This window comes from Humulus lupulus, chromosome 3 (assembly GCF_963169125.1).
Source record: "Humulus lupulus chromosome 3, drHumLupu1.1, whole genome shotgun sequence".
NCBI lineage: Eukaryota > Viridiplantae > Streptophyta > Magnoliopsida > Rosales > Cannabaceae > Humulus > Humulus lupulus.
In genome coordinates, this window is record NC_084795.1 from 239267046 (window position 1) to 239339134 (window position 72089).

A 72089-nucleotide genomic window follows, 5' to 3' on the forward strand; every position below is an offset into this window, starting at 1 on the left:
TCATGTTTAGTTTTATTTAGAAAATTTATTAATTATTTTGTTAAGTTTTTATGATTATCATATCAATTTTAAATAAATAAACAATATTATATATAAAAGAATGACATAAACATATTAAAAGAAAAATTAAACCAATATATTGTTTATATTTTTTTAAATAATAATAGTAATAATAATAATAATATGATAACATTTTTTTTATCACAAATTATTCTATTTAATGTTATGATTGGTTAAATACAAATGATAAGTATTGTTATACAAGCTATGTATAAAATAATTAGTGAATTTGACATAGTGTAGATGTGAAATTTGAGTTTCAATTGTAGGCACTTAAAAATTATGTTTTTGGGTCCAAAGCGATACATTGAGGTATCTAAGGATCCCCAAAAAGTTTGGTAGTATTTGGAGAAATTTCAGGCCCATTGGAGGGGTCACAAGTCAGAGGAGGTGACAATGCATCGCCTCGATAGGGATAGAGAAAGAGGAAAAAACTGAAGATTTCAAATAGTACTTTTTTTTATCAAAAAATCAATCTAATTTATTTCCTACATTTCGCTCAATGAGAAAATGAGTCAGATTCTACAGGATCAAACCTATGACACTTAAGGAATGATGGCAATTCTAAGTTGAAAAATGAATAGAATATTCATTAATCAAATCATTTACTCCATCAAATTCTGATAGATTTTTTGAAGCCTGATCAACATAGAGATAAATGAGCCAACTTGAGATCCTTGGAGGAGTAGCATCGCTTGTATGCAAAGGGTCTCAAAATCTTTAGTAGGCGACATATCACCTCCTAGTAGGTGACACATTTCCTACATACAGGTGACACATCGCCTAACGTATGTTTTAAGCTTCAAATGACGAGTTCTTTAGCTCTAATCATGTTGGAAGACTTAATCTGTAACGACCCAAATTTGCTAATAAGGCTTAAGGGATTTGATTAGTGTGCCGGGAGGGCATAACTGGATTACATGTGATTTAAATGATTAAATGCATGATTATGTGATAAGCATGCTTATATGATTATTTGGATATATGAGATGCATGACTATGAGTATTAGTGTGCATGTAGGCCCTGTTTAGGCTATAAGGGTATATTCGTAATTTTGGCCCATTGAGGGCATAAATGTAAATATTTGTGATAAATTGTTGATACCACATTATTATGTGGATATATTTGTAGATTGTGACTCAAGGCGATATTAGTGAGTGGTTTAGCGGAAAAGTCACGGTAGGGATTTATACCCTGCTCGGGGTGAGTCTGGGGGTATTTATGGGAATTTAGAAAATATATTGGAGACCGTTTAATATTGAGAAATATAATTGGTGATTAGTTAGGTGTCGGGATGTAATCGGTAATTAATAGGGGCACTCGAGGAATTAGCGGGAACTGGGAATAATGACCAAAATGCCCTTAGAAGGACTTAAAGGTTTAGTTGTAATTGGGAGGGCAACATGGTCATTTGACTTTAAGGGATAAGTGGTATATTGCCTTTATGACCTAGTGGGAAGTGTAGAATGAAATAGAAGTTGAAGGAAAAGAAGCAAAAGAGAAGGAAGGAAAACAAAAACTCTTTCTCCCTCTCCTTATTGATACCCTGTTCTCTTCCTCACCTTGAGAATTCTTGAGGCTGTAACTCAGGGGAAACTTAGGCTTGAGCTTGGGGTAGGGACCTTGATAAAGCTTGAGGATTTGGTAGAAGTTACTCACCCAATTAAGGTAAAGTGTTAAGGTTGTTCTTGAGTTTCTGAGTTTTATTGGCATGGATTTCTGAAACTTGGTTTTGATGGAAATTAAGGGAGATAAACTTGAGGAGCTGATGAGCTTAGGGCTGGAAGGATACTAAAGATAGCATAAGGTTGAATTCCCCACTTGAGGTAAGAAATTATGAGCTTGAACACTTGAATTATGGACTGTTCTGGTTCTCTTTTGTTGGGTTTTTGAGCTTCATGCTCAAACATGGCTTTTTCTTTGTTTTGGGGTGCATGTGGCTAAGTTCTATATGGTTGGGTTGTGTGGGGTGAGATATAGATGATGGTAGGATCATTTTGGAGTATAGTTGTGGTTTGGAAGAGTTTCGGTGGGTTTTGGTTCGAGGAAGTTCGAAGGAGACAAATATGGGAAGAGGAGTGCTGTAACTAGCGCTGTAGCGCTAGTCTTTGGGCGCTACAGCGCTAGGCCTGGGCATTTTGGGCATTTTGGCTCTGTTTGTAGCGCTACAGCGCCCACTTTAGGGTGCTGTAGCGCTACCCTATCTCCAGAAGGGGATTTTTGGATTATTTCTTAGGGTTTTTGCCCGGGGGCTCGGGGTTTGATTCCATCACCCTGTTTGGTGGAATTAGGGCTTCCCAAGGGCTCGGGATTGGTCCCGAGGTTAGGTTTTGGGATTGAAGTTTGGTAATGGTTCTAACTTATGACTGTGACTAGGTGTACGCTAGGGCTCGGAAGGGATCGTGCTTGAGGGTTGTCATCATTGATCAAAGCTACCAGAATTCAAAGGTAAGAAAACTGCACCCGGTTATGTGATTATGTTGGGACTAAGAGCTCCCTATATCTGTATGATATCATAGATGGTATTATTCCATGGGACATGTGATAAACGACCTAAGGGTGCTAGAATCAATATTTGCTCACAAGGCGCGGCTCGGCCACTGGTAGCTGAGGACAGCTTGATATTCATTGAGCTCGGTTTAAGCAGGCCAGAGTCAGTGGGATAAATAGGGGGTGCAACCTAAGGGCGTTGACCCTGGTTATTATTTGTGAATTGGTTATTAATGTTAATTGATAAGCTTGGTATGCTAAATGCCTAATTATATGGATGTTCTGGACTGTTAAGTATATGGCTATACTGTATGAATTATCTGATTGATGATTGTGCTATGTTATTGTATTTTCTTTCTGGGCCTTGGCTCACGGGTGCTACGTGGTGCAGGTAAAGGCAATGGTAAAGTGGACCAGTCCTAAGTGGGAGAGCTTTGAGGCTGAATGTACATAGTCAGCTGATCGGCCGCCACGGCTGAGGAGTGGTACCAACGGGAAAGCCTAAATGTCTGTTTTGCCCTTAGAGTGGCTAGTAGCTATACCTATTACCTGAATTTTAAATGCTATTTAATTTGGGATCCCATGTACTAAAATGTTTAAATATATGAAATGTAACTTTTGTGACCAAAATCTTTTAACCCTAGTTCAATTATAGTTTCAGTAACACGTTTCTAACTAAATGACTTGATTAGCAACTCTTGCACTTTTATAAATACAAAGTGTAACGGTCTTGGCTATCCAGGGCGTTACATGATCACTCAGTCAAATCTCTCTCTAACCTCTCTCTCTCTCTCTAGCTTTCAAGATTCTCTAGTTTTCTCCAAGAAACTCATAAAGAAAGTGCTTGACTTTGTGAGTTTTAGGCTTGTTCAATCCAAATTCTCATTTCCTCTTAGCTAGGAAATAAACAATTAGGACATCGATAAGAATCGTGTATAAGCATTGGTTTTGTGTTTTTTCATTGAAGAATGAAAAGCTCAAAGTGGTGGTTCTCCAAGGGTTTTGAAGGTTCATCAAAGTTGAAGAAGATTGTTCTACAACTAGGGTTTGCATCATCTTTCTCAATCTTTCTTTGGTCTTTGTCAATCATTATTTTGCGTAGATTCTAGTTTTTGTGGTGGTGTAATCTCACTCTCCCCCAACATTTAAGGTACAAAACATTCATGATATTATTCAAATCACAACTCAATGATGGGAGAAGAAACCTATTTATTCTTGATAGAAGAAAAATGTTATTATAATTTCTTAAGTAGTTACATAATTATACTATTTGTACACACACGACACTTACATATAATGTATATATATAATATTTGTTGTTATTTAATAGAGTAAATGGCCGGCTAAAATAACCAATGTTTTAAAAAAGTTGCACTTTTATACCCAATCTTTTTTTTTTTTGCGGTAAATATACTCAATGTTTTCAAAATGTTGCACACCCAAACTTTTTTTTTTGGCGGTAAATATACTCAATGTTTTTAAAATGTTGCACTTTTATATTTTTTTATTAGTATTTTGATAAATAATAAGAAAGTGAAGGAAAAATATAGGATTTGAATTATTTTTAAAATTTAAAATTTAAAATTATTTGGCTTTATTAATCTTTCTCAAAATAACCATTTTAAATTTGACATTAATAAATGTTTTATCAAAATTAATAAAAAATGATTTAAAATAATTAAAAATTATATATTTTCATCAATTTAAAATATAAGTTTTTTTTTTAAAAAAAAAAAGTAAAGGAAAAATATAAGTTTTAATTATTTTGATTAATTTTACTAATCTTAATTTTTTTAATTATTTTAAAAGTGAAAATAATTTAAAATTTTAAGAAAGAACTAAAATCCTATGTTTTTCCTTCACTTTCTTATTATTTCTCAAAATAATTTTAAAAAACAAGTATAAAATTGCAACATTTTAAAAACATTAGGTATATTTACTGCAAAAAAAAATGATTAGGTATAAAAGTGCAAAATTTTGAAAATATTTGGGTATTTTAGCCGCCATTTACTCTATTTAATATGAATATGCAGTAAAACATTCATAAAGTGGTACTCTATATTGGAATAACTTCCATATAGTCATAAAAAGTTATAGCCCCAACTTGGGACTAGTTATAAATATGAATAAACTCTACATTGTAATAAATTATAATATTGCTTGATCATACTTTTATAAAATATGCCTCCATAAATTGTTACTCTATGTTGACTAGCTTTTTTGCTAACAACTAATTAAACTAAAGCTTAAAGAAAATAAGATGAGAACACAGATTTTTACATGGTTCAGGTTGTGAATCAACCCTAGTCCACGAGTCACTTGTATTAGGATGCTAAGAACTTGCAATGTTCAAGTTCTCTTGGGTTTCAGGCAGCGTATAGGCTCACTCTGAAATTAGAATTGGGATCATTTAATGTGTGCCCTAGTTCTATTTATAGGCTGTTGGGGCAATTAAGCTCATTATTGGAGTTGATTACAATTATTCTCCCTTAATGGGGATTTATTACATGATAAATGAACATTCTCGTAGTAAATTTCTCCAACGTATCTTGGTAGGCCCAAAGAAGGGAATGTCAGCCCACTATTTTGTTGGGAGAAACATCTCTGACACTCTCAGGGTGGTAGTTGGACGTTTTCCCATGTTGGGCGGTGTTGTGGTATAGCCATTTTGCCACTTGTATGGAGTTGATGCCATGATCCATGTGTCAGTGGGTGTCAGAAAGATGTCTGTGGTGTGCGGTTATTGTGCTTGACACCTGGCTACATTTCTCCTGGACCAGGGGAAGGTCCTCGCAGACTTGGAGGAAATTAAGTGAAGAGACAGTCTAGTATGACTTGGAGCACCATCTCAGGACATGATCCTTGGGAAGTGATGCTCCCAGGAGGATCTTCACCTTGATTTATGTGACCGTTGGATCACACTCGAGTACCTACTCCTTCGGTGATCAACGATTGAGATTGATTTACTTCTTGGCCATGTCTGATGGTATATAATTGAAAAAGTTGCCTCCCATTCACTTCACTTTTTCATCGATTCTATCTTGTTTTTTTGTTTGTTCTTGTGAGTTTCAGGGTTTCTGTGTGTTGTGATTGGTTAAATACATAGTGAAATTGGTTAGGCATGAAGAGGTGCAAAAATCACAACGGTTTCACTATAGTCAACATGTGAGAGTTGACTTTTGGTATAGGCATTTATAAATAATCATTTTGGGTCCAAAGTGTTTCTTTGGAGTATATAAGACTACCCAAAAAGTTTGGGAGCATTTGAGGATGTTTTGAGACAAGTTTTGGAGTGTCAATTCAATGGGACCTGCGTTGCATCGCCTGTGGGAGGCGATGCATCACTGGTCCCGTGAAACACTACACAGGTGATGCATCGCCTGCACACGTCACCTGGGCGATCCGTATAGGACCGTACAGTGTTGTGTTTTGGCTCCAAAATTCAAATTAAAATGTTCTAATCTTATTGGTTGAGTTTAATGAGGTTTCCTATGTTGGGGATTAGGCCATAGATAATCTTTGGTTTGTTTTACAACTCAAGACAAAAGATACAAGTAAAATAATCTTTGAGAATAGTTAAACACAAATTACATAAACACAATAATGTAAGAGTTTAGAGTGGACCTTTCTTGAAGAACAAACCCTATGAACATAAAATCACAAGCTATGATTTTATGTAAAACACAAAATTTACAAGGCTTGACAAAAAAGAAGATTTTTTGTCCAAAAATCTCTATTTCTAGCCTTATCTATGGAAATGCTTGAAGCTACAACAATGGAATGAGATTGGGATACACAAGCCTTGATCCTTCATACAAGCCAAGCTTTCTTGATGAAGATCTTGGAGAAAACTAGTAATCTTGGAGCTAGAGAGAGAGAGAGAGAGAGAGAGGTGGGTGATCAATCCATCAATTAACTCATATAAACCCCTTAAATAGTATATGACTCTCATTAGGCTCAACCAATGAGATTAGATCTTTTAAATTTAAGTTTTGGAGGTTATTTATGTAATTGTACGAACTTTCTGTAACAGCCCAGGCAACACATCGCCTAACACTAGGCGATGTATCACCTATGACCAGGCGATGCATCGCGTGGTCCATCTCAGCCAAGTGTTTCATGCTATTGTCGGCGCGGCGCGTCGCCTCCTAGGGGGCGACGGATCGCCAACACCTTTATTTTGGCACTCCAAGACTTGTCTCAAAACACCTCCAAATGCTCCCAAACTTCTTGGGTACTCTCATATACTCCAAATAAATATTTTGGACCCAAAAAGTTGATTTATAAATGCTTATACTGAAAGTCAACTTTCACATGTTGACTTTTGTGAACTCGTTATTATTTTAGCACCTCTTCGTGCCTAAACAATTTCACCATGTATTTAACCAATCTCAACATTCCTCCACTTGGTTAAATACATCCTCACTTCTCTAGCCAATGATATTATTGCATAAAGTAAAGTACATTTTGGGTTTGAACTTTACCTTAGTGAAAACACTACAAAGCTTAAATCGAAATGCTAATGTATTCTTAAAAGATTGAACCCAACATTCCTAGTGATAAAAACTGGTAATGTCTCACACCCCACTATCTGATTTCTTATGTATTCCCCAATGTTTGCACTTAGCACTATTAATGGACTTGTGCTTGATCCATTCATGAACCATGCTGAGAGAAAAACTGCTACTCTCTTGAGAGGTAACTCACCTCTAGGTTCACATAAGTGAAATTCTTACAACATCTTTGCTACCTTTAGAGATGCTTGTTGCTCTTCAACTGAATTTCATTAAAATCCACAGGCTTAACCCTTACTTTGATGGAAACCAACATTAACTCCCCTTGATGAGACGTTTAAGTTGTTAATGTTGAATCTATTCCCTTATCGAATGACTTGTCCTTACCCATTGAACTCTACACTTGATGTAAACAAGTTTTGAGTTGGGATGCCGTAATTGGGGAATCTATATATCAAGGAGTTTTAGACTCATCCCTTTATTTGTGGAACTAACCAAATCTCTCCCAAGAGGTTTGGTAAACGGATCCGCTAAGTTCTCGCATGATTTCACATATGAAATTGATATGATACTCTTATCAATCAATTCCATCACATAGTCATGTCTTAGACTTATATGTCTATACTTCCCATTATAAATCTAGTTCTAAGCTCTAACCAAAGTGGCTTGGTTATCACAATGTATCAAAATTGTTGATACACCAACCGTAGTTTTCGGTATCTCCAACATGAGATCTCTTAGCCACTCGGCCTATTTGTCAGTTGCCGCTAGAGCTACAAACTCGGACTCCATGGTTGAGTGACATGTACATGTTTGTTTCTTAGAACCCTAAGAAATCGCACCCCCACCAAGGGTGAACATCCAACCGGTTGTGGAGAGATTATCTCCCACACTGGATATCAAACTAGTGTTGGTATATCTTTCAAGTACCTTAGGAAACTTAGAATATTGGAGGCATAACTCTTTGGTTCTTTTAAGGTATCCAAATATCCTTTCAGCGACCTTCTAATGTAAGATACTTGGGTTTCTAGTAAACCTACTAAGTTTACTAACTGCAAATGCAATGTCCGCTCTAGTACAATGAGCGACATACTTCAAACTCCCAATTGCACTTGCATACTCTAGTTGAGCTACTGCTCTCCCTTCATTTTTTTTCAAGCTTTTGACTTGAACTGAAGGGTGTGTTTGCCTCTTTGATATTGAGATGAACACACTTGTCAAACATTTTCTCAACATAATGAGCTTGACCTAAAGCATATCCATCAACATTCCTTCTAAATTTAATACCTAATATGGTACCAACCTCACCAAGGTCCTTCATCTCGAAGTTAGAAGATAGAAATCTCTTCGTTTCTATTATGCCTTTCATGTCACTACTTAATATCAACATATCATCAACATATAGACACACTAAGATGACATAGTCATCACAAGTGTTAGAGTATAAGTACTTGTCCGCACTATTGTGTCTAAACCCATTTGAAACAATGGCCTCATCAAACTTCTCATGCCATTGTTTTGGTGCTTGCTTCAAACCATATAATTATTTAACAAGCTTACACATCTTATGTTTATTTTCCCTTAGAACAAACCCTTTTGGTTGTTTCATGTACACCTCCTCATCGAGGTTGCCATTTTGAAATGTTGCTTTGACATCCATTTGAAGCACATATAGGTTGTATATTGATGATAAGACAAACAATAATTTTATAGATGTTGTCCTTGCTACCAGTGCATATGTATCAAAATAATCTATGCTCTCTTTTTGTCTAGACCCTTTGGACACCAATCTTGCTTTATAGGCTTGATTTGTCCCATTAGTATTGTATTTCTTTCACAATACACACTTGCAACCAATTGGCTTTGATCCTTGTGGTAGATCAACAATCTCCTAAGTGTGGTTAGACATAATTGAATCCATATCATCATTTATTGCCTCTTTTCAAAAGTTAGAGTCCCTTGAGGACATTGCTTCTTGGAAAGTTTTAGGATCATCCTTCACTTGAAGTACCGTAGGATACTTCCAAGTAAATCCCTTATGGTTTCCCTCTACTAGGTGAAAAGTCTCCACTTGAGAGATTTTATTTTGTGATCCACTCTCTTTAAGCCTTTGGCTTCTTCTAGGCAATATTGGTTGATCTACAACCCTTGAAGGTAACTCCTCTTGAGTTCATTCTAATGAGATTGGTTCTTGAGGTTTATTGTCATTGTACAACAAACTCTCAAAGAACTCCACTTCTCTTGATTCAATTATCACATTAGACTCCAAGTCTAATAGCCTATAGGTCTTGCTATTTGAGGCATAGCCTACAAACACACATTTGATGGCCCTTGGACCCAACTTGGTCCTTTTAGGCTCCATACTCTTGCAATAAGCAATGCACCCCCACACGTTGAGATACCCTAGATGTTAGGAAAATATAAATTTGCCTCAATGGAAATAGTAAGAAATTACAACTCTATGCAATATATTACAAATAAATATTATTGATTAAAAAGTGTTACAACTCTATGAAAAAAATTACAAGTAAATATAGAAAAAGAGGTAGAAGATGATAGAAGTAGAAGATACAACTCTAATACAAAATGTACAAATAAACTAGAAATAGTAGAATGAAAGATATAGATGAGATTACAAATCTAAAACAAAAGGTATATATAAAAGAGTAAATATAGAATAATAGAACAAATGAAAAGCAATAGAATAAAAGAACAAGAACAAGAACAAGAACCAAAGTGAAGAGTGTTGGGGATCACCAACTTGAACAAGGTTTGAAGCCTTTGTCCAAAATCTTATTTCCCCCTAACTCAAGCACTAAGGGATTTCTCTCAGATATTGGAAAAGCTTTCTGGAATTATCAAGCCTCAATGTGATTCTAGCCAAGTGCTCTAATGGATAGAAATATTGTGTCTTACAAGTGAGCTATAGGCTCCTATTTATAGAGTTTAGAGACACCCTTTGAATTTCAAATTCCACAAACCCCCATGGCTGTTACCAATGTTTAATTGGATTAATATGGAATTAAAAATGAGATTTGGGAGTTATTTGGGTTTTTTGAGCCGTTCAAACAAAGATTGAAAAACTGAAAAAATGGTCAGTTTTTGGCCTGTGGCCGCGGCCAGAGACATTAGTGGCCGCGGCCACTAGCCTCTGTCCCACAGGCCGCGGCCACCAACATTCAGTGGTCGCGGCCACCGACCATTTTCAGCACTAAAAAATGTGCTGTTTTTCCAAACGGTTCCAAACCCTCCCAAATGATTTTGTAACTCCCAAACACATTATTGGGGTTAAAATCATATCTCTAACAGCCATATCACATATGACTTTATGAAATTCATCTCAATATTGTGTAACAACAATTTTACACAATAAAGGGTAATATTTGGAAGTTACAAATTTGTAACACCAAATATGTTACATTATTTGGATATATCTCATATATCTAAATATTGTAACTCTCTATTATATGTTACAATATGTGACACACTTTGTCACATTTATTTAATCTAAGACATTATATTATAAAATAATATAACACTTGGATGGGCCTCTTTCCTTTCCATATCTCATATGGTGAAATTTGATTCTTCTTTAGAGGAATCCGGTTTAGAATATGACAAATGGTACACAAGGCTTCTCCCTATAACGCAAAACTTAAATTCGCATGTAATAGCATAGCATTAATCATTTCAACATATGTGTTATTCTTTCTTTTCGCTATACCATTTTTTTGGGGGAGTGTAATGGGCTGTACATTCATGTATTATACCATGAGTCTTACAAAACAAATTAAACTCATTGGAAAAGTATTCACCGCCCCTATCACTTCTAATCACTTTTATTTTCTTTTCCAATTGATCTTCAACTTTGGCTTTATAGATTTTAAATATGCTAAAGGTCTCATCCTCATTCTTAAGCAAGTATACATATGTGAATCTAGAACAATCATCAATAAAGGTAATAAAATACCTATGTCATCCACTAGTAATTATTCCATTCAATTGACACAAATCACTATGTATCAAGTCTAACAAGTTAGTTTTCCTTTCAACACTAGGAAAATGTCTCTTTACCATCTTGCATTTAACACATAATTCACATTTATCATACTCAATATCATTGCATACAATTAAACTATATTTTATAACTCTTTTAATTGTACTAAATCCTATATGAGAAAGTCTATTATGCCACAAAAGTAATAGAATCAAAACCAAGAACATAAGAGGAAGGTGAGCATGAATTATTATCAAAACCATTGTCTTTGGTACACAATTTTATCATTCCATCACAACATACCCTTTTGCCACAAAGTAATTGCCTTTCGATAGAATTAGCTTACCGGTCTCAAACACCGCTTTGATGCCCAGTTTGTTCAAATGTCTACTCACAAGGTTCCTACTCATATTCGGAACATACAAAACATTGGTCAAGAGAACCTTCTTTTTGAATGTGAAGTAAAAATCAACATTCCCCTTGCCCAACACCTTGGACATTTCCTCATTCCCTATATGGATCTCATGCCCATCCTTTGATTTCTCAAAGGTCTTCAACACCTCTCTATCATAGGCTACATGAATGGTAGCACAAGTATCATACCACCACCCTTGCACCTTTCCTTGGATGGCCTTCACCTCACTCAAAGTTGCAACTAACTCCTCTTCGGTTGTGTTGACTTTGGATCCATGGTTATGGGGCTTTCGATACTTGCATCCTCTAGCCATGTGACCACTCTTGTCACAAACAAAATAAGGGCCTCTCACACCCTTGAATTGCCCTTCATTCTTCCTAGGAGCTAGATGAGTATCTTTCTTTGATTGGGACTTCTTGTGAGTCTTCCCTTTGGATTGAGAGGGTTTCTCTATGGCATTAGCCTTGGATGCCCCAACATTGGACTCTTCCATACTCTTGTCTCTAGACTGAGACTTATCTTCAATCCTTAGGTGTTTTAATATTTTTCTTCCAAAGATATCTCTTCATTCTTATGGAGAATCTTCTTACTATAGCCTCTCCAAGATGGAGGTAGTTTGGCTATAATCCCTCCCACGATGAAGAGTTCCGACAATGTTATCTTAAGAGTAAACAACTTATACAAAATAACTTGAAGCTCATGTGCTTGGGGAAGTAAGGGTTTAGCATCAAAGAATTTAAATTCCATGTATTGAGTGATAAGGAATTTCTTGGTACCTTCTTCTTTGTTTTTGTATTTCTTCTTAAGAGCTTCCCATATCTCCTTGTCGATGTAGTGTTTGTGTAGTGATCATAGAGGCGATCCGACAAAGCATTGAGTATGTGGCATCTAAAAATGAGTTCATCTTCTTCCCTTTTCTTCCTTTCTTTGATCACTTCTTGAGAATCACTATCCTTTGGAGGCTCCAAAGTCTTTAAGTATTTGTTAAGAATGTGGTGAACTTTAAATTTCGTGAGGAGAAACTTGATCTTGTCTTGCCATCATACAAAGTTTGAAGCATCAAACCTATCTAGTCTAACTAGATATTGAGACATGAACTTGAGGGCTGATATTGATGAGCTTTCTTCCATGACTTTAGCTAGCACAAAAACATTTAGAAATACAAAAACTTTGACACAAAACAAAGGTTTAGCAATAGAGATTTTTTTTTTGTTGGGGATTAAGCTATAGATAACCTTTGGTTGGTGAAACAACTCAAGACAAAAGATACAAGTAAAACAATATTTGAGAATAGTTAAGAAAAAATTACATAAACACAATAAGGTAAGAGTTTAGAGTGGACCTTCCTTAAAGAACAAACCCCAGGAACATAAAATCACAAGCTATGATTTTATGTAAAACACAAAAGTTGCGAGGCTTCACACAAATGGAGATTTTCTATCCAAAAATCTCTATTTCTAGCCTTTTCTATGGAAATGCTTGAAGCTACAACAATGGGATGAGATTGGGATACACAAGCCTTGATCCTTCATACAAGTCAAGCTTCCTTGATGAAGATCTTGGAGAAAAATAGTAATCTTGGAGCTAGAGAAAGTGAGAAAAAGTTTTTCTTTTAGAGAGAGAGAGAGAAAGGTGAGTGATCAACCTACCAATTAACTCATATAAACCCCTTAAATAGTATAGGACCCTCATTAGGCTCAACCAATGAGATTATAACATTTAAATTTAAGTTTTGGAGGTTATTTACGTAACTATACGGACTTTCCGTAACAGGCTAGGCGATGCATCGCCTGACACTAGGCGAATATTGCCTATGACCAGGTGATGCATCGCCTGGTTCGTCCCAGCCAAGTGTTTCATGCTTTAGGCGACACGTCGCCTCCTAAGAGTGACACGCCGCCGATGCCTCTGTTTTGGTACTCCAAGACTTGTCTCAAAATACTTCAAAATGATCTCAAAATTCTTGGGTACTCTCATATACTCCAAATAAACATTTTGGACCCAAAAAGTTGATTTATAAATGCCTATACTGAAAGTCAACTTTCACATGTTGACTTTTGTGAAATCGTTATTGTTTTAGAACCTCTTCGTGCCTAAATAATTTCACCATGTATTTAACTAATCTCGACATCCTATACTATTTAAATTGGTCATTTGAGTTAATTGGTGAATTGATCAATCACCTCTCTCTCTCCAGCTCTCAAAATTACTAGTTTTCTCCAAGATCTTCATCAAGAGAGCTTGACTTGCATGAAGATTCAAGGCTTGTGAATCTCAATCTCATTCCATTGTAGTAGCTTCAAGCAATCTCAAGGAGGAGGCTTGGAATTAAGATTTGGTTGGTATTAAAAGAGCAAATCAGAGATACACAACGGGGAATGGACCCTTTTGAATAATTATTAATTTCAGCCAATATCATACAAACACACACATATATATATATATTAAACCACATATAATCCGATTAGAGATTACCTCTTGTAGCCTATCAAGTGTCATCGAATCTTTTTGTATAAAATTAACGATCTTCCTATCCAAGTTCTGAAAGCTCACACCTTGATCTTCCAAACCAATCCTCAAACATACAAGGACGTGTATGGGCACGTGAGATTCAAAATGTTGATTTATAACTCTCTAGATGTACTCAATACATGAGATCTAGAGCGGTTTGATAGAGAGAAGAGGAATTGAATAATTTTCAGGTTTAGGAAAACTATCGCTTCTATTTTCTAAGAGAGAGTTCGTGTTCTTTTTTTTTTTAATAACAACCTTCCTTTTAGGTTTATAAAGATAATTAAGTAATTTAATTAATCTTTATTTTTATTAAATAAAATTGATCAGTTATAACCTATATAATAATTTAATTTAAATCACATTTAAAAAAGAATAATTAAATAAAAATTTTTTTGAATTCAAAATTAAAATCCAAATGATAGGAAATGTCCACGTGTGGCGCCACATTAAGGTTTTTCCTAATTTTCTCATTTGTTTATTTAATTAATATTTAAGACAATATATTTATCCAAAAATAAATATAAGTTAATTCAAGATTAACTTTATCTTAAAATATCAATTTAAAAATAAATAAATAAATATCTTATTCTAAATAAGATAATTATTAATCTCTCTTTATATATTAATCAAAACAAGATTAATATTTATTTTAACTTATAGTTTTTCAAAATAAAAACTATATAGTTAAATAATTAATTAATTCATAATTAATCAATTGTCCATAACTATCACATAATTATTTCCTTGCTCTAGAAAATTAATTCCTTTGCAATTAATTCATTCGCTCTACAAATATTTCTTTTGACATCCTTACCCTTGATAGTGTAGGACTGAGGTTATCCTTACCCTTGAAGCTCCAATAAACCAGATTATTAATTAAACTCTTTAATCCAATAATCTTATTTATTAATTCCATGACCACTCCACTATAAATATGGAATTGCACTCTAAGTATTTATATAATTATATTTACAGAGTTTTGTCTTTTAGTCCATTAATATAATCAATAAATGTAGTTTTGTCTTCCATTTATTGGTTCGCTAATGTAACGCCTTAGTTAGCCAAGACCATTACATTGTGTGTTTAAAATAGTGTTTAACTCGCTAAGCGAGTAATTTTGACTTAAATGTGTAATTAAATACTAAGTCAAGGTTATGTATTAAAAAGTTTGGTCAAAAAAGTAATTATTTTTCATTAAAAATATTAAGTTTATACACGGGATCCTAAAAAGTGGTTACAGTCTGATAAAAGACAAATGGAATACAAATTAGTCATCCTAAGCGGCAAAACAGGGTTCAACCCTAGTTCCTCCCAGGCGATCCCGGCCGTGGCGGTCGAGTAGGCTGCATATGTACACACTGCCCCTGAAGCTCTCCAACTCATGGCTGGTCTGGCTTTCCCTTTCCCTTACCTGCACCTCATAGCACCCGTGAGCCAAGGCTCAGTAAGAAAACTTAAATCAACAAGTACAAATGAGCAACAGTATATAAATAGTAAACTTAAATAAATAAATTCAATCAACAACAGGATAAAAGCAAAAAGCTTAGCAGTGATAATCTGCTCAATCAACATGGTTAGTTAAGTGCAATCAGCACTTCTGTTTATTTGTATAACGTTCAGGCCCGGCGCCCTTAGGCCAAGTCCTCTTGTTATATAGCTGACCCCATCACGCTTAGGCCAGGCTGCGTTCTGCACGCTTAACGTCAGCCCCGGTTCCCTTAGGCCGAGCTTTCAGATCAAATATAAACAAACAAATAGACTACAGAACACACAATCGGTTACAACATAAACAAGCATGCCTATCCAGATATTCTCAAATATAGATATAATCATAATCTCACATATAGTCATATTCATTAACAGGGGTCCAAGCCCTGATGACAACCCAGGTCCAGTTTTCTTACCTCGAGTCCCGAACAACTAGCATATGGCAGCCTCGAGCATGATCCCTATCCTTGAGCCCTAGCGGTATAACCTAGTCACAATAAATAACTGTAATCATCAATCACTTAGACTATTCAAAAGTTTCAAGGTGCAATTCTAACCTCCGGGACCTCGAATTCAACTAAACCGGGTAGTAGAATCCTTCCCGAGCCTTTAGGTTTGAGTTCCTAAGCTTAAAAACCTCAATTGGCCAATGTTCCCTATTTGAGCCGTGACGCTCCTTAGAGGTGTTGCGACCCTCTACAAGTCAGCGAGCAAAACCCCTAAGTTTCCTAGACATGCGTCGCAGCGCAACCCACCCAGCGCCGCGGTGCTAAGGCGGTTCAGTGACCCCCTTAGGCCTCTGAGTTCATGCGGGCCGCGACGCTCCAAGAATAGTGCTGCGGCGCGACCCCACGAACCCAGAATTCCATAACTTTTTGTACGTTTTTCCCCGAGCTAAAATCATCAAACTTCACCCCAAACGTGAACCAAAACCACAATTGAACCCCAATACCTCAATACTACACCTAAGGCAACACAAACACAACAACAACTAAGCTAAAACTCCATTATAGCTCAAAATTCACCCCTTGAGTTCAAAAATCAAGAGCACCAAAGTAAACAAATCAAAACCTAATTAAAAGCTAAATTGAAACTTACCTAAATGAGAATCATGACCTTTGAACTGAACCTCAATCAGTCCCAGCTCTAGCCTTCAATTCCCTAAGCCAAACTCCTCCAAAATGCCTAAAACTCGAACTAAGGACTGAGGGAGGGAGAGAAATGTTGGAGGGAGGGAGTAGTCTACTGAGAGTGCTTGTTCTACTTGGTTCTAGGCTTCCTAGGTCCCTAGACAGCTAAGGCAGTCCAAGGCTAGGGAAAAGACTAAAATGTCCCTAGCCTTTACCTTGATTCCCTACGCCCCCAAGGGCAAAATAGTCCATGTAGCACATTTCCTGCTAATCCTCAAGCGGCCCTATAAATTATCAATCAATCCTGACATGCCCAATTAATCACCAAATAGCTACCCATCATCCGATAAATCCCGGATACGCACTAGTTTTCCCAAAATACCCTATAGGCTCACACCGAGTCGGGTATTTAACCCTGTTGTGACTATTCTGCTAATCTGCTCACTAGGATCGCCTCAGACCACACATCTCAAATATATCTCCACAATACTGTGGTCTCACTCATAAAGCATATATATTACAAGTATACCCTCAACGGGTCAATGATTACAAATATGCCCTTGTTTACAATAACGAACCCACATGCATATTTAATACACATAAATATTCACATTACCAAATAAATCATTTATACCGTCTAATCATACATATATTTCATTAACTCCACCTATAAACCGATTATGCCCTCTAAGCATAGCAATCAAGGCACGCAGCCTTAATAACAAATTCGGGACGTTACAGTTAATTAGAGTTGGTCAAGATTACCATTTTACCCTTCTAATTACCTTTTGATCCTTAAGAACCAATGTACCATTAATTCACTAGCGAATAATTAATCTATAATCAAATTATAGATTTGAGCTCAATAACTATTCAGTTCTAGAATTAACCCTTAAGGGAACCAATATTTGATCCGTTAGGAAAGTATGAATTCCATTATTGTAATTCATGTTACCAGCCATTCATGATATTGAATATCCAAAACAAAAGTCATTAGCCTCATTGTACTAAGAAACCTTAATGAGTGAATCAAAAGATCCAATAAACACAAACATGAGTTCATGAATACTCAGGATTTAGACTGATCTACAAATGATCATCTATTATGATAAGAATAAAATCTTTATGTCGAACAACAAGTTTATAAAGATAATTAATTCTTATCTGTCCTGTCATATATAATCTCTATTATATACAACACCTTTACTAAGATGTATATTCACATCAGTAATCCGAATCTAGATCACTTGCATCCTGTATGCTTAGTAAACCGCACTAGTAACCATTAATTAAAGATTCCTTACTTTAATATGTTATTGCTTATTTTATTCATACTATATGATCTTATGTCTCTCGTACTAATACAAGATCATATTCTCATTAATGAATAAGGAATTTTCTTGATATTATCATATAATTATTTCAAACAATAATTATAATAAAATTGTTATTTTTATTTAATTCAATATAATGCCTTTACTTGCTTTTAGGGCATTAATCCTAACAGATTTTTGGCCAACAAATCTCAATTTGTGCCAAGCCTTTGTTATATTTTGTTGATTCAAATGAAATCATAGACTTGTAATTTTATGTATCAAGGTTCTTCAATCCAAAGGTCAATTCTACCACTTGTTTTATTTGTGTTATGTTATTTGTGTTATTCTTCCATTAGAGAATAAATTATCCTTGTTTATTCTTTTGAATTGTAATATATAAAGCTTGGTTTATAGCCTTATCCCTAATATTGGGTATCTGAGTTCTTATTTAGGCTACTTAACTTATTAAGTTAAGAGGTTGTTTTACCTCTTTTTAGCCTTGTTTTGGGCCCTTGTTGGTGTTGAAACCAACCGTAAGTGGCCATTTTGCATTTCTACATTTTTTGATACCAAACCAGTTTCTGGGAAATTCTCAAATTCCAGTGGTGTTCTTGAGCTTTAGGTGGTGTCTTTGGGGGCCATTTTAGGGCTTCGAGGACACTCTTTCCTTTTCCCCGAGCAGTTTTCTTAGGGTGCTCTCGTGTTTTGGGCATTTTTCCTTGGGTCAAAGCGCTAATTGCTTGGTTTTGTTTTAGATGTCTGAGGAGCTTCTGGAACTACATCAGCATGATATCTACGCATTCAATAGAGAATTGGCAACAATGGCCCAAGAAGGTGGATGATAACCGGAGGAAGCAAGGGAATTAGTAGTGAAGGAGTTCGCTTCGGTGGCTGAGAGGCCAGTGTCTGACCGCTATATGACAGAGGAGGAAGTAAATGCTGTTCTTATTCCAAACCCTGCAGTGCGGTACAAGGCAGAGCAGATCTCGAGCAAGTTGAAGCAACTTCATGCTATGACCAACATTATGAACCACTACGGGATTGGGGGTGAGGACCATCTCTTCCATCTTTGCCGTGAGATGGAGAGATCTCATCAGAGAGTGTATGGGCTCGGAGCTTGGAGCCAGTCGCACTTTCAAGCCGGAGCAACTCTGCCCTTGCATCAATACTTCATCAATTTATTGAAGTATGTAGGGATTGATCCCTTTCAATTTATCCCAAATGGCTACAAGGTCCTTGCTGGCCTATATGTCCTATACCAGAGAAGATTCTGGCCCGAGCCTTCTCTTGTCGAGATGTTATATCTCTACAGCTTCCGGGCTTGCCCGAAGAAGAAAGAGACTGATCTTGATGGGTTCTATACCCTTATGAAGTTCTCCAACGTTACGTACAAGGATCCTCACCTCAACGAGAGCCATGCACATGATTTCAAGGATCGTTTCTTCTTCACCAACGGCTTCCCGCTCCAAACCAACCCCACCTTGATCCTGGACTTCTCCAGGGTTGGTAAGTATCTTGTTACCTTCTGAGCTTCTTTTCTCCAGCCTTTGTAGCTTCTTTTATACTTAGCCATCTTCCTTTGTTAGGTCATTTCCGTTGCATGCCCTTTGTCTAGGCATTCCAAGATCACCTGGAGCCAATGAATGAGCATCCTTATGTGGACCTGGAGCTCAGCCAACTGGTTACGAAGGAAAACCAAGTCGACGTAGGGATTCTTCGAAAGGGGCAGCACATCAACAACTTGGGCCTGACCTACTTCAGGAATTCTACCAAGTACCGACCGATGGCTGTAGCCCACATAAATTACATTGAAGGACTGGCTCGCAACTAGTATAGTTAGCGGCTAGCAAAGGAGCGCTTGGAGAACACTCGTGTCACCCGAGTAGCTCAGGAAGCTCGGTTGGATCAAGAGTTAGAGGAGGAGCTTCATGCAGGCATCGAGTCATCCTACCAAGATCAAGGTAAACCCCCCATCATAGTTTATAATGCTAAGTCTGTATGAGATGGGGTAAGTCATGAGCACACTTGGGCTTCTCCATCTCTTCTCCAGTGTGGCCTTACCTCAGACTGTCATTTGACTCAGGAGGAGTACCAAGACTACCATGATTTGATCGACCCATATCTCCGCCATTCGAAGAGACAGTTTCCCCCTTGGGTCTTTGTTCCACTCGATAATGTGACTTCTTTCCACATGAGATGGTTTTTCCAGTACGAAATAAACACAACTAAGGAGATGGGGAGGCTTAGAAGAGAGTTCGCACACTCAATGCTTCACCCAGAGGAGTTGTCTAGCGGTGGGGCTTCCCGAGAAGCCCACGCTCTTGACATTGTTGTTGTTTTTTATTGTTGTGTTTCCCTTTCTCTTATAAGTTCTAACACTTGTTTTTTCTCCTTGCAGGTCATATGGGTCTGGCGAACATAGCCCGCGTGGGTCTAAGGGTAGAGCATCCCACAAACCCCACGAGAGGATGGAACCTTCTCCATCCCCTAAGAGACAGCTGGTGGAATCTTCACCAGCTCAAGGTGAGGAGCCTCGGGTGGAGCACACACCCGTCTATGAAGTGTCTTCGGGTGGATCTCCTTCTGATGATGTAGAAGGAGTCTCTCAGGGTGCTGAAATCCATGGAGTTCCTGGATTTCCCAAGGTAGTGGAGGACCCAGCTATCGAGAACATCCCCCGCCTACTGCTGCACCCGGAGAGGTACGAGGGGACACTCCTTGAGCGTTACAAGGTGATGGTAGAGTACTTTGATGCTCGCATGGAGGAAGGCAACAAAGCCCTGCATGAGATAGATAATGCCCTCTGTCAACTTAAACTGCCCAAGGAGAGGCCTATGGAGCCTTCAATAGGCCGGGCTCAATTGGAGAGCCTTTTCACCGAGAATCTCGGTGATTTCGTTGCTCCATTGGAGGCGGAGCTTCTCTAGGGGGTCAACTCCACCATGTGTGAGCTAACTGCTCGAAGCTTCGCCTAGGCTCAACAATAAGCTGCCAAGTCTGTGGGGGAAGTTTCTTAGGCTGTGAAAGATGCATCCAAGGCCTGGGGTGAAGCTACTCATGTTGGAAAAACATTTTGAGCACCCAGCGAAAACGAGTATGGTGGGCCCATTGTTATTGGAAACAACAACAATAAAAAAATTTCATCACTCATATAAAAACTTTATATGAACAAGAAAACAATCTAGAAACATTAACATACAATATTATTAATCATGCAACATATAGATAAATATACAATATATTTATATATAACTTATAAACAAAAAAAAATTCAAGAACAAAATAATTACCTCTTGAAGCCTATTAAGTGTCCTTAAGTCTTTTTGTATATTTTTCGATCTTCCTATCCAAAGCTTTGAGCACTTAAACCACGATCTTCTGGAGTGTTCTTTACACCTCAAGATGTGTGTGGGCACATAGAGAACATGGGTTTGTATTTTAGGAATCACAAGTATTTCTCAACACATGAGAATTTGGATTATGGTCTGAGAATGACAAGAATAAAGAAGAAGAAGAAAGGGTTTTGTCAGACAAAAACTCTGAGAACTATTATGAATTGTGTATTATGTTGTATTGTTTTCTCTGTGTATTGTCTTGCTTTTTTCATCTTCTTCTATATCATATATATATATAGATTTATATTACCTTATTATATCTAATAATAATAGTAATATAATTATAATATCATAAAGATGATAGGAATTGATTTAGGTAGATATCTAACTTACCAAATTTGAAAAAAAATTTCTTCAAATTATTAATTAATTAAATAAATAAAATAAAAACAACACTGATACGATATCAATGTAGTTGGTACACGCATGGCACAGTCCTTGGACTGTGTCATGCGTGTACTGCTATTCCCATTACAAGGATATTGCATTTTTCTTTTATTTAATTATTTAATCAAAATCAATCTTCCACAAAATAAGGTGTTAATCTTTTTAAGGAATAGATGACAACCATATTTCAAAATTTAAATTTTAAATTCAAAATTCAAAATTCAAATTGATGATCATTATTATCAGCTTCTTTTAAAATTCAATAAATCAAAAACTATTTTTGACTTACCAATTTTATTTTCTTCCACTCAAATAAAATAATTAATTTAAAAAATTTATTTATTTATATGAATTTCAAAATTTGCATATTTAAATTAATAAATATATTTTAAAAAAATTAGTAATTAATTATTCAACCTCAATTATCATATAATTGTATACTTGACCCGAAGAATAAAATTCTTCTTAAATTCCCAAATTACAGTTATACTCTTATATCAACTCTTACCTTGATATGGTGTTGATAGAGCCACCCTGGGGACCTATGGACCTATAATATCAAGCTCCAATAAGTATTACATTATTAATCAAAGCTCTTTGATTAAATAATCATATTTATTAATCTCATGATTACTCCACTATAAATATGAGATTGAACTTTTGATAATTACAGACATATATTTACTGAGTACTTTATTAAAGAATAAAGTGTCCATTAATATAATCATTACATACAACGTTAATCCTCTATTAATGGTTCATAATTAAAATGGAATAAAATTATCGTTTTACCCTTTTAGCTATATCTTGTTCCTAAAGTACCATTGACTTTACTAGTGAAGGTTGTGTCACAACAAGTTTGCGACGTGAGCGCTCATAACCTTTTCAGTTCCATAAGTCAACCCAATAGGGAACCATTATTCAATCTATAAGAAGGAATAGATTCCATATCTGTTAAACTATGTCCCCAGCCATATACACCATTGAGTCCTCAAAACAATTGTTCTTAGCTTGATTATTTTTACAAACCTTAACGCATGAAATAAAGGATCAGATGACACATATAGGAGTTCATAAAAACCTCAGGATTCAGATCATCGTGTATATGATCATCGTTTGATGTGTTTGATTAATACAATGAAACGATGTTTAGACAAGTATTAACAAATCACATCTGGTCCAGTTCTACATACTCTCAGCATGCAAAGTACCTCCACTAAAATGTCCTACTACACTAGTAACCTGAATCTAGGTCACATGTATTCATAAAACTAGTGGACCGTACTAGCAGTAGTTAATCTAAGGATTCCATCACTTTATTTTACTCGAACTGTTTTAAGTTTATTTTCTTAATCTTGATCCTCTCATACCAATATGAGATTAAGACCACATAGATAAACTTTGGAATTTTCTGATATTCACTTAATATTATCATATAATATTAGACGTAGTCTATATATATAATAATTCAATTCAATTATTTATTTAATTTAATATATTTGTCAACTACAATTGCTTTAAGGGCACTATTTCCAACAACTCAGCGGTTGATAAGGCTTGAGTCACTGAGGAGCGTGCCCAACAAGCCAAGGTCAAGGCTTCTCAAGCAACGGGGGAGGCGGAGTCTCTCCGGAAGGAGGTAGAGGTCCTCAAGAAGGAGGTTGATAGAATCGCTGAGGATGCCTTCTACGCGGCCTGGCTTCACAACCGGGATATGGACCTGGATTTTACTGGAGAGGGCAATGTTACTCAGCTGCTCTTCGAGGAGCGCCTTCAGGCAACGACTGCCGTCGTCGCTGCTGCCAGGGATGCTGGCCGGGTCCCCTAGGTTGACCCCATTCAAGAGGTTTCTCCAAGGGCAGAATAAGATGTATTTTCCTTAGTTATTTTTTTGTATTTTTTATAAATAGGCCAGCGAGCTACCCTTTTGTGGGGTATACAAAATTTTAATGCTCGAGCCCTCGAGCAATATTGTAAATACTCTTTTGAATGGATTTTTTGCTCTATTTTACTCGCCTTCTTTGCCTTTTACTTACACACATTATACATACAACGTTTAGTAATAATGCAAATTGGACTTAAAAATGTACAAGGTATTATCAATTTCCTTGCGTAATGTAATATCACAAAAAAAATTGACTTAATTCAACCTATTTTTGTCCACCATCCGTGGGCCCAAGTCTAGGAAACTCGGGACTTGTATGCCCAAGTTTAGGTAACTCGGGACTTGTGCCCAAGTTTAGGAGACTCAGGGCTTGTATGCCCAGTTTAGGCAACTTGGGAGCCATGCCCAAGTCTAGGCAACTCGGAGCTTGTATACCCTTCCCATTTGTCCTCGGGAACTTTGTGCTTCTTCTCGGGCGCTTGGTCCTAGGGAAGTGAGTTGAGTTCTCGGGCTTACTTTTGCGATTTAGGGCTCTAGTTTTTTCGGCGCTAGATAAACTCCAAGGTACCCCATACAGGTTCCTCTTAAGTTTTGTAGGCTCGTTGATACTCACGATAATAGGTTTACTCTAAGGTGCCCCAGACAGTCTCCTCTTATTGAGTTCCCTAGGTCTTGCTTCTTGGGAACTCTCACAAGCTTCGTGACACTAGGTTTACTCTAAGGTAGCCCATATAGGTTCCTCTTATTGAGTTCCCTAGGTCTTGCTTCACCAGAAATTATCCTCTTAGGGTGACTACTTGCTTATGCACCCCAAATGATCAGAGACTGAAGTCTGCATTCACTTGTCCGGGTTTTTGAGCGAGTATTGTTAGGTTTTATAGGCTTGTAACCTTGGTTTTGTATTAAAACTCTAATCAATAATCACAACCAATCTAAACTCTAATGGAAGATAATTGTAAATTACATAAACACAAATAAACAAGTGTAGAGTAGACATTTCTTGTAGAAGAACCTTCAAACATAAAATCACAAGACTATGAATTTATGTGAACCACAAATGTAACAAGGCTTGACACAAATGAATATTTGTTGTCCAAAAATCTCTATTCCTAGCCTCCTCCTTGAGATTTATTGATGCTACAATAATAGAATGAGGTTGAGATTCACAAGCCTTGAATCTTCATACAAGTCAAGCTTTCTTGATGAAGTTCTTGGAGAAAACTAGTAATCTTAAAAACTAGAGAGAGAGGTGAGTGATAAAGCTACCAACTAACTCAAATGAACCCTTTAAATAGTAAAAGAACCTCATTAGACTCAACCAATGAGGTTAGAGTATTTTAATTTGAATTTTTGGAGCCAAAACACGTCACTGTACAGATTCGTATGGACAGCCCAGGCGACACGTCGCTTCGTACCATGCGACGTGTCACCTAGGTGCGTATTTCATAAACAAGCAATGCGTCGCTCCTAGACACGACGCATCACTGATGCCTCTGACTTGGTGCTCCAAAATTTTTCTCAAAACATCCCCAAATGCTCCAAAACTTTTTAGGTACTCTCATATACTCCAAAGAAACACTTTGGACCCAAAAATTTGATTTATATGCATATACCAAAAGTAAAATCTCACATGTTGACTTTTGTGAAATCGTTATGGTTTTTGCACCTCTTCGTGCCTAACCAATTTCGCCTTGTATTTAACCAAGCATAACAAGTACATCATCGGGTAGTAAAATAAAATGAACAATAAATAAAAACACAAGTAAATTTTCTGAATTTCATCTATTCTGTTTTGTGCACACGATTTTCATTAAGTGCCTATTGGCTATATATGAACAATAAAATACAAAAATACATAGGGATGCATGCATTACTGGTTAATACTGGCGGAGGTGCTCGACATTCCAGGTGTGAGGAATCAACTCTCCATTTAGTCGAGCCAGTTTGTACATCCCGGGACATATGTTTCTCTTGACTTGTCATAAGCCTTCCCAGTTTGGGCCCAACACTCCAGCACATGGATCTCAGATCACTAGGAAAACTTTTTGCAACACCAAGTCCCTGACCTCGAACAATCTATCCTTCACTATAGAATTGAAGTAATTGGAAAAATTTTGTTGGCAAGAAGCTACTCAGAGCTCTTCAACAAGGTCCAATGATTCTTGAAGTAAAATGTGATTGGTAGTTGTGTCATATGTTGTTTGTCGGTGCATGGAGTTGGTAGCCTCAACTGGGAGTAAGGCTTCATACCATAGACCATGGAGAATGGTGAGTGGCTGGTGGACATCCTAGTAGTGGTATGAAAACTCCATAGTACTCTAGGCAGTTCCTCGGGCCAAGCGTCTTTCGCCTGCTCCAACCTTTTCTTTAAAGTGGCCTTGAGCATCTTGTTGACAGCTTCCACTTGTCTGTTTGCCTGAGGATGAGCTACAGAGGAGAAGCTCTTTATGACTCTGTACCTTTCACAAAAATCAGTGAACAGAACATTGTCGAATTATAGGCCATTTTCGGAGACTATCTTCCTTGGGAGCTCGTAGCGGCAAACGATGTTCTTAATAATGAAGCCCAGCGCCTTCTTAGAGGTGATTGTAGCGAGAGGTTCGACCTCAACCCACTTTGTGAAGTATTCAACTGCCATAATTGCGTACTTTACTTCTCCCATTTCGGTGGGCAAGGAACCTTGAGGTCAATCCCCCAGGCTTCAAAAGGCCCAGGACTTGTCATTCGAGTGAGCTCATTTAGGGGAGCTTGGTGGATGTTAGCGTATCACTGGAATTTGTCGCATATCTTGACATAATACATCGAATCGTTGTTCATCGTGGGCCAGAAATACCCTCATCTCAAAATCTTTTTGGCGAGGCTTTGCCCCCAGCATGGTCACCACGGAAGCCTTCATGCACTTCTTAGAGGATGAGTTTGGCTTCCTGTTTGGACACACATCAGAGTAGCGACAGTGAATATCCTCGCCTATACAATTTGTTGTCCATGATCACGAACCGAGGAACTTGATAAAGTAACTTCCAAGCCACTTTCTTGTTCTGCGGTAGAGCTCTAGAGACAAGGTACTTCATTATAGGCGCCATCCAACTATCTTGGGGATGGACTATTTCCACTTCCTCGGGAGCTACGATGCTTGGAGAATCCAAGTAGTCAATTGCGACCATGTTGAGCATCTCCACATCCTTGGTGGTGGCTAGCTTGGCTAGAGCATCGGTGTTGGAGTTCTGTTCCCGTGGAACTTGTTGGATGGTAAATCTCTTGAAGTTGTGTAGAATTTCTTGGGCTTGGCCAAGTAGGCAGCCATCTTGGTTCCTCGAGCTTGGTACTCTCTGATGACTTTGTTCACAACTAGCTGATAATTGTTGTAGATTTCAAGTACCTCATTTTTAAGCTCCAAGGTAACTTGTAATCTGGCCAAGAGGATTTTACTCAACCTCATTGTTCGAGGCCTCAAACCCAAATCTCAGGGCACTGTAAATCTTGTGTCCCTCAGAGGATACCAAGATTAGCCATGCTCCAGCAATGTCTCGTTGGACGACCCATCCACAAACAACTTTCATGTGTGCCCTATGGGAAAGGCTTCATTAGGCCCTTCATTTATTCCAGTGCACTCAGTGATGAAGTTCGTCAGCACTTGACCCTTTATGATAGTCCTCGAGTGGTAAGTTATGGAGAACTGGTGAAGTTTGACTACCCATTTGAGGAGTCTCCTGGAGGGCTCTGGCTTCTGGAGGACTTGCTTGAGGGGTTGATAGGTGAGCACTTTGATGGGGTGTGCCAGGAAGTAGGGCCCAAGATTCTGATAAGTTATCATCAAACAAAATGAGAGCTTCTCCATAAGCGGGTACCTGGACTCTGACCTGAGGAGTCTCTTGCTGACATAGTAGACTGGACGTTGGGAGCGGCCTTCCTTGCTTACTAGTGTAGCACTGATTGCATGCTCCACGATGACTATGTAGAGGAGCAGAGGTTATCCATCTACAGGCTTTGATAATATTGGAGGATTAGCCATGCTCACATTCCTCCATCCACTCGAAGGATGTTGAAAAAGGGAATGCACTTGTCAATGGCCTTTGATACAAAGCGGCTGAGAGTTGCTATCCGACCAGTTAGACTCTGCACGTCTCTGTGCTTCCTAGGGGATGACATCTCGATCAACGCTCTGATATTTTTGGGGTTTGCTTCTATTCCTCGGGCGCTCACAATAAATCCAAGGAACTTCCCGGAGGCTACTCCAAATGTGCATTTATGGGGATTCAACTTCATCCTAAATCTGCGGAGGATCGAGAAAGCTTCCGCCAAGTCGCTCACATGCTTCAGGGCTGTCTTGGACTTCTCCAGCATGTCGTCCACATATACTTCCATGTTTCGACCAAGTTGGTTCTTGAACATTTTTTTCACCAACCTCTGATAAGTGGCCCTTGCATTCTTCAGGCTAAGGGCATCACCTTGTAGCAATAGAAACCATTGTCTGTTTGGAAGTTAATGTGTTCTTGGTCTGCGACATGCATGGAGATCTGGTTATACCCCAAATAGGCATCCATGAATGTGAGGAGCTTATACCCAGAGGAAGCATCCACCATCTAGTTAATCCTCAGCAGGGGGAGCATTCATTTGGGCAGGCCTTATTAAGTCAGTGAAATTTATGCAGGTCCTCCAGGTTCTGTAAGGTTTCAGGACCTGTAGATGTGATTTCCTACAATTGATTAGATGGGCACCATCAACCTGTCAAGAACAAAGAGAGAGACAAGAGTTCAATTGAGAGCACCAGTGGGGGGTCAGCCAAAGGGACTCCGACGCTCAAGTCAGTCGGGTTGTAACGAAAGCTTAATTGAAAGTAACAAAAATAATGATATAATGAGGGGTGGATGAGTACTAGGATGGTCAGAGTGACAATAGAGACGACGGCAGAATTCAAGGATCGGGTCAAGTTTGGTTGGGTCAGACCAGGTTGACTGATTCAACTTGCTTGACTGGATCTCTTGGAGAGAGTAGTACTTCATTTTAGTAAGAGAGTAAAGTAGAGTAAAATGGTTATCAGATGTCTCGTTCTCAACCCCTGAGGGTCTTATTTATTGTTCTTCTTTTTGTTCCATTCTCCTCTCGTCTATCTCGCCTGTCTGACCCGTTCTTAGTGGTTCCCTCTGATTTTCATGGGAAAAGGGGCATGCATTTTGACCGCTTCAATGTCCCTGACTGACTGAATGCACCCAGACTCGGGTCTGGGTTTCAACTAGCTCGTTTGGATGGCTGAGCCCATTTACATAGGTTTGGGGCCTTACTTGCTTATTGGGCTTGGCGAGATAGTCTGGCTGACTAGATGGGCTTTAATTGTAGACAAATTTTGTCCACTACAATTTGTCCCTTGCTCTCTAGTTAAAATTCATTCTAGCTAAAGAGTCTATAATGTTGAATTCTAAGCACCATGGGATCTTAAGGTTATTTGACCAAACGGGGTGAGTGTCTAAGTAGCCAGGTGGCCAAGTGGGCCAAGTGGCCAGGTGGTTGAGTGGCCTAGTGACCGAATGGGCCGAGTGAGGCAAGTGGCCGGTTGGGCCGAGTGGCTAGGTGGCTGAGTGGCCAAGTGGGTCGAGTGGCTAGGTGGCCGAGTGGCTAGGTGGTCGAGTGGGCCGAGTAGGGTGAGTGGCTTGCCAAGACAGTTGCATGCTCGGGAGAGATGTTCGAGCGGGCTAAGTGCTCCGCTGGCGTGGCCGAGTGGCCGGTTGGGCTGAGTGGCCTGCCGATGAGGCTATGTGCCTGGGAGAGATGGCCAAGCGGGCTGAATGTTCTGCCTGGGTGGCTGAGTGAGTGGCGCGCCTGGGCTGAGTAACCTACCGAGGATGTTGTGTGCTAAGGAGAGACAGCCGAGTGCTCTGCCTAGATGGCTGAGTGGCCTACTTCTCATGAACTTCATCTGTCTTTGAAACTTTAGGTGTTTCCTAGGGAAAGCAATACCTTTTGGTAGGGCCTGCTAATGGTTGACCATTTCTTTTTTCACCTTTGCATCATGGCCTTATATGGCCAATCAGGGAGTTAGTGTTTTGATCTTTTTGTAGTGGTGATAAATGTAATTTTTTTTTGTTTTAGTTACTTTAGGATAGTATTCCTCACGTATGCGCATTTGATTTATGTATGTCTGGTCCATATAGCTCTCTCTTCTGACTGACTAGTAGAGACTTAATTTATTCAGTAGGCATATCTTGCTTTAAGGGTCCTTTCAGATTGACTGACTGACTAACTGGTCATTTTGTAATTTAATTGGTATAATAGTTTGTCTGTCTGATTAATACGAAATCTTTGCCTTGTATATCTTTGATGTTAGGTTTGTCTATCTCACTGATTGATGAGTCGTTTGGTGGTTCTTACTTGTGTGTCTAGTTGAATGTCTTGAAAGCTGAGGTAGCTTCGTTGGAGAATCAGATGTTAGTGATTGGGCTGGAAGCTGAGATCTAGTGTCGTGGCATAATGGCCAGTGGGTGGTAAGATTGATAGCTGGGATGTTTCTAAGTACATCGTAGACTTTGAGGAATTGGAGAAGATGATGGTTGAAGAGACGGCCCGGACCGAAGAGTTAGCCACTTCTTTTGGCGTCATGACTACTCATGACCTAGTTGTGGATGACTGACTCCTCCTTTGTTCAAGTTCTTTGTTGGAGGATGACTGAGTTTATCCCATCTTATGTATTTTTAGTTATTGTATGGAATTTTTCTTATGTAGTGTTGTAAACATTAGACTTTTTCTATTTTTTTGTTGTATCCTGTCTGGTTGTAGCTTATGTGAGCATTCTATAAGTTGTTGTATCGGATGCCGGTTGGCTGTATAACTTCTGAAGTATTTGTATCTTATTCCCCCCAATCTAAGTATAAAGTTACTTAGTAAATTTATACTTAGATTCGTTATTGATATGTTCGTAGTATATGAAAAAAAATGGTTGTGATAGGGGGTTGCGCTCCGTGGAGTTGCCTACATACCCTTTGCAGGGATCAAGCCCAAATGTAGTTCTGACACTTCCTGCATGACAGTGTCAGTATGTTGCTTGAATGAAGATCTCGTGAGATCATTGATGAAAGAAAATGAAAGGAGAATAGATTGAGTTAAAAGGGATACTGTTTTAAGTAGATGGCGTTCCAGCTGTTGTTGATTTCGCATCCCTCTTTAGTTTGTAGCTTGTATGCTCCATGTCCGACTACCTTTGTGATCAGGTAGGGACCTTCCCATGTCAGGGCAAGCTTACCTACTCCCGCTTCCTTAGTGTTTTGGAACACTCTTCGTAGTACCCAATCTCCTACTTTGAATGTCCGAGTGCAGATGTTCTTGTTGTAATGTGTGGCTATGCTTCATTGATAGGTTGAGACTCTTAAGAGTGCTTTGTCCCTTATTTCGTCTATGGTGTCGAGTTCATGGCACATGTTTTCCCAATTTACTTCATCGTTCGTCAGCTCATATCTGGTTGTCGGAACTTCACTCTTGGTAGGGATGACTGCCTCCATCCCGCAGGCTAATGAGAAAGGTGTTTCTCCTGTCGAAGTCCTGGTTACGGTTTGGTAGGACCAAAGGACTCCTGGTAACTCGTTAGCCCATCTTCCCTTAGATTTTTCAAGGCACTTCTTGATGTTGTTCATGATAGTTTTGTTGGATGACTCTGCTTATCCATTTTCTTGGGGATACCTTGGCGTGGAGAAGTTGAGCTTGATATTCCAGAATTTGCAAAAGTCTTGGAAGTCAAAACTGATGAATTGAGAGCCATTGTTCGTTACGATCTCTTTCGGTACTCCATACCTACAGATTACATTCTTCCAAATGAAGCCCTTTACTTCTTTGTCTCTGACTTGGTGGAATGAGTCTGCTTCGATCCACTTACTGAAGTAGTCAGTTACTGCAAGCATGTACACCTTCTGTCCTGGTGCGGTTGGAAGCTTGCCTACTATGTCCATCCCCTATTTCATGAATGGCCAAGGGGATGTGATTGAGATGAGATGCTCTGGAGGTTGGTGGGATATTTGAGCAAACTGTTGGCATTTGTCGCATCGTCTTGCATAGTCGGAGGAGTCGGCTCACATAGTTGACCAGTAGTATCCTTGTGTTAGGGTACGGTGCGCTAAGATTCGTCCTCTAGAGTGGTTTTCGCACTCTTTTTCATGCAACTCAGCCAGTGCGTGTTTGGCCTCTGTAGGGTTAATGCATTTCAAATATGGACTAGAAAAGGAACATTTATAGAGTTTACCTCGTATAATAGTGAAGCGGGCTGATTGAGCCTTGACTGGCGTGCTTTGTTCTTATCTTCGGGAAGTATATCCTGCTCCAAGTACTCGAATATTGGAGTCATCCATGTTCGGTTGTTGGAGATGTCACTAACTTGCTCTTCTTCATCTTTCTAGACAGCTGGCCATTGGAGAAATACTACAGGTATTTTCTTGGGGTCGGTTGTCTGGATGGAGGATCCAAGATTTGCCAATGCATGCCCATGACTGTTCTCCCCTCTTGGTACTTGGTTGATAGTGAACTCGTCGAAGACTGACTACAACTCTTTAGTCTTGTTAAGGTAGGGTGTCATCTTATCATCTCGAGCCTGATAGCTACCTTGCATTTGGTTGACTACCAACTGGGAATCACTGAAGACCACGATCCTTTTGACTCCCATGTCATTGGCTAGTCCGAGTCCAGCTATCATTGCTTCGTATTCGGCTTCATTTTTGGTAGCTTTGAACCCGCATCGGACCGCTTGTTCGATTATGTCACCTTGGGGTGAAGTCAGGACGAGTCCGAGTCCACTTCCTCTAGTGTTACTTGATCCACCTGCTTGCAACTTCCCGATTCTGGCTAACTGTCCCTCGGTTAGACAACAAAGTTATTTTTCTGCCTGCACATGCATGTTAGGTGTAAAGTCTGCAATGAAGTCAGCTAATACCTGAGATTTGAGGGAAGCCCGTGGCTTGTATGTTACTTCGTACTTGCTGAGCTCTACCACCCACTTGGTAAGTTTGCCTGATAGTTCCGGTTTATGGAGGATTGTTTTGATTGGGAAGGTGGCCAGGACCGTTATTGGATGGCACTGGAAGTATGGGCGTAGCTTCCTTGCTGCTTGGATGAGTGCTAGTACAAGCTTCTCCAACTGGCTATATCGAGTTTCTGCATCAAGGAAGGCTTTGCTTACATAGTAGACTGGAGATTGCTTGCCTTCCTCTTCTCAGACTAGGACCATGCTAACGGTCATCTTGGATACTGCTAGGTAGATGAATAATTTCTCATTGTCTTTTGTCTTTGAGAGGAGAGGTGGGCTGGCCAGGTACTATTTTAGTTGGGCTAGTGCCTCTTCACACTGTCCACTCAAAGGTTTTTGATTTCCTTAATGTGTTAAAGAAGAGGTGACATCATTCTAACAACTTTGAGATAAATCGGATGAGTGTTATGATGCGTCCACTTAACTTCTGTACGTATTTTATGCACGTTGGGGAAGGAATCCTTTGGATTGACTCTATCTGTGTTGGGTTAGCCTTGATTCCCCTTTGAGTCACTAGGTACCCAAGGAACTTTCCTGCAGTCATACCAAAAGAACATTTAGTTGGATTCAATTTCATGTTATATTTCCTAAGAATGTCAAAAGATTGTTTTAAATGGCTGATATGGTCCTCTGCAATGAGGGATTTGACGAGCATGTCATCAATGTAGACTTCCATCTTCTTTCCCAGCAAGCCGACAAACACCTTGTTGACTAATCTCTGGTAAGTCGCTCCTGCATTCTTTAGTTCGAATGGCATGACTTTGTAGCAGAATATGTCAAAGTTGGTCATGAAGGCTGTCTTTTCCTAGTCATCTTGATGTATCAGGATCTGGTTGTATCCTTAGTATGCATCCATGAAGCTTAGGAGTTCATGACCGACTGTGGCGTCTACCAGCATGTCTATGTGTGGTAATGGGAATGAGTCCTTTGGACACACCTTATTGGGGTTTGTGAAGTTGATGCAGACTCTCCATTTGTCATTCTTCTTCTTCTTCACAATGACCATGTTGGTCAACCAGTCGGGATGATGCACCTCCCTCACAAACCCTTTATCAATGAGCTTTTGAACTTCCTTTTTAATGGCTTTGTTCCTTTCAGGGGAAAATTTTCTTCTTTTTTGCTTCCTTGGTGGGTAGTCTGGATCAACCTGCAATTTATGGACAATTACTTCGGGGTCAATTCCAGTCATGTCTGCATGGGACCAAGCAAAACAATCATAATGGACAGATAGAAATTCAATAAGTTTAGTTCTGATATCAGGGTCTAATCGTGATCTAATTTGGACTTTGTGATCTGGGAAGTCTGGATGTATCTGAACTTCGTCCAACTCCTCCATGTCTGGTTGGTTCATCTGGGAGTCAGTCAGTTAGTCAGTCTTCCTGTAATTGCTATAACTGAGCAGGTTTGGCCTTCATGGTAGTCTGGTAACATGCTCTTGAGTCTTTCTGTTGGCCTTTGATTTATTTTACTCCCCATTTCATTGGGAACCTTAGAACTTGGTGGTATGTTGAAGGGCCTGCCTTCATTTCATGTATCCATGGTTGACCTAGTGTCACGTTGTAAGCAGACGGAGAGTCTACTACCAGGAATCTTGTGCACATATTGACTCCTTCGGCATAGACAGGTAGCTCGGTCTCTCATAGTGTGTTCTTTTGCTCACCACTAAAACCGATGAGGATTGTAGTCTTCTTTATGATCTTTGATTCATCTATCCCCATTTCCCTAAGACCACTTAAAAGAAAATTGTTAGTTGAACTGCCATTATCAATAAGTATACGTTTAGTAAGAAAATTAGCAATGTAAAGTGCAATAACAAGAGCATCGTGATGCGGGTTAAAGAGTCTGGTTGACTCTGTTGTTAAGAAACTGATAGTTTGAGCTGGTAGGTTGATGGTATTCTTCTCTGTCCCGCTGGACTCTCCTTTGATCTAGTTGGTCTGCCTGACATGTCTTTTGGCTGCTGAATGGGTGACTCTGCTTACCTCAGAGCCACCAGTTATTACGTTCACTGTCCATTCATGAGTAGGTTGCTTTGGCGGGGTTACTTCTCTTTGGACGACTGACCTGTCTGCCTCCTGCTAGAATGTTCGTTTGCCTTTGTCTGTGAGCAAGTCATTCTGGTGATCACATCTTAATAGGTTGGATACTTCGAGTCTTAAGGCGATGCACTCATCCGTTCGGTGACCGTGGTCATTGTGGAACTCACACCATTTTGTTTTGTCTCACTGGTCAGATGGAGTCCTCATATTTTTCAGCCATTTCACTTTGTCTCTGAGTCCTTTCAGCATGCCAATGACTTCGACTGGAGAGATTGAAAGGTTGTATTATCGTATCTTTGGTCCATCTCGGAGATGTGTCTCGGACGACCGATTGTACTCCCTCCTTCTGATCTCTGATCTACTAGGATACGGGTATGGCTCAGATTGTCTGCCACTCTGCCGTCTGTCTACCCTTGAGTCTCTTCGAGAGTCTTTCCTTAGAGAAGAGTGATAATATTTAGTTTCATCCTCCTCCCATTTGATTTGTGCCCAGGCCTTGGTGAGAACGTCTTCCATTGTCTTGCAAGGATACTTGGTAAGTTCTTTGTATAGGTCTGAGTCGTAGCGGAGTCCTTTGCGGAAGGCTGAGATGGCTGTGTCCTGATTACAATGGGTTATAGACACATTCTCTTTGTTGAAGCGGCCTATGTAATCTCGTAAGGGCTCACCCCATCGTTGAACTATGATGTAGAGGTCTTCTGCAGACTTTTCAAGTTTCTTGCTACTAGCAAACTGCTCAACAAAAGTGTCAGTCAATTGTGCAAAAGTAGAAATAGAATTATTAGGTAAATTAGTATATCACTAGAGGGCTAGTCCAATCAGACTAGAACTTAACCCCTTACACATGCATGCTTCCCTCATGTTGCATGGGATGGCTACGGTGAACATTCTCTACCTGTATTGTGAGATGTGATCATCCGGGTCAGACGTCCCGTCAAACATCTTCATATTTGGGAAGTTGAACTTCTTTGGCATTTCCACTAGTGCAATGTCGTCTATGAATGGAGAGTCTGCATAACAGCTTGCTGCACTCTTCTTAATTGGAGCCGACATCCTAGGAATCCGTTGAATGAGCGCCTCCATCTCAGCCAACTTTTGAGCCAACTCGGGATCTTGGATTGGAAAGGAGCTTATGGTTGCTTGGCGGGCTGGCTCGCTCATGGCTGGGTGATTCAACCTGACTGTCTGCTACTCAGGTATATTCTGACCAGCTCCAATGATGGTCTAGCTGGTTCCAACGGTAGGCTGACTAACACTTGGAACCTGCTGCTATTCGGGTCCAGTGGTTGGCTGACTAATGGCTGGCTGACGGGCTCCTGGAATTTGCTGCTGTCTAGCTGCCGAGGCTGGCTAGCTAACTCCTGGAATTTGTTGTGGTCCAGGTGCAAATGAATGTCCATGTTCAGTCATGGTTACCTGTTCACCTGCATTGACAATAGAATTTTGTATGTTAGACATGGTGGGTGGAGTTTGATAATTCCTTAGCGAGGGTGATGGAACTGTCTGACTTGTTCCATCATTATTAGAGATAGGGGTGAGGTCACCCAAAGGTTTCATAGGGCTAATCGGGCCTCGGAAGTGGGATGGCGGGACCTCGGTGGCTTGAGAGGACATGGCCTCCATTCGTACGAGCAGGTCAGCATTCTCAGCTTCGAGCCTTCTCATTTTCTCGCGTTCTTCATTCATCTGGCCGGTAAGAGCAGCTAGTTGGGCGGACAAATCAGGTATCTCAGTCACGTCTGACATGTCTCTCAAGTGAACTCCTTGATCTCTTTGTCGATCATCTAATTGCTAGGGCCCCACGGTGGGCGTCGAATTGTAGATGTTATTTCCTACAATTGATTAGATGGGCACCAGCAACCTGTCAAGAACAAAGAGAAAGACGAGAGTTCAATTGGGAGCACCGGTGGGGTGTCAGCTAAAGGGACTTCGACGCTCAAGTTAGTCGGGTTGTAACAAAAGCTTAATTGAAAGTAACAAATCTATAACGAAAATAACGATATAATGATGGATGGATGAGTAGTAGGATGGTCAGAGTGACGACGGAGACGGCGACAGAATTCAACGATCGGGTCAAGTTTGGTTGGGTCAGACCAGGTTGACTGATTCAACTTTCTTGACTGGATATCTTGGAGAGAGTAGTACTTCATTTCATTAAGAGAGTAAAGTAGAGTAAAATGGTTATCAGATGTCCCGTTCTCAACCCCTGAGGGTCTTATTTATTGTTCTTCTTTTTGTTCCATTCTCCTCTCATCTATCTCGCTCGTCTGACCCGTTCTTAGTGGTTCCCTCCAATTTTCATGGGAAGAGGGGAATTCATTTTGACTGCTTCAATGTCCCTGACTGACTGAATGCACCCAGACTTGGGTCTGGGTACCAGCTAGCTCGTTTGGATGGCTGAGCCCATTTACATAGGTTTGGGGCCTTACTTGCTTATTGGGCCTGGCGAGCTAGTCTGGTTGACTAGATGGGCTTTAATTGTAGACAAATTTTTTCCACTACAGGACCAACACCAAATTTTCTAACCACTTGGGGTATAGGGCCTCCCGAATGAACCTGTTCTTGAGGAGCTTGTCAACTTCCGCTTTCAGGGCCTCCACCGTTGTCGGGTCCAATAGCCTTCTTTCTTGTTGCACTGGGGCAACGTTTGGGTATACATTCAAGGAATGGAAAATAATGTTGGCGTCGATTTGTTAGGTTGTATGCCCTTATAAAACCAAGTCGGACATGTAACACAATTTTATATTGTCAATAAAAGTAGTAGAAATCATTTAGTTTGACAACCGTGTTGCTTGCTTATTTTATTACATAATTATTAAAATAATACAAACATTTATAAAATCATAAACATATAAATAGTTACAATTATAGTGACTAGGTCATAGTAGATTATAGTTGTAATTATATGTTCAAAAGAATGAGTCCTAAGATTAGATCAGTGCATTGGATTTTCACTGATTAGGAAATCTACGATATGATTTACTTACACATTCGGGTTGTGATGTCTTGTCCAAGGCATTAACCAAGTAGATGAGATCAGATGTATTTGGTTACATTGGCCTAGGACCGATATTGATTATTGATAGATAAATAATTATCGTTGTTATCGAATCTAATCAATGTCACAACGTTGACCATAGGTCAAGTTGATCTTAATTCTGAATGATAATATTTTGCTAATTATCTTATTTAAATCTTTTGACTTGTTCGTTACCAGCTTACCCTACGGCCTATCACATACTTACATCTTGGAGATTTAGTATTGTAATTGAGTGTGAGTATTATTCATATATATGAAATCTATAACTTCCGTATAAGAAGTGAAAAGATGATTTCATTAATTACTTTTTTCAAAAGGTTAAATGATTGAGATCTCATTTGTGTGATTAATTGAACAGAAATATCCTTTATAAGAAACTTAGTGAGAGTTAAGGATAAAATACTGATGAGGGGTAAAACAATAATTTGCACCCAGCTCATTATTAAGTCATTGATAGAGGATTGACTGACTCTAATGGTTATAACAATGGATAACATATTTGTGGTTCAAAAAATACGTTCTATGTGTTATCCCTAAAAAATATGAGGATGGCGTGGCGAATGAGAATGCGATACGTGACATCACAAATTAGGGAAAAACGACAAAGTATTGAGAAAAGATCGACAGGCAAAAAAGATAGGTCCAGGACCTATAGGGAAGTCGACCAAGCCTAAACCCCCTAGGGGTGGTCGGCCTAAGCAGACCCAAGAGCCCTAGGGGTAGTCAGCCTGACCTCTGCCCCAGGGTTGGTCGGCCCCAGTGTGTCCAAGAGAGTGGTCGACCTGACCCCTACCCCAGGGTTGGTTGGCCGCAATATGCCCAAGGATCCATAGGGGTGGTCGGCCTGGCCCCAACCCTTAGGGTGGTCGGCCTGACATGCTCAAGAACCACCTGGGTGGTCGGGTCAAACCCCCAAATACACTTCACTGAGAAATACTCACTCTCGTTCAAACTGAGATCAACAGGCCTAACACCTAGATGATCAACAAGTCCAGCACCCAGAAGGTCACTGGCCTAGCACCCAAGCTCGGGTCATCGGGCCTAGCACCTAAGTATCACATACTAACAGAGACTTAACATCTTCCCAGAGGTTTCTATCGTGCTTTATCTACCACGATATAGAGAAACAATGAGAAGGCCCACGATCTCATAGTCATGGGGAGGTGGACACGTATCTCCACCACCTATAATCGTGTACCAAACTACGATCCCAGTATTACTGGTCATGTAACAGCCCCTGGGTACTATAAATAAAGGACCCAGGGCTTCATGTCGAGGGATCTCTTTTTCTGGAATTTTGGGAGAAAAATCTTTCTGACGAGTGAACTCATCAGTTTGTACTTGTAATTGTCGAGTAATTCAATACTAAAAGCTAAGTGGATTAGGTTATTACTGTTCATCAGAATAGGGCTGAACCACTATAAAATTCCTGTGTGTTTATGTAAGATAATCGTACTCTGTCGTTCATTCTATTTATTTCATTCAAAAGGTGTTGTATACTGTACATACGACCGTTGACCAATTTCACAGGTCAACACTACAAATTCAAGAGTTCAATTTTGAGTCTATAGTGGAGTCATGATGAAATAATAAGGTGGTGAAATTATTCGTAAATAAATTCACAATAACTTATTGGAGCTTGATTTCATGGATCCATGGTCCACGCATCTCTTTTGAGTAAATCCTCTAGAATGTCTCCATTAATTGATTTAATTATCAATTAGGATTTTTAAAGTTGACTATGTCAATTTTAGAAAATTTTACGAAGATGTGTTATTTAGAGAATAAAAGAGAATATTGGGCATATTTATTAATAATGAAAAATTAGTGTTAATATTAATAAATAATATTAAATCAAGTTTTAAATTATAAATAGTTAATTTGAATAATGATTTAATTATTAAATTAATAAAATATAAGATATATAAATAAAATGGTCTTGAATTTAAGTCCATTGGGCCTTAAATTTAAGGCATATATCATGAACCCAACCCATATGGTGTGGGCCAGCCACGATAGATCTTTATATATATATATATATATTTTAATTAATTTATATAAGAAGATAAGTTCATCATGGATGTGATTATAAATAGAGTGTTATAGCTAGGATTTTCAGTAGACATAAATCAGATGACAGCAATAGTCATTTATAAAAAACTTTAGAATCACACTCTTCTATCCATTCTCTCTTCTTCTCTTCTAGATTGATCAAAGGCTTGGTGTGCGTTGCTGATCTAGTTCAATCTTTTGATAATACTATGCTATAGATTGGAGTCAAGGGATAGAGAGATTGAAGGAATGAGTTGTTCTAGTTCCCTTGCGTAATGTAAGTTTCTAAGAATTTGCATGTTTGTTTGATAATATGTGAATTACATGAAAATAAACAAAAATCTTGTTACGTGTATATCTTACAAATGGCGTCAGAGCCATAGGTTGCTAGTTTATTTTCATGATTGAATATGTATGAAATCGATTGATATGTTAGGGTGTTAATTATATTTTACATGTTATTTGGTGCATGTTTATGTTTTTTTTTTCATGTAAGTTTAGCAATAATTTGGTTGTTTTTGGCTTGTTTTGGGATTGAAAAATGGCACAAATTTATTTTTATTTTTTTTGATTGATTGCGCAGTGTGTGTGCCCTTCACGCATGAAAAACCGTCAAGACCCCAAGGTCATATGGGACTCGCAACGGGCTCTTTTCACCAAAAAAAAATTAAATTTTGATTTTTTTTTATATTTTGTGCAGTTAAATTAAAAATATTTAAAATTGATTATCTGATTATTTTAGATATTTTAGCTATTAAAAACATCTTTAATTGGTTATTTGTAATCAAGATATTTTAATATTTTTTTTCATTTTGTTATCATTGAAATATTAAAATTGGTTATATGATTATTCAATATATTTTTATTGTTTAAAATATTTAAAATTGGTTATATGATAATTCTGGATATTTTAAGATATTTTAAATTTGGTTAAAAAATATTTTGATATTTTAAAATTGGTTAAAATAATTTATTTTGTCACAACTTAACAACCTAGTTTAAATTAAATATTTAAAATTGAATTTTGTTTGATAATTTTTATTCTAATTAATTCAATATTTTACAACTTGTTTAATTAATTATATTGAATTTTGTATGATGAATTCTATGTTAATTAATCATGATATTTTTTCAAAATTGTATATTATTGCTGTATATTTGCATAACTTAATACATGCTCATATAGTAACATGTTAGGCCCATCCAATTATTAACATATCAAGCATCATTATCAAGTTATTTTTTTTGCATTTGGGCATTAAATATAAGTATAATGATGGCCCAATTTTTGTATTGAAAAATGTGGAAAATCTCAAATAAAACTTTCATAAAATGTTAGGTTTTATTTAGACCCAATTGAACATATAAAGTTTAATTCATCTCTTGTGGGTGGTTCCACTTGTGAATGCTCATTTGTATTACTAAGGTCTAATTAATTGAATAACAATTAATAAAACGAATGTTCAAATTCTTGTCTTTTTGTCTTTGTATGGAAGATAGGGAGCCTTTGTATTGTGTACGACATACTGAACTCAACTCTCCTCCATGCAAGCTCGAATTATTAAGGCCTATTTACCTAAGTTGGACTTAATTGTATTAGGTTATTCTTTTTAGTTGGACCTAATGATTGATTATAAAAAAATTAATTATATTTTTTTATTACTTTTCAAAGGTAATTTTATGATTAATAGGACAAATGTACACTATGGTTTATTGATTATTTTAATAATTTGGCAAACCTAAGTTAATAATTTTGAGAAGAATAAAATAATAAATTGAGAAAAATTAAATAATGAGTTTTTTAAATTTGAATTCGATCTCCACCATTGATTTAACAAGGTTAGAGTTCAGTGGGGTCTCATGGCGCTTTGATTTCGTCTTCCTACGGAACGTGTTTACCGAACTTCTTAACATGGTTAAATTTCTTAGGATAGATGGACCTTCTATAGACTCATCCCTATGGTGACTATAGGAATTAAGTCTATAATAATCGAAATCGTGGGTCAAACTCATAAAGTAAGAAATATTTGTGACTCTCGCCTATTGGGACACATGGGTTTTTGTTACTTTGATCATATGGATAGGTAATTAATAAAAGTATAGGATGTTTTATTAATTGAGATGTTTCTCTATTTAACTAAGTGAATATTTGTGACTCTTGCCTACTGGGACACATGTGTTCATGGCTAGTTAAAGTACCTAAGAAATAGAAGAGTGTTTTTGTATTTTGCTTATCTCAAAACATTTTTGTATGTTATGCTATTTCTAAAATTTTGATGAATAAATGTTTGTCAAGCAATGCGTTAATTTCTACTCAGTTGATAATCGTGGCTCTAGGCTTCCCACCTCATACTCTCTCTAATCTCTAAAAAGTTTCTCCATGGTAAGAACCTCACGGAATGTTTGTCCAACATCAACATGGTGTTGATTACAAATAACATTGAGTTCGTGATAATCAAAGATATTCCTATTTTTCCTATGCAACGATCACCAAATTCTTCAAAGATGATTTTTAATGGTGGACCGAGCAAAGGAAAGAAGGCTAATACTGCCAAACATGCTCAAGGAGAAGTTTCCTTAAGTTTCTTCTTCGAAAAGCAAATGAGGAAGACTTCAAACAAAAATAACAAGAAGACCACTGGAAATGCACCAAATGCTGCAAAGCATCTTGGAGCAAGGTTTAATTATAAGTACACTAAAGGGGGGGGGGGGGGGTGCTTCCAACTGCAAGGAGACTAGGAATTGGGACAAGATTGTCCAGTACTCAAGGCATATGGAACCCAAGATAATGAAATTTTGTCTTGGATGCATGTGATTTTAGAGGATGATTCTTTGTTTTTGGATCGTTGAATCATGATATACTAAGCATGCATGTACCTTTTTATAACTTTTTAGCATTAGGAAAGATCTGAATGATGAAAAGCTAAAGCTTGGAATCTGACAAGGGTTGTTCGTATCAGAAAAGGAAAAATGATAAGCTTGAATGAATTTTAGAAATAAATATATTTTTTTAATACACTGTTTATTTTATTCTGATTTTCAGTGGAAATTTTAATTTCAATTTTCCTTATTACATCAACAACAATTTGAGTTACTTTTGCAAGTAATAAATTCTATTTCTTTAAATGGATGTGAACTGTGGGGTGGATGTATGGAAAACGGGCTATACCTATTGCAACCAAACGAACCCTATGTACTAAATAATGAGTTTTTTAAGATAGTTAAACCTAGGACCATTAAATGACAAAAGGTCAATAACGTTAGATATGACATACCTTTGGCATCTTCGCTTTGGTCATATTTGTTATGATAGGATTCAAAGACCAAAAAAGGTTGGGACTTCGAGGGAACTCACCTAGGGTAACCTACCTGTTTGTGAATCTAATATCGAGGGAAAAATGACAAAGCGTCTATTTTTTGTGATAGGAGAAAGGCACAAAGAACCACTAGGGCTAGTATATTCAGATGTCTGGGGACATATGAATGTTCAAGCGATGTGTGGTTATGAGTATTTCGTCACCTTCATTGACAATTTCTCTAGAGACTCATGTAAGTACCTAAAGCATAGGAATTTCTAGAATTTGTTAAGAAGTTCAAAGAATTCATTTCTATGGCTTTAAAATCAAATTAGGTAAAATGTTAAAGATCTTGCAATCTGATAGGGGTGGAGGATATTTGGATAATAAAAACCAAGATCATTTAATTGAACTTGGAGAATTGTCTAAATAAACCACCCCAAGGACTCCGCAACAGGATAGCGTTGCTGAGCAGCGTGAATCGAGCGTTTTTTAAAATGTATGTACTATGATAAGTTATTCAACTCTACCGACTTCTTACCCCAGATCTTTTCTGGAGACATACTACCCAGACCGCATGTGACATTTTTAAAAGTTGTCTCCAAGACACCACTAAAGTTATGGAATGGTCGTGAACCCGATTTATGTCATTATGGAATTTGGGGGGTCATGCTCATGTTCTAAGGAAAAAGGTAGGAAAGCTAGAACAACGACATGAAATTTGTTTGTTTGTTGGTTGTTCTAAAGGTACTCAGAGTGGTCAATTTTATAGTCCAGTAGACAAGAAAGTGTTTGGCTCTACAAATGCTACTTTTCAGGATAATGACTACATAATGAATTTCAAGCCTTGTAGCAAAAAAGTATTATATGAAAAAATGATAAACTATTGGTGTAGCGTCCCAAAATTACCTAATAAGGCTTAAGGCCTTGATTAGGGGCCAAGGGTGACAATATATGGAATTATATGTTTATTTGATATATTTGATTGTGATTATGTGAGTTATATCATAATATAACTAGTTATGCATGTTTAGGGATATTAAATATGCATGTGGGCCCGTTTCTTATTAGAATGGAGATTTTCATAATTTGTCCCGTTATGGGCATAATTGTATATATATATATATGTGCATATATGTGATATATGTGAAATACCATATTGTTATGTGGATTTATTTGGGTTACTTGGCACGAGACGATCCTAAGGAGCAAGTTAGCGGGAAAGTCACAACGGGACCCAATACCCCACTTGGGCCGCGACATGCTCCTCAGTCAGAACCGCCTCAGTGCCCTGGGTTCACACAACTCACGGCGCCCACGAAAAAAGTCACAGCATGACCCCGCGAACCTAGAAATCGATGTTTTTCCTTAGCAAAACCTTACAAAAATCATCCCAATCAATTCCCAAAACCATAATTTAAACCCCCAACCATTAACAACACACTAACACCATCAAAACCCTAGCTTAACTTCAATCAAAACACATATCAACAACTCAATCCAAGACCTTGAGCTTCAAAGATCAAGAACACAAAAACTAAAACAGAACTCAATCAAGAACATAATTTGAAGCCTACCTCAATTGTGATTATGCCCTCATATCTGCAACTAATCAAGCCCAAATTAAGCCTTCATTCCAAGCTTAATGTTTCCATTGATTTCCTCAAAAATTCAAACCAAAATAGGGAGAGGAAGAGAGAAACTGAGAGAAAGAGAAAGAGAGAGATGATGCTCTGTTTTGTGATTACTTCAGCATAGGGGAAAGGTGACTAAGTCCCTAGATTTTTGCCTCAAGTGACTAAAATGCCCCTAGGGCCAACTCTCTCTCTCAAAGCCCCTCAAGGGTAGTTTTGTCATTCGCCACATACCCCATTAATCCTAATTAATGTCTCAAAATTCCCGTTACTTCCAATATCTTCAAATAATTACCAAATGATTTCCCATTACCCGTTCAATCCTGGTAATGTACTAAATACCCAATATACCCCTTGACTTACTCCGAGTCAAGTATGGATCCAGTTGTGACTTTCCCATTAGCTTGCTCCCTAGGATCGTCTCGTATCGAGTAACCCAAACATATCCACATAGTAATGTAGTACCACACACATACCACATATATGCCAAATATACCCATAATTGGCCAAATTAAAAAATTGCCCTTTTAAATAGAAATGGGCCTACATGCATATTTAATACACCTAAACATGCATATCAAGTCATATTATAATATTACTCACATAATGATACACATAAATATCATATAATCACATAATTCCATAATTTGCAATCCTGGCCCCTTAATCAAGGCCCTAAGCCTTATTAGGAAATTTGGGACTTATAACTATCCCCTCCTTACAGAAATTTTATCCTCGAAATTTTACTTGAGTTGCTCGGGATATCAATCCTGCATATTTGATTCCAGTTTCCAGGTCACTCCCTCGACCTTACTGTTTCTGTATAATACCTTAACCCATGGTATATCTTTGTTCCTCAAAACCTTGTTCTTTCTGTCTCATATCTGGACTGGCTATTCCTCACAGGATAACTTAGCCTCTAATTCTAGATCCTCATAACTCAACACATGAGTCTCGTCTAGCACATGTTTTCTCAACATGGGAATATAAAATACATTGTATATGGCTGACAATGCCGAATATAAGGCCAATCCATAGGCAACCTGAACGATCCTATCAAGGATTTCCAACGGTCTTACTAATCTTGGGCTCAACCTGCCCTTATCTCCTCACCCCTTTCCATGGTGATATTCTAAGGAAGATATAGTCTTCCACTTGGAACTCCACGTTCCTTCAGTTCAAATTAACATAACTTTCCTCTAACAACCCAAAATCACTAATGAGGCTTAAAGACCTTGATTAGCATGTCGGGAGGGCATAATGGGTTTATGTGTGATTTAAATGATTAAATGCATGTTTATGAGTATTAATATGCATGTGGGCTCTGTTTAGCTTTTAAGGGTGTATTTGTAATTTTGGCCCGTTGACGGCATAATTGTGATTATATGTGGTGAATTGTTGAGACCACATTATTATGTGGATATATTTGCAGTATATTGCTCGAGATGGTCCTAGTGGGCGGATTGGTGAAATAGTCACGGCGGGGATTTATACCCGATTCGGGAGAGTCTGCGGGTATTTTTGGGAATTTAGAAAATATATCAGGGATTATTAGACATTGGGTAAATAATTGGTGATTAATTGGATGACGGAAGTTAAGTGGTAAATATTAGGAACACTCGAGGAATTAGCGGGAATTGGGAACAAATGACTATTATACCTTTAGATTAATTAAAGGTTTAATTAGTATATGGAGGGGCAAAAGGGTCTTTTGGTTAGTAGAGGATATAACCTAACTTTTTTATATTATAATAGAAAGCGGTAGAAATATTGTAATGACCCAACTATTTCTAAGACTTAGACCATTAAAGCTACTAGACATAACTACTACTTTGAAGAGAACATACATGAGAAATATTCATAACTTTATTGAAACTTTAAAATAATAGTTGTAATACATAAATGAGCTCATTGTTTTAAAAATAAAACATAACTTTAAATAAAATTGTTTACAAAGCTAAGTGCGAAAAATACATAAAAACGTAATTTAATTAGACTAAAGAAAATAACATCGTCCTCGAATCGACACGCAGCCCATCCACTCCATTCACCTCAACACACATGCCAAGCTTCCAAGAATCCTTTCGGCTTTGTATCTATTTTCCTGCATCACACTAAAAGTAAAGGAGTGAGCCTAATGCCCTGCAAGGAAAAACTGCTAACAACATAAAACATATACAGAAATTATATCATAAACACATATACTATAAACATATGTCATATAGTACTACAATGGCCATTATACTACGTAGGGCTTGTTAACTAGGCAAGTCATATGCCCAATAGATTTGTGGGGCTTGCTAGCCAAGCAAGTCATATGCCCATAAGTTATTGGGGCATGCTAACTAGACAAGTCATATGCCCAAGGTCTATAAATATACTATACATAATGTAACATAAGATAACATAACATAAGATAGCATAACATATCATATAAACATATAAAATTCTATCCTATTTTCCTTACCAAAACCGGGATATTTGAGAACAAATGCGGGACTTGGAACACTCCTAAAACCAACAATAAAAATTGTGAGTATTTCTAAAGAGTAAAGAATAATTGTGGAAACTAAACCTTCAATAAGAGAGTTACCAAGAAAGATCTTTAAGTTTCAAGAACCTAATCAAAACCAATATCAAAAGTTAGGATCTGAATAAAAGGGACTAAAGAAAAACTAAAGTAGCTTAAAGAACTGGACTTAGAGAATATAAATACCTTAGTTGACCTTAAGGATTTGTCTAACTTCAATACCGAAATACACTAATCCTCACTTCCCAAGTATTTTATAAAGCTTAAGAATGGCAAAGCTTTTTCCCAACCCAAGTGTTCATCACTCTATAAAATCACTAGCACATTGGAGTCTTTGATCACAGCTTGAAGAGTGAGTGGAAGGGCTGGGTACTAGGTCCTATTTATATAGGTCAGGAGTGAAACTAACCCTATTTTGATTTGAATAGAATAATGAATAATAATTGAAAATATTTGAATATTCGTCAATCAGAGGCTGAAGACTCGGTCAAAACTATTCAGGGGCAGGTCTAAGTAGTTAAGGTTTATTTTAAAATTAAAAAAACTAAGTTTCAAAAATCATATCACTCCAGACGATATATCACCCCTATGTGGCGATATATCGGCTCTAGCCTAATCCCGAGCCTTCGTTCGTACAATCGTGCAACGTTAATGTGTTTTCTGTATCCTTCGTCAGGCGATATATTGGCTCCAATGCTGCGATATATCGACATACGTGAATATTTTAAACACGTAATTGCACTTTTTCAGCATAATTGAAGTTGGATAACTGCTTTGACTGAGTCAAACTACGACCCTAACAGTTCCTGGTGAATACTAAAGCTTATATTTCCTTATTTTATCATTAAAATGCTTAATTCCTTAAAAATCATGCTTATGACAAGTGTCATATTCCTATTGGCTCTATCTAAACCTTAGGTTATAATAAATATCATATTTATGACCAGCAATATTAATCAAACCTTATGTTATAATTAATATTCTTAAACTATAGGTTAAACTTATAAAATCTATAACTATTGCTAGGAGTTTCCAACTAAGTCCCGGTTTGAACCAAAATCCACGAAATCTAAAATACTACAACTACTACCAACTAGCTAACTAAGTAAACATTATGGGACTCTACAAATATTGAAGGAAAGAAAGAAAGAGAAAACTCTCTCTCAGCTCACCCCTTCTCTCTCTCACGTTCTCCTCTCTATCTCACTCTCCCTTGTGGAATTTGAAGCTAAGAATCAAAAGGAGCCTAGGCTAGTATTTGTGGCTGTGATCTTTGAAGTAATTGAAGGGGAATTAAGTTGGAATTAGAGCTGGAAATCAGAGGAAAAGTCAGAGATTTGAGCTGAGTTGGTGTGAGGATTCAGCTGGAAAATTGAGCTCCAAATTGAGGTAAGAACTTTGATCTTAATCTCTTAATTTTGATGGATTGGTTGAGGTAAACTATAGGTTCCTGAGTATGAAAATTGATGATGTGTTAGACTGAGATTATGGGGTAGTTATGGCTAGTGAATTGGGATATTGATTCTGGTATTGTAGCTAAGCTTTTGGGTGATTAAAATGTGTAATTTAGTTATGAGTTTGTAGCTTTTTTGGTGTTTAATTGAGGGTTTATGTTGGGAAAATTCTGGGTTGGTTTCTTGGTGATCTTGGCTAGCAAGAAGAAGAAAAAACCTAGACTTTTCTGGGTTTGAAGGGGTGCGTCGCAACCCAGCCTGGGGGGCGCCGCGGCGCATGTGGCCCTTCAGGCTTGGGCTGCTCTCTGACTTGGAGCAAGTCACGACTCACTAAGCCAAGTCGCAACCCGCCTGTGGTTTTTAGCTAGTCAGATATGAGGCTACTATTGATTGTAGGAAGAAGATGGTGACCTTTGAGTCGGAGGGAGAGGATCCCTTTGTTTTCTTGGGTGCAGTATGTGGACCCCGCATCCCATGATATCAGCGCTGAGAGCTAGGGACCTATTACAGGGAGGATGTATAGGTTTCCTGGCTAGTGTGGTGGATACTACCAGAATTTCACCAACAGGGTCGGGAGAAACCAGATTAGTTCATGAGTTCTTGGATGGATTCCTTGAGGAAATACTAGGGCTGCCGCCTCACAGGGAGATTCATTTCATCATTGAGTTGGCTCCGGGGATAGAGCCAGTGTCGAGGGAACCATATAGGATGGCACTGACGAAACTGAAAGAATTGAAGATATAGCTACATGAGCTTCTGGATTTAGGGTTTATAAGGCCTAGCTACTCGCCATGGGGTGCTCCGGTTTTGTTTGTGAAGAAAAAGGACGAGACTCCGAGGATGTGTATAGACTATAGAGAATTGAACAAGTTGACCATCAAGAATAAGTACCCTTTACCAAGGATCGATGACTTGTTTGATCAGCTGTAGGGAAAGACGGTATTCTCGAAGATTGATCTTCGATCTGGTTATCACCAACTGAGGATCAAGGACAAGGATATATTGAAGACGACCTTCTGAATGAGGTATGGGCACTATGAGTTTCTGGTCAATTACGTTTGGTTTGACCAATGCCCCAATAGCCTTCATGGACCTAATGAACAGGGTGTTCAAGGACTTCTTGGACTAGTTTGGTGATTGTCTTCATCGACGATATCCTAGTGTACTCCATTTCAGAGGTGGAGCATGAGCAACATCTTCGACAGGTCTTGCGGAGGTTAAGAGAGCACCGGTTGTACGCTGAATTCAAGAAGTGTGAGTTTTGGCTACCAGAAGTGACATTCTTTTGACATATTGTTGGAAAGGATGGGATTAAGGTGGAACCATCTAAGGTGGAGGTAGTGAGAGATTGGCCGACGCGATGGAATGCCTAAGAGGTTAGAAGTTTCCTCGGGTTAGCATGTTACTACAAACGGTTTGTGGAAGGGTTCTCGAAGATTACTGCACCGATGACAGAATTGACACAGAACAATTTGAAGTTTGTATGGTCAGACAAGTGTGAGAACAGTTTTGAAGAATTGAAGCGAAGACTTATTATAGCACTTGTGCTGAGTCTTCCTTTGGAGGAAGGAAAGTTTGCGGTATATTGTGACGCGTCGAGGTTGGGTTTGGGCTGTGTGTTGATGCAGAATGAGAAAGTTATAGCTTATGCATCACAGCAACTGAAGGAGTATGAGTAGCGGTACCCTACCCATGATTTAGAATTGGCAGCGGTGGTATTTGCATTGAAGTTGTGGCGGCGTTATCTATATTGAGAGAAGTGTGAGATATAGACCGATCACAAGAGTTTGAAGTACTTCTTCACCCAGAAGGACCTGAACATGAGGCAGAGGCATTGGCTGGAATTGGTAAAGGACTATGACTATGATATTCTTTACCACCCAGGGAAAGCCAATGTAGTGGCAGATGCATTGAGCCGGAGAGGCATGGGGCAGTTGTTTAGTTCTACTCAGATATCAAGAGAGTTGGCTGAAGAGATGTCCAGAGCAAGGATAGAGTTGGTGGTGGGTCGATTGGCCAATATTACTTTGCAATCGACCCCACTAGAGCAGATTAAGGAGGGTCAATTGGTAGATGCGCAATTACAGGAAGTTAGAGGGAATGTCTTAGCGAGTGAGGCTAAGGACTATTCCATTTTTGAGGTTGGATTGTTACGATATCAAGGACGGATCTGTGTTTCGACTGATGTGGGGATTAGACGAGAGGTACTGGATGAATCGCATACTACGCCATACTCATTGTATCCGAGTACCACAAAGATGTATTAGGATCTATGGAAATTGTATTGGTGGCCCGGGATGAAGAAGGATTTGGTGGAGTACGTAGCCAGGTGTTTGACCTGTCAAGAGGTGAAGGCTGAGCATCGGCTACCAGCGGGGTTGCTACATCCTTTGGGTATTCCCGAATGGAAATGGGAGGATATTACGATGGACTTTGTGGGAGGTTTACTCAGGACAGTGAGGCTTTATGACTCAGTGTGGGTGATAGTAGATAGATACATCAAGTCAATTCACTTTCTGCCAGTGAGGATGACTTATACTGTGGACTACTATGCAGAGTTGTATGTGAGTGAGATCGTACGTCTCCATGGGGTTCCCAAGTCTATAGTGTCAGATCGGGATCCTATCTTTACTTCCAAGTATTGGGGTGGATTGCAGAAGGCTATGGGAACCCAGTTGAAGTTCAGCACAACCTTTCATCCTTAGACTGATGGACATTCTGAGAGGACGATTAAGGTATTGGAGGACATGCTCAGAGCATGCTTGTTAAACTTTGAAGGGTCTTGGAGTAAGTATCTCCCGTTGATTGAGTTTTCTTACAACAACATTTATCAATCAACGATTGGAGTAGCTCCATATGAGATGTTATATGGGAGAAGATGTAGATCACCCATTCATTGGGATGAGATGGGTGAGAGGAGGTATTTGGGACCGGACATGGTTCAGAAGACTAATGAGGCCATTGAGAAGATTCGAGCTCGAATGCTCACCTCGCAGAGCACACAGAGAAGCTAAACTGATCCTAAGCGTATGGACGTGGAGTTTCAGGTTGGGGACCACGTGTTTCTACGAGTCTCACCACTACGAGGAGTGAGAAGATTTGGGAAGAAGGGCATGCTAAGCCATAGATTCATTGGACCCTTTGAGATCCTTGAGAGGATCAGGCAGGTGGCTTATAGGTTAGTGTTGCCACCATCGTTGTCGGGAGTTCATGACGTATTCCATGTTTCTATACTTTAGAAGTATGTCTTAGATTCAACTCATGTGTTGAAGCATGAGGACTTGGAATTGTATACAGATTTGTCTTATGAGGAGCGACCGATTCAGGTCTTAGACAGGAAATATAAGGTTCTACAGAACAAGACGATTCATCTGGTTAAATTTTTATGGAGGAATAGCAGGGTCGAGGAAGCGACCAGGGAGCTTGAGTCAGAAATGTGGGATCAGTATCCTGAGTTATTCAGGTAAATTTTGAGGATGAAATTCTCAGTAGGAAGGGATAGTTGTAATGACGCAAAATCACTAATAAGGCTTTAAGGGCCTTGATGAGCATGTCAGGAGGGCATAATGGGTTTATGTGTGATTTAAATGATTAAATGCATCTCTATGAGTATTAATATGCATGTGGGCCATGTTTAGCTTTTAATGGCATATTTGTAATTTTGGCCCGTTGAGGGCATAATTGTGATTATATGTGGTGAATTGTTGAGACCACATTATTATGTGGATATATTTGCAGTATATGGCTCGAGACAGTCCTAGTGGGTGGATTGGTGAAATAGTCACGGCGGGGATTCATACTCGGTTCGGGGGAGCCTGGGGGTATTTTCAGGAATTTAGAAAATATATCAGGGATTATTAGACATTGGTTAAGTAATTGGTGATTAATTGGATGACGGGAGTGAAGTGGTAAATATTGAGAACACTCGAGGAATTAGCGAGAATTGGGAACAAATGATTATTATACCCTTAGATTAATTAAAGGTTTAATTAGTATATGGAGGGGAAAAAAGGGTCTTTTGGTTATTAGAGGATATAACCTGACTTTTTTTAGATTATAACAAAAAGCTGTAGAAATATTGAAGGAAAGAAAGAAAAAGAAAAATCTCTCTCAACTCACCCCTTCTCTTTCTCACGTTCTCCTCTCTATCTCACTCTCCCTTGTGAAATTTTAAGCTAAGAATCAAAAGGAGCCTAGGCTAGTCTTTGGGACTGTGATCTTTGAAGTAATTGAAGGGGAATTAAGCTGGAATTAGAGCTGGAAATAAGAGGAAAAGTCAGAGATTTGAGCTGAGTTGGTGTGAGGATTCAGCTAGAAAATTGAGCTCCAAATTGAGGTAAGAACTTTGATCTTAATCTCTAAATTTTGATGGATTGGTTTAGGTAAACTATAGGTTCCTGAGTATGAAAATTGATGATGTGATAGACTGAGATTATGGGGTAGTTATGGCTAGTGAATTGGGATATTGATTTTGGTATTGTAGCTAAGCTTTTGGGTGATTAAAATGTATAATTTAGTTTTGAATTCGTAGCTTGTTTGGTGTTGAATTGAGGGTTTATGTTGGGAAAATTCTGGGTTGGTTTCTTGGTGATCTTGGCTAGCAAGAAGAAGAAAAACCCAGACTATTCTGGGTTCGAAGGGGCGCGTCGTGGCACATGTGGCCCTTCAGGCTTGGTTTGCTCTCTGACTTGGGGAAATTCGTGACTCACTAAGCCAAGTCATGACCCGCCTGTGGTTTTTAGCCTTAGAATTGTTTCAAGAATGGTTAGTACTCGAGAGTTCGAACCTAGGCGCTCGGGACAATTTCTACTACCCGGTTTAGTAGAAATTGAGGTCCCGGAGGCTAGTTTCTGTCTCCTAGGTATTTTATTTTGATTGGAAGTTGATAAATACCATTGGGCAATGTGACTAGGTTTATCTCCAAGGCTTGAGGCTAAGGACCATGCTCGGAACCAATTCACCTTCTCCGCTTGGAATCAAAGGTAAGACAACTGCACCCGTTTATGTGGCTATGTTGGGACTAGGGTTCCCTATATTTGAATACGATGTTGTATGATTATGATATGCCATGTGAGCATGAAATAAACGACCTGAGAGTGTCATGATTGATATTTGCGCACAGGACGCGGCTCGGCCGAAGTGAGTCGGAGTCAGTAGGTTAAATAGAGGGTGCGGCCTAAGGGTGTCGACCCTGAGTATTGGATGATGATTATGATATGTTTATTATGGTTAAATTGTTGCTTATAGCTTGTTGAACACTAGTTTAAATGACTTGTAATTTTTTTATTTCCAGTACTGATTATGTGTTTGTCATAATGTGTTGAATAGCTGGTTAACTGGCTTATGAATCATTTGATTGTTTAGATTGTTTATGCTATGCTATATGGTTTTCTTGTTGGGCCTTGGCTCACAGGTGCTACGTGGTGCAGGTAAAGGGAAGGGTAAGGTTGACCAATCCTGAGTTGGAGAGCTCTGGGGGCAGGATGTACATAGTCAGCTACTCGTCCGCCACAGCCGAGGGATAGTACAGGGACAAGAAAACCTAAAATGTGTATTTTTCCATTAGAATGGCTTGGGAATGTATATGACTTTTGGGATTTTGTAAATTGTCCTTTAAACCCTTTTTTTTGGATCCCATGTACTAAACGTTTATCTAAATGAAAATTTATCTATTTATGACCAAAATCTTTTAACCCTAACTCGATTATGGTCTTAGGGTCACATTTTCAACTAAACGACTTGATTAGCAAGTCCTACACATTTATAAACACATAGTGTAACGGTCTTGGTTGTTTGTTGGGGTTTTATGCCCTAATTAAAACCCAAATTCTTTGTAATCTCATTTTATTATCAATAAAAGAATAGAAATCATTTTTTGACTTGGTCAATCACTTTGCTCACATGTTTTATTTTCATGATTATTTGTTTAATATAAACTTCTATTAAATCCCGAGCATATAGCTAATCTTATTTATAGTGACGTAATCACAGTGGAATATAAATATGATTATATGTTCAAAAATAAGTTAGTCCTAAGATTAGTCAGTGCACCGGATTTACACTGACTTGCCAATCTACGATATGATCTACTTACACATTACAGTGTTATGTTCTTTCTAGAACATTAGCAAAGTAGATAAGATAGGATGTATTTGTTACATCGGACAGGACCGATATTGACAGTTGATAAGATAAGTAAACATACCGTTATTATCTATTCTAGTCATATCATATAGTTGACCATAGGTCAATTCAATCTCAATTCTGAGTGGTTAGTATTCTAACTGATTGTATTATTTGAGTTCTTTGACTTGTTCGTTACTAGCTTACCCTACGGACTAGCCCATACTTACATCTTGGGAACTCGGTAGTATAATTGAGTGGGAGTGTTAATCATAGATATGAACATCTATAGCTTTTGATGAAGAAGTGAAACGATGGTTTCGTTTTAGTTTGGTTCAAGGTGTTAAATGATAGAGATCTCATTTCAGTAATTAAATTAGTTTACTGAAATATCATTTACAAGGAACTAAGTGTTTTAAGGATAAAATACAATGAGGGGTAAAACGGTATTTTAGTCCTATCTCATTGTAGATCGTCTATAGAGGATTGAGTGACAATTATGGTTGTAACAATGGATAATTAATAGCGTATCTATATTTGTTATAGAGCGTTCTATGAATTCAAGAGTGCAATTCCAAGTCTATAGTGGAGTCACGAGGAATTAATAAGTTAGTAAATTTATTTGTTAGATTTATGATAACTTATTGGAGCTTGATTTCATAGGCCCATGGTCCCCATTGTACCTTGGATAAAATTATCTAGATAGTCTCAATTAATTGATTTAATCATCAATTAGAATTATCAAAGTTGACCAGGTCAATTTTGGATAGTTTCACAGAGTTGTGTAATTTTGAGAAGAAAAGAGAAATTATGGCAGATTTATTAATTAAGATAAATTAGTATCTAAATTAATAAATAAGTTTAAATCAAGGTTCAAATTATAAATAATTAATTTGATAAAGGATTTTAATAATTATTTAATTAATTAAATCAATAGAAAATAATACAGGCCTTGATTTTAAGTCCAATGGGCTTATAATCAAATGGGAAATTTCACGGGCCTATAGCCCATGATAATTTCGACCTAGGGCTTCAAAATGGCTATTATTTTATTGATTTTTTAATTAAATTAAATGGCCTAATTGAGTCTATAAAAGGAGTGCTTATAGAGAAGTCAAAATAGGGTTTTTTATAAGTTAGATTTTCTGATAGTTTTATATTCTCTCTAAACACAAGTCATTTTCTAAGCCTCTTTGTTATTTTCTCTTCTTCTCTCTATATCTATCTCATGTGTTGAGAATTGCCCACACTAGTCTAGGTGGTTCTAAGGATACATTGGAAGATCGTGAAGAAAATAGAAGACCGGTTCAGTTTCTTGATAATACTCTGCGACAGAGAGGATACAAGAGTTTGAGAAACTGAAGGAAGGACTCTTAATTCTGCTGCGTATACTGTAAGTATTATATTATTTGTTTCTCTTTGAATTCAATTTTAGTAACATGTTTTAGGCTATCTCGTATTAATTTGTTTAATATTAGATATACATGAAAATAAATAAAGATCTTGTATAAGCTTTTCCAACAGTCCAGGGTGTTACATTTCCCATTTACTCTGAGAAGCGAGCATTCGAGCTTTAATCTTTTCAATAGCCTTAATGATCCCCTAAACTACAACAGGATCCAAATATAACATCTCACCCATCTCATCCCAGTGAATGAGCGATATACATTTCCTACCATACATGATCTCATAAGGTGCCCTTCCAATAAGTGGATTACTCCATCTGATTTACCATCAGTCTGAGGATAATAAGCTATACTAAACTCCAACTGTATACTCATCGCCTTTTGCAACCTTCCTAAAAACTTGGAAGTAAATGCAGGGTCCTTATCCATCAGAGTAGACCTCAAAGTCCCCAAGAAGGCATACTATATCTCTCCCACAGAGATCTGCATAACTGTCAACTGTATCATTCATCCTCACTGATATAAAGCGAGCTGAATTTGTATATTGGTCCATAATAACCCAAACTAAAATCACACTGGCCCACTACCCTAGGCAACCCCACCATGAAATCCATCGTGATGTCCTTCCATTTCCACTTTGGGATATACAAAGGCTGTAATGGCCTTACTGGTTTCTGATACCATACCTTGACCTACTAACAAGTCAAGCTCTTTGCCATTTACTTAGTTACGTCCCTCTCCATCCCAGGCTACCACTATTGTAACGCTCTGGATAGCCAAGACCGCTACACTGTGTACTTATGTAGGTGCAAGACTTGCTAATCAAGTCATTAGTTTAAAAACGTGTCACTAAATACGTATGAGCTAGGATTAAAAAGGTTTTGGTCTCAAAAGCTTCATTTTATATAATTAATCAGTTATATACATGGGATCCCAAAAGAAACAAAGTTTAAAAGTTGGATTACAGACTCCCAAAAATACAGACATCTGTCAGCCATACTAAGGCAAAATGAACAATTTCTGGGTCTTGCGTCCCTGCCTAAACCTCAACCGTGGCGGCTGAGCAGCTGGCCATGTACATTCCGCTCGCAGAGCTCTCCAAATCAAGGCTGATCAAGCTTTCCCTTGCCTTTACCTGCACCACGTAGCACCCGTGAGCCAAGGCCCGGCAAGAAAACATGATATGCAACACAATCAATAACATCAGACAGTAAATTCACCAAGCATGAACTCTCATCAAATAATCCACATTAACCATTCAGCATATATTCAGAATCAAGGATGCAATCAATCACTTATAACATTCATATCACATAATAATGAGGGCCGAAAACTTAGGCCGCACCCTCTGTTTATCCCACAGACTCTGGCCCGCTTAAACCGAGCTCAGTGCATATTAAGCTGTCTTCGGCTACCAGTGGCCAAGCCGCGCCCCGTGCGCTAGTGTAACCCTTGGCACCCTTAGGCCGTTGGTTCACTAATTAGCTTGCATGGCATAATACCATTCTTTCAAGCATACATAATAGGGAACCCTTAGTCCCATTACAGATATTCAACCAGGTGCAGTTTTCTTACCATTGATCTTTGCGGTTACTAATTATGAGCAACGCTCCTCAAGCACGATCCATTCCCGAGCCCTAGCTTTTATCACCTAGTCACAACCAAGGTGTAGGGTTCCATTAATATTCAAATAAGGGTTTCCGGATACAAAACTAACTTCTTGGAAATCAAATCCCACCAAGCACGGTGGTGAAATAGATCCCAAACACACTAGGCTCGATTCCCATGCTTAAAAACCCTAAACGTTCAAGTATGCATCTAAGGGATGCAGCCCTTGAAGCCTAGTCGCGGCCCTGCCCTCAAAACAGAACCAAGGGCATGCCTAAAAGAAGACACGCGCCGCGGTCCTTGCTTTGGGCGCCGCGGCGCTCACCCTTGGCCGAGCCCTCCTGGCTCATCTTCATCTTAGGGCCGCAGCGCTCTAGAACAGAGCCGCGGCCCTTCCCTTCGTGCCCAGAAATTCCACCATTTTCAATCTTAAAACCTTACCCAATATCACCCCAAACTCCCTAATTCAAAACCAATTAATCCCAACACCTTCAAAACGACTTAAACAACATAATTCAACAGAAAAACCCAGCCTAACACACATTAAAATCTCTTTTCAATTTCTGAAACTCAAGAACTTCAAAACACCCAACTAGCCATGCACAACTCGAATTTAAGCTTCTACATCATGAATTATAACTTACCTCTTCAGCTGAACTCCTTTTCTAAGCAGAATCCCTGTTAATTCCCAAGTTTTCCAACTCCAATTCAACCTTAAACATCAATATCACAATCACCTCATTACTCAACCAAAAGCTCAAAGTTTCTAACTTCAAAACACAGTTTAATTCTTACCTTAGCCTTGATTAAATGTTCCCTGACTAATCCTTGAGCTAGCCTCTAATCTCCCCTTTGAATTCTTCTGAAATCCCAGCTCAAATTCCAGCAAATTCCTCTGTTTACTTCTTGTGTTTTCCTTGAGAGAGAATAGAGAGACAAGGCTGAGAATAAAGGGTCGGTCTAATTTCTTTCTACTATTTTCTATTCCTTTGTAAGTCTATCCTTTATCACTTAGGTCAAACCCGAGGCTTGGGGTGCCGGAAACGTCCCTAGGGCCAAAACGGTAATTTTCCCCAATATTCCTGCCTAGACTTCCTAACCTCAAATATATCTCCATATATTTATTTCCATAACCCGATAGTCTAAATAACTACACGATACCTAAAACACCCCTGACTTATCCAAAGTCAACTGCTAAGCCGTGTTGTTACTTTTCACGCTATCTAGCCCTAGGATCGCCTCGAGTCGTGCTCTGCAAGCCTACCCACATAATGATGCGGTTCTCAAAAATACCATATATATATCACATTAACATCAATATAGTCATACAAGCATCATTAATCATATAATTATGCATTTAAGTCAATAAAATCATTCAAATCACATTTAACCCAATAATGCCCTCCCAACACACTAATCAAGGCCCTTAAGCCTCATTAGCAAATTTGAGGTCGTTACAACTATAAAGCTTGCATACCCTACTACACTTTCATGATGCTTGGATGAAGAGAATAAGGGGTATTATGAGATTCATCCAGAATCTCCTGTTTAGTCCCAGTGTCCATCGGATCCCAAGTCTGATCATTATACCTCAATAAACTCATACCTGGCACTACCTAATCCTTAGCTAATTCAACTAAGACATTCCCCTCAATTCTTCCCATCTGTGGTTCACTCAACTGTTGTCCTTCGATCCTCTCTACAAGAGTAAACTCAAGCATAACGTTGACCAACTAGCCCACCAATAACTATGCTCTAGTTCTAGTCATATCCTTAAACAAACATGATGCATAGGCAATCACCTTTTCTATCAATGAGGTAACAATCCTCGAGAATTCTTTTACAAAACCCATGTAATATGCTACTCATCTAAGGAAACTCCTGACCTCTGAGGCTTTCCTTGGCCTTGGCCAATCTCTGACTGAGAGTATACCACAATATTATCGATCAAGACAATCACAAACCAATTCAAGTAATCTCTAAATACCCTATTCATTTTATCCATCAAACAAATAGGGCATAAGTCAAATCCACAAGACATAAATCAGCACTCCTAGTGCCCATATTTGATATAGAAGGAAGCCTTCTGCATATCCTTCTCCCTGATCTTCAGCTGGTAATAACCAGATAAAAGATCCACCTTAAAGAATATTGTCTTACTTAATAACTGACCCTTTAGTTCCTACAGCTCTGCTGAAGCTGTTCAATACTGTGCCCTAGACCTGGTTTCGTCCCTAACACCAACCTAATTACCATTCTCCCTCTTTGTGTAAAGATAACCCTGGCAAATTCCCTGGAACACATCCAGAAACTCACAGACTAATCCATTCTGACCTGGTCCCACTGGCATGACTTGAGTGGTATCCACCACACTAGCTAAGAGTCCTATGCATCCCTCCTGCAATAGGTCTTTAGCTCTAAGTACAGATGTCATAAGCATACGGGGTCCATGCACAGTGCCAACGAATACAAGAATTTCTCATCCTCAAGCCCAAAAGTATCATCCTTTCCTTGCAATCTATCATTGCCCCCAAACTCGGCTAACCAATCCTTATCCAACATCATACCTAAGTCAGTCATAACCAACTATATCAAATCAATTGATGAGTCATTTCCACAATAATCTAACTCATCTCTTAAAATTACCAATAGAGTACCACATTCTCATCACAACATAACCATGTAATCTACATATTATCTCTAAGCTTCTCTAGATGCAACAAAGCAAAGAACAACATGGCACAAAAACCAATCAACATAATACAAAAATTAGAAGTAAAAAGCTGACCTGCCACTATTGAGAAACCAACCCCAGTCTCAGTCTCAGTTTCTGGCTCTGACTGCACCAGAACGAACACTCGAGCTGGGGTTGAGTTGTCCGCCTCCTTTGGCTCATCCTTCCTTCACCCTCGATAATCTCTCCTGAAGTGTCCAACCATCCAACATAAGAAACATGCCTTTGCTCGAAATTCTCCCAAATGACACCTCTTGCACCGAGTGCATTTTGGGTAGACTTTCCAATCCTCGTGTAACGTCTTCGTTACTCCAAGACCGTTACTGTGATCTTTGAATCGTGCTTAACTCGCTAATCGAGTTATTTGGTTATAAATGTGCATCTAGGTGTTATTAATAGGTTAAGGTGTAGAGCCAATAAAAAAGGAAAGGATATATTTTATTTGAAACATAAAACTGTTTATGGGCCCATAAAAACGTTTACAAGTTATTTACAATACAAAATGGTCATTACAGAGTAAAATTTACAACCCGCCGGCCTAAGCGGCAAAAATAGGGTAAACCCCCTAGTTCCTCTGAGAAACTCCTTGGCCGTGGAGGTCAAGCGGCCGCATATCTACACATCGCCACCTAAGCTCTCCACTCAAGGCTGGGTGAGCTTTTCTTTCCCTTTACCTGCACCACATAGCACCCATGAGCCAAGGCCCAACAAGAAAACTCATTACTGCATGTATATAATATTAAATGATGATCATGATAATCATCCAGGACTTATTGCCCTAAACAAAGGAGTGACAGTTGTAAAAGTCACTAATGTGGGTTCCGTACCCTTTACAAATGAGTGATCAAGTCACTAGCTTAAATAGGATAAGTGACTGATGAGCGAGTCACCAATGTAAACCAAGGGAGTGACCATGGAGTCACTACTGTGGGTTCCGTACCCTTAGCCATGTGACGATACGGTCACATGGGCCTTCTGGCCCTGGCTCTGAGTAACTAGTCATAGAACTAGGCAAGCGCTTTTAGTTTTCATCGAACTTAAGGTCGGTCCAACATTAATGCTCATGATGAGTCATTCAATGCAGATGTCGATCAGATCTAATCTTTTATCGACTTTGCGTTCATGACGCTTATGCTGCTCCTGACTCATAGTTCAGTAACATACGACCAGTGCTCAAAACTACTGTCGAACCTTACTAGTAAGTCACAGCTCCACAACTAGTTTTGACACCACTGCCGATTATGACTAGTAAGTCAGTGCCATTCACAAGTAAGCAAGATTTGTTAAGCATTTGATATGCAATCAATGTCCACACTTAAACACTCAACATGCCTCAATAATAACCATGCATGTCACATATGGGGTGCAGTTTTCTTACCTCTGGTTCGAGCGAGAAATAGTAAAAGAACGACCCATGAGAACGATCGACCTTTTGATTCCTTAGCGGTTACCTAATCATAACCAATTATAACCTCCATTAATGAAAATAAAAAATAATAGGGTATTGACCTAAACCTCACTCCCGGGACCCCGAATTGTACCCAAACGGTGAGTAGATTCAATCCTGAGCCTTAAGGATTGAAACCCCGAGCCAAAAACCCTTAAAAATGCCCAAAACCAAAATCAAAAGGAGCAAGGTAGCGCTGTAGCGCTACCCCCCTAGCGCCCCAACGCCCAAGACAGCAAGAGATCCACCCTGAGTAGCACTGTAGCGCCCACTTGTGGGCGCTTCAGTACTACACACAGCCAAAAATGCCCAGAAATTTTCCCCCTTCGACTCCATCATTTCCAACCTAAACCAAAAGCTTCCAAACCTCATTTTAAGTCCCAAATGAACCCAAAAACCATCTACACATGTCCTAGGCATCACAACCCAAGTAACCCTAGCCAAAAACTCCCATCAATTCCCTTTAACCAATCTAGAAAACCAAGTTGAAAACCAAACCAAAAACAGAGCAAAGCTAGAGTTTTAATGGCTAGAAACTTACCTCAAGCTCAGATTAGGATCCTCTTCAATGGGTGATCACTAGTCTAAGACCTCAAGCTTCAATCCCCAAACTTGCTTTAAAAATTCAAAGGAAGGAGAAGAAAAAGATGATGATCGTGAGGAAGGAAACAAGGCTATGTTTTTTGTTCTATTTCTACAGCCTTCAACCTATATATAGCCTAGGTAAAATGACCAAAATACCCTCCATGCTTAATTCATCTCTTAACAACCCCGAAGGGCAAAACTGTCATTTTCCACTTATCTCGTTAATCATAATTAACACTCTCCAATTCCCATTATTCTCAAATACTAATAAAATCATATCCCATTACCCTTTTATTCTCGGTAATGCTCTAATCATCAAACCACCCCGAGACTCATCCCGAGCCCCGAACTTAAACCTGTTATGACCAAATCGATAATTTGAATTCAAAGATCGTCTCATGCTGAATAGCTCGAACAAACCCACATAATAATGTGGTCTCAACAACAGTTCACCTACATGCCTACAAATATATAAATGGAGGTATCACTGTCTGAGCTCCGCGCTCTTCGACACTCTCCTTCTCAATCTCATTTCCTGTGCTCTAAACAACAAGAGCCTTCCCTACCACCTGAGCGTAGGTAGAGATTTCATGTACTGGGGCGACTCTAACACCCTAAGCTATTCTAGGATTCAATCCTTGTATAAATCATTCTTTCCAGGCCACATCCGTGGGTATCATATCAAAAGCAAACCTGGACAGCCCATTGAATCTGTTAACATACTCGGCTACTGTTGCATTTCCCTGAACCAGGTTCAAAAACTCATTTCTCTTAGAAGTCTTGACTGCATCACAGTAATATCTTTCATTAAACAGTTGCCTAAATTCTTTCCAATTCATCACAACTGTATCTCGTGTCTGGGATACCACTTCCCACCACGTTCGGGCATTTTCCCGCAACACATATGTAGCACAGATCACCCTATCGTGACCTACCACTCTCATACTATCGAGGATAGAACTGATCATGTTCATCCATTACTCAGCTCTAAATGGATCTAGGCCTCCCTAAAAAACTGGAGGGTAATGTTCCTATAATCTTCCATAAAGAAATTCCCATATGTTCTCAACCCTAGGCTGAACTAATACTGGTGCCACCCCAGACATTGAAAAGGAAGAGGTGTTCCCTGACAGAACCTGCTGCTATTTTAAACACCTGATCTCTTCCTCCTGCCTCTGCAATCTTAATTCTGAGGGGCAGGTGAAGGGCTCAGGCCCTGGCTGTAATTCCCAGCCTCGGTATAACCACCATCGGGTCCCATTAACAACCTTGGGTACATAACCTCTTATTAGTTTGCAGTCAATAACTTGATCCATTAAACATGATGAGCACATTCAAAAGCCTTCCCCCACAGGAACAATCATACAACACCACACTCACATACCACTACGGTTCCAAAATACATGCCCACAACATTCATGCAACAATCTATAACTCCTTCTCTACCAACATACATACCGTGCTCTCAAATCTAGCATGCATTTAACACATTCATATAATCATTGAGCAGGTAATCACATAATCATATTAATAGTCAAGGGCTAAGCCCTAACAAAATTGCATGCTTCCTAATAAGGTATGCATGTAAAGCATTTATATCATATTTAGGCAGTTAAGCACATAACCACATAAATAATCACCATACTCTGAGTGGAGCTTGTCTCTAGTGATGAGTGTACATGCCCAACTTGTCTATGGGAACCCTTAACCTTGGCTCGCTCTGATACCAAGTTGTAATGCCCTACTACCCAAGGATCATTACACTGTATTTTCAATAGTGCTAAACTCGCTAAATGAGTCATTTGGCCATAATCGTGTAACTAAATGTGATTCACGGTTTAGGGTTAAAATATTTGGTCGAAGATACAAACATTTCACTAAAATGTATACTGTATACATGGGATCCCAAAATATATTTAAAAGGTTATTTACAATAAAAGAGTTACAATCTGCCGACCTAAGAGGCAAAATAGGGTTTGACCTTAGTTCCTCATTAAACCCTCGGTCGTGGTGGTCGAGAAGCCGCATATGTACACATCGTTAACTAAGCTCTCCAATTCAAGGATTGTCCAACTTTATTTTACCTTTACCTACACCACATAGCATGCGTGAGCTAAGGCTCAGCAAGAAAAGTTAAACATGCTCATAAGAAATTAATAACATGTCACCAAATCATAATAAGCATGCCTAGTAGTAATAACTTTATTCATGCATCCAAACAAGTACAAATAAATGGTTATAGGATAATTTTGGGGCTTGCATCCCTAATCAGATGACCATGGGGTCAACCTGGAGTCCTTTGCCCTGAATAGATGACTGTGGAGTCATCTTGGGGTCCTGTGCCCTGAATAGATGACCGAGGAGTCAACATGAGGTCCCTTGCCCTAATAGATGACCATGGAGTCAAACTGGGGTCCCTTGCCCTAATAGATGACCATGGAGTCAACTTGGAGCCCTATGTCCTGGACATCCTGCGGTCTTGTGCCCTGGATAGATGACTGTGGAGTCATCCTGGGGTCCTGAGCCCTAGTCATGTGACCATCAAGCCACTCTGGGCCTTTTAGCCCTGGCTCTGAGCAACTAGCCATAGACTAGCCAAGCGCTTTAGTTTTCTTCGACCATAGGTTCAGACGAGCGTATAATGCTCTGCTGGTTAAATCTAATCATATTGACCAGTGCTTGGTGCGCTACTGCCACTCTTGATTAATAAGTCAGTGCTTTATGACCAGCGCTCAGCGCTATTGCCGTCCTTGACTAATAATTTAGTGCTTCCTCAATGAGGTAATACAAACAAGCATATATCACATGTCAAATATCCAGATATAAGGCACTCAGCATGCTTAATCAACAATCACAAGCATAATCATAATCATGCACAATTACAGAGACTCAAGCTCTGATCAATTCCATATTCAACATTCATGCCATGCCATAATCACATGCATCACATACTGGATGCAGTTTTCTTACTTTTGGTCCAAGCACATGTTACCAATAAATGACCCTCGAGCACGATCCCAATTCTGAACCCCTAGCAATCACCTAGTCACAACCACAATATAGAATCCCATAAAAAAATGAGTAAATAAAGATTTCTGGACTGAGTCTTAGCCTCCGGGACATCAAATCCTACCAAACCGATTAGTAGGATCGATTATGAGCCCTTAGGTTTAAGTTCCCGGGACTAAAACCCACTTTTGGCTAAAGCTGCTCAGGCATGACGCGACTTACCCTTAAGGGCCATGACATGCTCCCCAGATAGAACTCCCCTGTCTGAATTTCAGGGCACGGGCCGCGGCATGCTCCCCAGTCAGAATCTCCTCAGGGCCCTGGGTTCACACAGGCCGCGGCGCCCAAGAACAAAGTTGCGACATGACCCTGCAGGCCTAGAAATCTATGTGTTTCCTCAGCCAAAATCTTACAAAAATCACCCCAATCAATACCCAAAACCATAATTCAAACTCCCAACCATTAACAACACACTAACACCATCAAAACCCACGCTTAACTTTAATCAAAACACCTACCAACAACTCAATCCAAGACCTTGAGCTTCAAAGTTCAAGAACTCAAAAGCTAAAACAGAACCCAATCAAGAACAGAGTTTGAAGCCTACCTCAATGGTGATTATGCCCTCATATTTGCAACTAATCAAGCCCAAAGCAAGCCTTCATTCCAAGCTTAAGGTTTCCATTAATTTCCTCAAAAATTCAAACCAAAATAGGGAAAGGAAGAGAGAAACCGAGAGAAAGAGAAAGAGAGATAGAGAGAGATGGTGCTTTGTATTGTGATTACTTCAGCGGAGGGGAAAGGTGAATAAGTCCATAGACTTTTGCCTCAAATGACTAAAATACCCCTAGGGCCAACTCTCTCTCTCTTTCTCAAAGCCCCTCAAGGACAGTTTTGTCATTCGCCACATACCTCATTAATCTTAATTAATGTGTCAAAATTCTCATTACTTCCAATATCCTCAAATAATTACCAAATGATTTCCCATTACCCGTTCAATCCCGATAATGAACTGAATACCCAATATACCTCTTGACTCACTCCGAGTCAAGTATAGGTCCCGTTGTGGCTTTCCCATTAGCTTGTTCCCTAGGATCGTCTCGTGTCGAGTAACCCAAACATATCCACATAGTAATGTAGTACCACACACATACCACATATATGTCAAATATACCCATAACGGGCCAAATTACAAAAATTGCCCTTTTAAATAGAAATGGGCCCACATGCATATTTAATACACCTAAACATGCATATCAAGTCATATTATAATATAACTCACATAATCATATAATGATACACATAAATATCATATAATCACATAATTCCATAATTTGTCATCATGGCCCCCTAATCAAGGCCCTAAGCCTTATTAGAAAATTTGGGATGTTACACTTTACCTACTGACAGGTTAAACACTTGGCTACGTATTCAACCACGTCCTTCTGTACCCCAGTCCACCAATATAAAGTCTGTATATCCAGATACATCTTCGTGGTGTCTAGATGGAGTGAGTATGGTGTAGTGAGGGATTCGTCAAGTATCTCTCGTCTAATATCCATATCCATCGGAACACAAATCCGATCCTTGTATCGCAGTAAACTCGTCTCTAAAATAGAATAATCCTCAGCCACTCCAGCTAGGACATTTCCTCTAACCTCTTGCAACTACGCATCATCCATCTGGCCCTCTCTTATCCTCTCCAGGAGGGTAGACTATAAAGTAATATTGGCTAACCGGCCCACAACCATCTTTATCCTCGCTCTAGCCATCTCTTCTGTTAACTCCTTCGATATCTACTTTGAACTAAACAACTTTCTCGGGCCCCCCCAGCTCAACGCATCAGCCACTACATTGGCTTTTCCTGGGTGGTAAAGGATGTCACAGTCATAGTCCTTCACCAATTCTAGCTAATGACACTGTCTCATGTTTAGGTCCTTCTGGGTGAAGAAATACTTTAAACTCTTATGATCGGTGTATATCTCGCACTTCTCCCCATACAAATAATGTCGCCATACTTTTAGTGTGAATACCATTGCTGCTAGTTCCAAGTCCTGGGTAGGGTATCGTTGCTCATACTCCTTCAGCTACCATGACGCATAGGCAATAACCTTCTCATTCTTCATCAACACGCATCCCAATCCCAGTCTCGATGCGTCACAATACACTACAAACTTCCCTCCCTCCGAAGGGAGGCTCAACACCAGAGTAGTAATCAATCATCATTTCAACTCCTAAAAGCTACCCTCACACTTGTTTGACCAGGCGAACTTCAGATTCTTCCATGTCAACTCAATAAACGGTGTGGCAATCTTTGAAAACCCTTCTACAAACTGTCTATAATATCCTACTAGTCCAAGGAAGCTCCTAACCTCTGAGGCGTTCCTTGGCCTCGGCCAATCCATAACTACCTCTACCTTGGTCGAATCTACCTTAATCTCATCTCCACTAACAATGTGTCCAAGGAATGTCACTTTCGGTAGCGAAAACTCACACTTCTTAAACTTAGCATACAACCAATGCTCTCTCAATCTCTATAATTCCCATCGAAGATGTTGCTCGTGCTCTGCCTCTGAACAGGAGTAAACTAGGATGTCGTTGATGAAGACAATCACAAACTGATCTAAGAAGTCCTTAAGCACCCTATTCATCAGATCCATAAATGTTGCATTGGTCAAAAAAACCACATGACCAAGAACTCATAATTCCCATACCTCGTACGAAGGTCGTCTTCAAAATATCCTCATTCTTGATCCTCAGCTGGTGATAACCAGATCGAAGATCAATCTTCGAGAATACCGTCTTACCCTGCAGCTGGTCGAATAGGTCCTCTATCCTTGGTAGGGGGTACTTGTTCTTTATGGTCAACTTGTTCAACTCCATATAGTCTATACACATTCTCAGTGTCTCATCCTTCTTCTACACAAATAAAACCGGAGCACCCTATGGCGAAAAGCTAGGTCTGATAAATCCCAAGTCTAGAAGCTCCTATATTTGTATCTTCAACTCCTTTAGCTCAGTTGAAGCCATCCTATACGGTGCCCTCAACACTGGCTCTGTACTCGGTGCTAACTCAATGACAAACTGAATAACCCTGTGCGGCGGCAGTCTCGGTAAGTCCTCAGGAAACACGTCCAAGAACTCGCATACCAGTCTAGTCTCTCTCGGCCCCACTGGCGTAATTCTAGTGGTATCTACCACTTTAGCTAGAAAACCTATACAACCTTCTTGTAATAGGTCCCTAGCCCTCAACGCTGATATCAAAGGAATGTGGGGTCCAGGTATAGCACCCATAATAACAAAGGGGTCCTCACCCCTAGGCTCAAAAGTCACCATCTTTTTCCTGCAATCTATAGTGGCCCCGTATTTGACTAGCCAATCCATCCCCAAAATCATATCAAAATCATCCATACTCAACTCAATCAAATTTATTGATAGTTCCCTACTATCCACCATCATAGGCAGTGCTCTAATCCATCTCCTAGAAACTACCAGTTCCCCTGTAGGCAGTATAGTCTCAAACCTCATAATATAATACTCACTAGGCCTACATAATCTATCAATCACTTTATTAGAAACAAATGAATGTGTAGCACCAGAGCCAATCAATATAGTATATGAAGAACTGGTGCAAGAAAGCTGACATTTCACTACCGAGGGACTAGCCTCGGCCTCTGCCCGCGTCAAGGTGAACACTCGAGCTGGAGTCAAGCTGTCCACTTTCCCTAGTTCCTCTTTCTTCATCGTCGGGCAATCCCTCTTGAGGTTGTTAGGAGTATGTCCTAAAAGCATGTAAAAGACATTTATTATTTCGATGAATAAATAAATACAATGGTTTATTATTGTTATATTTATATTATTAAATTATTGTTTGAATAATTTTGTAAATATCGGAAAAATTCCATATTCATTATTGAGGATGTGATCTTGTATTAGTACGGGAGAATTAAGATCACATGAATGAATAAAAATAGTCAACAACAACAAATTGAATTTATGGAATTCTTTAATTGGGGTTGTAAGTACGGTTTGCTGAGTATCATGTTGATACAAATAATCTAGATTCATATTATTGATGTGGTAAGACATCTCGGTAAAGGTGATTTATATAATATGATTATATATGACATGGACCGATATGAATAAAAGTCTTTATCCAAAAACCATTTAATAATAAAGACTTGTAATTCATATCATAATTGATGATCATTTATAGATCAACCTAAATCCTGAGTGTTGATGAACTCCTGTTCATGTTTATTAAATCTTTTGATTCATTCGTTAAGGTCTCTTCATAGAATGAGGCTAATGACTTTTGTTTTGGAGATTTAATATCATGGATGGCTGGGAACATGTATCAACAATACAGAATCTAATATTTCCTAACGGATCGTATATTAGTTCCCTTAAGGGTTAATTCTAGAACTGAATGATTTTGAGCTCAAATCTATAATTAGATTATAGATTAATTATTCACTAGTGAATTAATGGTACTTAAGGAATAAGAAGTAAATGAGAAAGGTAAAATGGTAATTATTCTATTCTAATTTATGAACTAATAATTAGATGGTTGATGTAACGCCTTGGATAGCCAAGACCATTACATCGAGTGTTTATTAAGGTGCAAGACTTGCTAATCAAGTCATTTAGTTCAAAACATGTCACTGAAACTATAGTTGAGCTAGAGTTAAAATATTTTGGTCTCAAGACTGCATCTCTTATAAATGAACAGTATTATTTTACATGGGATCCCAAAAGTAATAAGTTGAAGACTGTTTACAAAAGATTCAAGATTTAAATACAGTAATTATCCATACTAAGGAAAAACATACAGTTAAGCATATCCCGTCCTGTTCCACTCCTCTGCCGTGGCGACCGAACAGCTGACTATGTACATTCAGCCCCGTAGCTCTCCATCTCAGGATTGGTCCAACTTGCCTTTTCCTTTACCTGCACCACGAAGCACCCGTGAGCCAAGGCCCAGCAAGAAAACACAATAACAGAGCACAATCATTCAATAGACAATCAGATAACTCATATCGCATAAGCATGTACTCAACAGTTTAAGCATTCATGTTATTCAAGTATTCAGCATACCAAGTATATCATTCCATAACAATAATCAATCCACATAAGAAAACTAGGGTTAACGCCCTTGGGCCACACCCTCTATTTATCCCACTGACTCCAGCACGCTTAAACCGAGCTCAGTGCATATTAAGCTGTCCTCGGCTACCAGTGGCCGAGCCGCGCCCTGTGCACAAGTATAATTTACGGCACCCTTAGGCTGTTTATCATATGTCCCATGGCATAATACCATCCATGACATCGTACAGATATAGGGATCTCTTAGTCCCATTACAAACACATAACCGGGTGCAGTTTTCTTACCTTTAGATTTGCTAGCTTTGATCGATTGATCCTCAAGCACGATCCCTCTCGAGCCCTAGCGCACACCTAGTCACAAACATAGATCAGAATCATCACCAAACCTCAAGTCCAAAACCTAGCCTCGGGACCAATCTCGAGCCCTCGGGAAGCTCTAAATCCACCGAACGGGGTGGTGGATCAAACCCCGAACCCCCGGGCAAAAACCCTTGAAAATAACCCAAAAACCATTTTCTGGAAATAGGGTAGCGCTATAGCGCTCTTTGGAGGGTGCTACATCGCTACAAACAGAACCTAAAAACGTCCTAGACAACATGGCCTAGTGCTACAGCGCCCAAAGGCTAGCGCTGTAGCGCTAGTCACAGAACAACAACCCTGCATTTTTCCCTCCTTCGATTTTCCCGAGCCAAACCTTACCAAAACTTTTCCAAACTTCAACCAAACTTAAAAACAAGCTTATCAACATGTCTAACTCATCCCAAATGACCCAACCACATAAAACTTAAGCACATGCACTCCAAATCCCAAAATTCACCATGGTTGGACCTCAAACTTAGAAACTCAGCAAAACAGCTAAAACCTCAGGATTTTAGAGTTAGAATTTCATACCTTCAATGGAGAGTCGACCTTAAGCTAGCCTCTACACCTCCTTGGCTTACTCCTCAAATCCTCAGCTTTAATTCCCTTAATTCCCCATAAAAACTCAGTTCAGAAAATCATCTCAGCCAAAACCATAAACATAAGAGCAGACCCTAGAAACTTACCTTAGTTGGATACCTAATCCCTGCTGAATCCTCACACTTGATCAAGGTCTCAAGCACAAGGCCCTAGCCAAGAAATCCTCTGAATTTTATCTCCAAAAGACCCCAAGCAATGGAGAAGAATCCTAAACCGACAGAGAGAAAAATGAACTTCTATTTTTCCTTCTTCTTTTCTTTCCTTCAGACTCTAGACTTTTCCCACTAAGGCATAAAGCAACTTAACTCTCATCCCTTATAAGCCAAATGATCAATTTGCCCTCCCTTTACTTCTAAGCCTTTTAATCCACCTAGGGGCATTTTGGTCATTTCACCCAATTCCCGCTAATTCCTCAAATGTCTCTAATATTTATTGCTTAATTCTCGACACCTAACTAGTTTCCAATTATATTC